The following is a 72,089-nucleotide window of genomic DNA, read 5'->3' as shown; positions in this document are numbered from 1 at the left end:
ACTCTGTCACTCTCTCTCACACTCTCTCTCACACTCTCACTCTGTCACTCTCTCTCACACTCACTCTCACACTCACTCTCTCTCAGTCTCTCTCACTCTCACTCTCTCTCAGTCTCTCTCACTCTCTCTCTCACTCTCTCTCTCACTCTCTCTCACACTCTCTCTCTCTCACTCTCACTCTCTCTCACTCTCTCTCACTCTCTCTCACTCTCTCTCACTCTCTCTCACTCTCTCTCACTCTCTCTCACTCTCTCTCACTCTCACTCACTCTCTCTCACTCTCTCTGTCACTCTCACTCTCTCTCTCACTCACACTCACTCTCTCACTCACACTCACTCTCTCACTCACTCTCACTCTCTCACTCACTCTCTCACTCACTCTCACTCACTCTCACTCACTCTCACTCTCATTCGCTCTCATTCGCTCTCACTCTCACTCTCACTCTCACTCACACTCTCACTCTCATTCTCACTCACTCACTCTCACTCACTCTCACTCACTCACACTCACTCACTCTCACTCACTCACTCTCACTCTCACTCACTCTCACTCACTCTCACTCCCTTTCTCACTCACTCTCACTCCCTTTCTCACTCACTCTCACACTCGCTCTCACTCGCTCTCACTCGCTCCCACTCGCACTCACGCGCACTCACTCGCACTCCCTCTCACTCTCACTCTCTCACACTCACTCTCATTCTCACTCACTCTTCCAGCCTCCCAATGTCTACTTTGGATTCCAGCAGCTGTCTCTAACTGAGCTTGTGCAGTGGCATGAGGTGGCCAGCAGAGGGTGGCACTGGATCATTTTAAACACAAGGGGGACAGACACAGAGAGGGGCAGAGACATTGATTCAGCACCTTTTAATTCATTTATTTATTCAAATTTCCCTCCATGACACACTGTGTCCCATTGCAGGTGGAGGTGGTAGCACACACAAAGATACATATCAACATGATCAACAGCACTGCATCACACTAACTACACGAAGAGTAAACAGAGACAGATAGAGGGGTTTAAACACTATTTCAATGGCCACAGAACAGAGGGTGCATTGCACAGAGACACAGACATGGAGCGATACACAAACATAGATGTACACACTGACACACGTACATATGTACACACACACACACATATATATATATATATATATATACACACACACACATATATATATATATATATATATACACACACACATACACACACACACACGCATATACACACACACACACGCATATACACACACACACGCATATATACACACACACGCATATACACACGCATATACACACACACACATATATATATACACACACATATATACACACACACATATACACACACGCATATACATACATACACATATATACACACACACACATATATACACGCATATACACACACACACGCATATACACACACACATATATACACACGCGCACGCGCGCACACACATATATACACACACATATACACACACACACACATATATACACACACACACGCATATACACACACACAGTCAGATATCAGAACACACAGCTAGAGACACTGAGGCAAAATATACATGAATATGCACATGCGCGCACAGAGACTGAAGCTGTGTGGGATTTTGCCATCTGTAACACAATCTGTGTCAATCAGCTCATTCCCAGCTTTTACAGATGATATATCAATGAGAAAGTGGAACATTCGCATGAAATCCCTCAGCCCATTGTCAGGAAAGAAGTGGATCTGTTTAAAATCTCATGGTCATTTGTACAATTAACAGACTCGTCCAACAGATCCATGTAATCACTGGATGTGCATCTGTGAAACTGATTGATGTTCAACCTAAAAAAACCCATGAACAAAGTAAACTTGCTGACTTTTCGAGTTCATTTCAATCCCACTCTCACGCTGTGCTGTTCAGTGTGACAATCCGATATTCCTTAATGAGATAAATGTAGGTTCCTTGGCTGCAGAAGGCTGGGGTCCCTTGGTTAAAAAGTGTGTGTTATAGACGTTTGAAACTGCAGCTTTGTGTCTGAATGGATTTCAACAGCTGTGTGCATCTGTCTGAGCGTGTGTGTGTGTGTGCATCTGTCTGAGTGTGTGTGTGTGTGTGCATCTGTCTGAGCGTGTGTGTGTGTGTGCATCTGTCTGAGCGTGTGTGTGTGTGTGTGACTACTGACCTGCTGCTTTCCTCACACTTCTTCCTGCCCTCCCTTTGTAATCTCACAAATAAGCCTCCTGGCCTGCTCCATACATGCGGGAAGTGTGCTCCAGGTCTACAGAGTTGGAAACTGACTGGAGGAGCTCAGATTTGGGAGATTAGAGGGGGTTTGAATTACACGCCTAGAACATTCCAGCGCAGTGCAGGCCCTTCAGCCCTCAATGCTGTGCTGACCTGTGGAACCAATCTGAAGCCCACCTATCCGACACTATTCCATTCTCATAGATATGTCTATCCAATGCCCATTTAAATGCCCTTAAAGTCAACTGCTGTTGCAGGCAGGGTGTTCCACGTCCTTCCTACTCTCTGAGTAAAGAAACTACCTCTGACATCTGTCCTAGATCTATCGCTCCTCAATTTAACGCTTTGTCCCCTTGTGCTAGCCATCACCATCTGAGGAAAAAGGCTCTCACTGTCACAACTAATCCTCTAATCATTTTGTATGTTTTTATTTAGTCACCTCTTATCCCTCTGACAATAATGGCCTCCAGTCCCACAGCCTTTCCTCATAAGACCTTCCCTCCATAACAGGCAATAGCCCGGTAAATCTCGCTGCACTCCTTCCAAAGCTTCCATATTCTTCTCATAATGTGGTGACCAGAGCAGTACGCAACACTCCAAGTGTACTGCACCCCCTGCAGGGTATAGGTGGTGTCCTTCACCCCCTGACTGAGTCAGTGTCGAGCTGACACAAACCCCAGGAACATGCTCTGTCCCTTGTGAGAGAGAGGGAGTGTGAGAAACCACTGAGAGAGGGAGAATGGAACCAACAACAATAGTGATAATCACCTCTTCATTTAACTGTGCCTTTCCTGAACGCCTGTTTGTCTCTGACTGACTTCTCCCCCAGTTCTCTCTGTCTCTTTGCCTCCTGCTCTATTTGCTTTCTCTCTTTATCTCTGTGTCTGTTTCTGACATAGTCCCTCCTCTTGTCACTCTCCTGTTCTCTCACTGGCAGCCTCTCTTTTTCTTTCTTTCTTTCTCTCTCTCTCTCTCTCTCTCTCTCTCTCTCTCCCTCTCGCCCTTTCTTCCACTCTCTCGCTATCAAAACATATTGAATAAGCTGTCTTGTTCCATGTACTGATGTGAGTCCAGTGAACAGTTTGTACAGCACTATCTTAGGTACAGAGTACCTTGGTACGATCCTTATTTACAGAATAGGGAAATGAGGAAAAAGAAGTTACATCATGGCTCTACACAGTATAGGAGAAAGTGAGGTCTGCAGATGCTGGAGATCAGAGCTGAAAATGTGTTGCTGGAAAAGCGCAGCAAGTCAGGCAGCATCCAGGGAACAGGAGAATCGACGTTTTGGGCATAAGCCCTTCAGGAATGAGGAAAGTGTGTCCAGCAGGCTAAGATAAAAGGTAGGGAGGAGGGACTTGGGGGAGGGGCTTTGGAAATGCGATAGGTGGAGGGAGGTCAAGGTGAGGGTGATAGGCCCGAGTGGGGTGGGGGCGGAGAGGTCAGGAAGAAGATTGCAGGTTAGGAAGGCGGTGCTGAGTTCGAGGGATTTGACTGAGACAAGGTGGGGAGAGGGGAAATGAGGAAACTGGAGATATCTGAGTTCATCCCTTGTGGTTCATCCCTTGTACCCTGCTCCCCCTTTGGTACTGGGCCCCTACCCTGCTCCCCCTTTGGCACTGGGTCCTTACCTGCTCCCCTTTGGCACTGGGCCCCTACCCTGCTCCCCCTTTGGCACTGGGCCCCTAACCTGCTCCCCCTTTGGCACTGAGCCCCTACCCTGCTCCTGTTCCTTGGATGCTGCCTGACCTGCTGCACTTTTCCGGCAACACATTTTCAGCTCTACACAGTATAGCCATAAGTCAGAAAAGCAAAAAGCCAAGTTACAAATACAAACATCACAGACTCTCTCTGCAGCAGAACAATGCAAGGGGCCTACACCTGGGTCCCTACCCTGCTCCCCCATTGGCACTGGGCCCCTACCCTGCTCCCCCATTGGCACTGGGCCCCTACCCTGCTCCCCCATTGGCACTGGGCCCCTACCCTGCTCCCCCTTTGGTACTGGGCCCCTACCCTGCTCCCCCTTTGGTACTGGATCCCTACCCTGCTCCCCTTTGGCACTGGGCCCCTACTCTGCTCCCCCTTTGGCACTGGGCCCCTACCCTGCTCCCCCTTTGGCACTGGGCCCCTAACCTGCTCCCCCTTTGGCACTGGGTCCCTACCCTGCCCTCCCCTTGGTTCTGAGTCCCTCCCCTGCTCCCCCTTTGGCATTGGGCACCTAACCTGCTCCCCCTTTGGCACTGGGCCCCTACCCTGCTCCCCCTTTATCACTGGGCCCTAACCTGCTCCCCCTTTGGTACTGGGCCCCTACCCTGCTCCCCCTTTTGGCACTGGGCCCCTACCCTGCTCCCCCTTTGGCACTGGGTATCAGGCTCATTCCTGAAGAAGGGCCTGTGCCCGAAACATCGAATCTCCTGTTCCCTGGATGCTGCCTGACCTGCTGTGCTGTTCCAGCAATAAAGTTTCAGCACTGGGTATCTACCCTGCTCCCCCATTGGTACTGGGCTGACTGCCCCTGCTCCCCCTTTTGGCACTGGGCCCCTACCCTGCCCCACCCTTTGGCACTGGGCCCCTACCCTACTCCCCCTTTTGGTACTGGGCCCCTACCCTGCTCCCCCTTTGGTACTGGGCCCCTACCCTGCTCCCCCTTTGGTACTGGGCCCCTACCCTGCTCCCCCTTTGGTACTGGGCCCCTACCCTGCTCCCCCTTTGGTACTGGGCCCCTACCCTGCTCCCCCTTTGGTACTGGGCCCCTACCCTGCTCCCCCTTTGGTACTGGGCCCCTACCCTGCTCCCCCTTTGGCACTGGGCCACTACACTCCTGCTTAATTTAAAACTAGCAACACTGAAATGATTTATCCCAGGCAGCGATCTGTAAAAGTTCGAATGGCCATGACTTATTTAAAGTAAATATTAACAACTGTATTTCATAAAGAATAAGGGATAAAATGACTAACAACTATTTACAATACCTTCCTCTAGCCGATCTTTCACCTTCACTTCTATAATACTAATATGATAATCCTCAATTAAGATTTACAGAAAAATTGAAATGTTAAAACCAGCGAGCGGTCGAATCTTCTCATTATCTTTGTCGGAAGATTGGCTTTCCAGGTCATTGTTGAGGTTTTTCTCTGTGCAAACCCCTTCTCCAGACAGATACCTCTCAGAGAGGTCTGACTAGCAGTGTATAGCTGTTGGTCTTGAGGCAGTTCTCCTCCCAAATGTTCAATTTTCTGCTGGCCTTATATCCCAAAGCATCGGATTGTGTCATTGGCTTTTAAGATTGTCAATACACTCAATTCAACCTTGATTGGAGTTTAGTATTTTGTGGGGTATAATTTTAAACTGATTGGCCGAACTCGAATCTGTTTTGTCATTTCCAGGCAACCAACTCCCCCCGTAGCAAGACCACATGTTACATTGTGTCTTATTGAGATCACACAGTGCTGTCACTGCCAGCTTTCACTCTATTAAAGATACAGTATACCCACATCTTCGTAACAGATTGAACTGTTAGTTGGTTACTTTTCAAAGAAGCTCAACATTCACCAGAGAGAAATACTTCATGATCCAAAAAGTACTATTGAGTTTGATACTCACCTTACAACGTTTTAACGTGCATGTCACGAACAATGTCTCACAGATCACTATCCTCTTACATTCTTAGAATGCTTTAAAGACAAGAATATGAGACTGTCTCATTGGAGTCTTATGTTGCAGACATTTAATTTACGTAGCACGCACATTGCACGTCGTAAGAATGTAATCGCAGATGCATTATTGTGGATGTAACTGATAACATACAGAGTAGATACATCTATTCAATGTTACATAGGGGTGGAACTTATGAGCTTAGATTAAAGACATATGTATGTCATGATATTGTAGTTAAGGATGAGAGGGAAAAAAAGAAGCCATCATTTCATTATGATAGTTCATTTTTTTCTTAAAGAGAGAGAGGTGTTATCAAGGTGTAGGGATACTAGACCTTTAAGAGAGTTGAAAAGCTAGCAAGGACTTTGAGAAGCACAGAGTCCAGAACAAGGTAACAATGTAACGTTTGGTCTGAATAGCTAGAGTAGTTGGGTTGCCATGAAACAAAAACAAATTCAAATTCATCCAATTTAAATTATGCCCCAAGATTCCAAACTCCAATCAAGTTTGAATTTAGAATTTTGACAATATTAAAATGATCTGATGTTTTGGGGTATAAATATCAGCCAGTTTGAACAGTTACTCAGAGTGACAAAGGGAATTGCCAAAAGACCAACAGGTGTAGGCTGCTTGTAAGAGCTCTCTGAGAGGTACCTGTCTGGAGAAGGCGTTTGCATAGAGAAAAAAACATCAAAACTGACCTGGGGAGAGAAACTGCAGAGGAACATATACTGAGGAAACTCAGCAAAGCTGACTGGTTTTCAAATGTGATTATTTTTCAGTAAATCGTAATCGGGATTTTTTGTAAAACTCAGATTAGTTTAGTAGGGGAGGTGAATGATATGTTTAAGAGAAAGGAGTTATAAATACTTGTTAGTTAATTTTCTGTTAGATTTAAAACATACAGTTGTTAATTTTTACTTTAAATAGTGACTTTTGGGATAGTTCTTTGCCTCTCGAATTTTAACAGAGTACAGCACGGGGTGTTGCTAGTTAATTAGCAGAGGGGTTTACCCCGTGTCATTACACCTCCGACTGGGGCTTGGATTCCTCCACCAATACAGCAGCTGATTCATAGAAAGAAACAATTCAAGAAAGGGAATGATATCAGCATCAGGCCAGCGTGCATGGATGCAGACAAACAGATTTTGCTGAAAGGACAATTATAATAAAAACACAGTTTTTAATAGGTATATTACTAAATCTGTGTGATGGATTTTTTTCAACTTTTGTCCAGATGTGTGGATCAGTGAATTCAGTAAGGATGAGGTGGTCGAGGGCCTGTCATTGCTGTTCCACTCCAGCCTGCAGTGAACAATGATACTTTCCTCCAGTTTATTTTATAACCGGTTCACTCGCTGTGAAGTGATTGCTCGGGATATTTTTCTGGGCATGTCTCATACCTCCTTCGGTTATGCTTTTGTTGTTTAGCTTTCTACTAGCTGTTACTCATTGCTAACAGCACGTTACGTTGGCCTTGCTCCTGCAATGGGAGACAGTGAGGATTGCAGATGCTGGAGATCAGAGCTGAAAATGTGTTGCTGGAAAAGCGCAGCAGGTCAGGCAGCATCCAAGGAACAGGAGAATCGACGTTTCAGGCATGAGCCCTTCTTCAGGAATGCTGCCTGACCTGCTGCACTTTTCTTTGCTCCTACAGTCTCTTTCTCAGATGGAGTCATTCCTTGCCCGTTAGGAAAGGAGTGTTATCTTGCTGCTCCCCCTTCTCCGTTCTGTCCATCCTCACGTGGACTGCTCCTGCTGCAGATAATGTTGGCTCTTAGTTTCTTGGATTTATTCATCAACTGAATTATTTTTATAACGGGATATGTCACTCCATACTTTAACTGGTCTCTGAAGATTTTCTGCGTCACCACATAAATAAATGCATTTGAGCAGCAGCTCAGGTCCCGCAGCATAAATGCGACTCGTTTAAAGACATGATAAGTAGCGGAATCCAAGGAATAACCAACATTAAAGAAATGTAAAATATATACCAACCAGAGAAGAATGAAGCTGACAGATATAGCAAAGAGTAAAATCACAGATTTCTTTCTCCTCTTTATTTCGATGTCGCTCTCTATTTTTGTCTGACCCCTCAGTCCCTCACGCAACTTATTAGCCTCGAAGATATACCTGACAGTCAGAACGTTGATAAATAGAATAAAAATGAATGGGAGAAATGGTGTTAAAAAATGTTCAAAATGTCTAAAACCTGACCATCGATGGTTTTTAGAATAACTGTGACTGATATAACAGTACCATGGAACATTGTTGATGATCTGTCTTGGTTTAAGTGGAAAGTAGTTGGGAATGTTCTTCAAAGAAAAGAAAATACAGATCACCGCTAGAGTCTTAGTCACAGTTTTCTCTGTGCAATATTTAACTTTCGTTCGATGAAAACAAATGGCAACAAATCGATCAAAAGAAAAAGCAACCGTGAACCAGACAGAACAATCAATGGTCAAACAACTCAGTGCATGGATAATACGACAAACAGGAACGATATCTAGGAAACACGGTGGGTAATAATAATTTCGAAATTGGTGAAGGACAACATATAAAACAATGAACAGTAGATCCGATGTTGCCATGGCCAACAGATAGCGAGTGCTGCATGTAGAAAGACCGCTCTTCCTCCGAGCCAAGAATACAATCACCACGAGACTAACTGTAAGAGAGAGAAAGGACAAATGAGACTTGAAGTTCCTCATCAAACTTTCTCTGTGTCTAAGCCCAGAATGCAAGGTAAATGTTGTTCCACATCCTATGAACTTTAAAGAATTTGCACCTCATCAGCAACTTCTCTCTAAATGAATTATTTACACTTCTAAAACACATAGGGAAGAGTATGAGCAGCAGCTTGCTCACAGAAACACAGTCATGTCCTGACGGGGATTTTTGGGGATGATCTGTGTTTGATTTCAGTGTCTTTATAGGTTAGTCAGACTGGCTGCAGTTTCCCATAAGCCAACGCCATCGACACAAAGACACCCAGGATCAGTAAAATAAAGAATTGGAGACAACTAACATGGACATTGATTGCGAAATTTTCTTTGATCGGTTTTGGAACCTCCACAGCTCAGATTGCCTCCAGAATTGTATATCCACACGACATGAACAACAGTACAGGGCACTGAATCACTTCACAGCATCCGGGAATGAATGTCCCCCACAATGTGGATGAACAAATGATCAGGCATTTAATCCCTCCCTCTTGCACAGGACTGAACATTTTGACAATCTGAACTATGAAAATATTGTGCAGTAAATCTCACAGCAATATCCCAAGTTGGATACCCACTGTAATTAAAAGAACACCAACATTTGGTACAGATTCCCTCACTTGTCCAAGACAGTACACCACAGCCCCCATCCAAATAAATCTGCATCTTGCAGCATTGATTATTGCAACTTTCCAGTTTATAAATTGGACGCTTTTTCTGAAGTTAAGCAAAACTTCCTGCCTGATATCCCAGGATCAGGATCCCAAGCCCTTCTCCTGGGCCCTATCCTTGTGAATAGAGATCCCCCTCACAGAACTGGTGCACACCCTGGGGCTAGAAATCCCCAGAGTTTAACCAGCACTCGCCATGGCAATCACCAGAAAATTGTACCACAGCCTGGCATCAGAGACGGCTCCTATGGTAAAATCATAGGAACAGCAAAACGTTCACTTGACCAATCATTACTCCTCTGCATTACTGTTAGTCTTACTTCAGTGGTAGGCAAAGTAATGGAAAGAGTACTGAGGGATAGGATGTATGAGTATCTGGAAAGACACTGCTTGATTAGGGACAGCCAGCACGGATTTGTGAAGGGTAGGTCTTGCCTTACAAGTCTTATTGAATTCTTTGAGGAGGTGACCAAGCATGTGGATGAGGGTAGAGCAGTGGATGTAGTGTACATGGATTTTAGTAAGGCATTTGATAAGGTTCCCCATGGTAGGCTTATGCGGAAAGTCAGGAGGCATGGGATAGAGGGAAATTTGGCCAGTTGGATAGAAAACTGGCTAACCGGTCGAAGTCAGAGAGTGGTGGTAGATGGTAAATATTCAGCCTGGAGCCCAGTTACAAGTGGAGTTCCGCAGGGATCAGTTCTGGGTCCTCTGCTGTTTGTAATTTTTATTAATGACTTGGAAGAGGGAATCGAAGGGTGGGTGTAAATTTGCAGATGATACGAAGATTGGTGGAGTTGTGGATAGTGAGGAGGGCTGTTTGTCAGCTGCAAAGGGACTTAGATATTATGCAGAGCTGGGCTGAGGAGTGGCAGATGGAGTTCAACCCTATCAAGTGTGAGGTTGTCCATTTTGGAAGGACAAATAAGAATGCGGAATACAGGGTTAATGGTAGGGTTCTTAATAAGGATGAGGAGCAGAGGGATCTTGGGGTCTATGTTCATAGATCTTTGAAAGTTGCCACTCAGGTGGATAGAGCTTGTAAGAAGGCCTATGGTGTATTAGCGTTCATTAGCAAAGGGATTGAATTCAAGAGTCGTGAAGTGATGTTGCAGCTGTACAGGACCTTGGTTAGGCCACATTTGGAGTACTGTGTGCAGTTCTGGTCACCTCACTTTAGGAAAGATGTGGAAGCTTTGGAGAGGGTGCAGAGAAGATTTACCAGGATGTTGCCTGGAATGGAGAATAGGTCGTACGAGGATAGGTTGAGAGTGCTAGGCCTTTTCTCGTTGGAACGGCGAAGGATGAGGGGTGACTTGATAGAGGTTTATAAGATGATCAGAGGAATAGATAGAGTAGTCAGTCAGAAACTTTTTCCACGGGTACAATGGAGTGTTACAAGGGGCATAAATTTAAGGTGAAGGGTGGAAGGTATGGGGGGATGTCAGGGGTAGGTTCTTTACCCAGAGAGTGGTGGGGGCATAGAATGCGCTGCCTGTGGGAGTGGCAGTGTCAGAATCATTGCGACCTTTAAGCGGCAATTGGATAGGTACATGGATAGGTGCTTAAGCTGGGACAAATGTTCGGCACAACATCGTGGGCTGAAGGGCCTGTTCTGTGCTGTATTGTTCTATGTTCTATGTTCTATATTACTCCTCTGAAGAGCATTCCACCCAGACACTACACCCCAAACCCCCATCCTGATGCTTTTTATTATGGCTACTCAACTGACCAGCACATCCCTGGACATTATGGGACAACTTAGCATGGACAATTTACCCAACCTGCACTGTTGGAGGAAACTGAAGCAGCTGGAGTAAACTGAAGACACAGGGAGAATGTGCAAACTCCACACAGACAGTGATCTGAGGCTGTGAGACCCTGTGAGACCCTGCGGGTCCCTGTGCTGTGAGACAGCAATGCTAACCACTTTGTCACGGTGCTGCCCTGATTTCCCTGTGGATCCAGACCAATACTAACAATTTGGGGAGACGATAACCTTATGGTCTTATCACGAGACTGTTAATTCAAAGACTTGGGCATTGTTTCTGGAAGTTGGATGCGACATTCTGCATACCAAATGGTGGAATTTCATTTCAAATAAATTAAGGATTATGGGTCTATCGATAACAGTGAAACAGTTGTCAACTAAGTGGAAGAAAAGCCAATCTCAATCACTTCGGAAAGGCAAGCTGACATCCTTACTTGGTCTGTCTTACATGTGACTCCAGACCCGCGATAACCTGGTTAACTCTTACCTGTTCTCTGAACAACTAGAGAAAGATGGTAAGTATTGGCCTAGACAGCGACACCCACATCACTTCAATAAAGACAAGAAAATGGAGCACCATGCACAGCCAACTCATCGCTACAGAGGACTGTGCCCTTTTCAGATTATTCTCTGCGTTTCGCAATCCCCACACTGAGTCCATTGTCACAAATAGGAAATGATCCATTCCAGATATGATCACTTGTTTAGTTTACTGGCGGCAGGAATACCAATGCATGGACCAGTTTCCTGCATTGATAACTGAGGCAAAGGGATCTGTAACCTGGCTTTGGGACCACAAAGAGTTGGGAAACTCAGTGGACTCAGCAACATCGGCCATGTCATGTGCTATCCATTGGGACAGTAGATAAACCTGAATTCAGCAAGACATCAGTACCAAGTATTCAGTCTTTCATCTTGGACATTTATCCTGCTGTCCGCTGTACATAATACACCATTGGAAGCTAATCACGCCTCGGGTTCAGAGATTTCCTTCTGCAGATTTGGGAATTGTGATTATTGTTAAATGTACTCATGGATTATGAGCTTTATTGGCCAGGCCAGTAGTCGTTATCCAGCTATAATCACCTTTTGATGATGTTGGAGATCTGCCTTTGTGAATAATTTTATTCCCCAGGGTGCAGGAAACCCACACTGCTTTAGAGGGAGAGTTGCAGAAGTTTGACCCAGCAACAGTGACAGAACAGCAATACATTTCCAGGTCACCATGAAATCTGGATTGGAAGCAACTTGGATGTGATAAGGTTTATATGTATCTGCTGCCTTTTTGCTTCCAGGTGCTAGAGGTCATGGGTTTTTTGAGGTACTGCTGAAAGAGACTTGGCATGTTATGTGTTTGTACCTGGCCATCAATCAGCAATTTGTACGACACATTGTCAGTGTTGCACTGTTACAATTGAGCTGCACTCAGACAGATACATGGAGAGGATTCAATTCTCACCCTGAGCTGTGCTTTCTGGATGATGGACATGGATTGGACATACAGGCAGGGAGTTTATTGTCAATGTAATCAGAGTGTCTGACATATTCCTGGGGGCACAGCACTTGGATGGCTGGACCTGGTCATATTCTGGTCAATGGTTGTACCAGGTTGATGGGAGAGGTTTCCATGGTATATTAAAACATCACATGAAATGTTCTATATTCTGTCCCGTTACTTCCGTGTAATGCTCCCCAATTCGATTATTAGCCATTCTCATAATATTAGAGGTTTAGAAGTTAGTTATTGGTTGAAACTAGGTTTTTTCTTACTCCTGTTACTTTTTTAAAAAATCTATACATTGCCTTAAAACCGATGGATGCAAAGGAAGGTACATATCAAAAAGTGAAGGGTAGCGATCTCTAGAAACTTGACTGTGGAAGGATTGATGAATTACAGACGTTAAAATTGTTGATCCAAATCTAATTAGGTACAGATGTGAAATAATTTGAACATTTCCAGTGCTGTATCCATCCTTATCAACGTCGAGATAACAAATTAGTGTATCAATGTCCAACATTTATCCTTACCTTACTACACAGTTAATCAGTCCCAATTATTTGAACAAACATAAAAAGTCTGTAGGGAATTTAATTGAATTAACATTATCACTCTGCCATTATCCCTTCATGGACATGATGATGTGGACATGCCGGTGTGGGACTGGAGTGAACAAGGTCAGACGTCACACAAAACCAGGTTATAGTCCAACAGGTTTATTTGAAATCCCAAGCTTTCAGAGCGTTGCTCCTTCATCAGGTGAAACCTTCATCTGTAACAGTTAAATTCTATAGTCAGAGATACTCCTACTTACGCAAGACCACTGCTATAAGATGTTCCCCTCCAGTAAGTAACTACACTGAGTGTAATTTTACTTCGAGAGATGCTCCTAATAACACTGGGGTGTGTTGTTCCCCTTTACCTAGGAAACCACAGTCGGGAAAAATCTCATTGAAAGAATCTTCCTGAGTCACATTGTCACTGGAGTAGGGTGCTCCCTTCAGTTTATTGACCCACGTGCAATCCAGTTTTACAGTGAAAGATATTTCCAGTAAAACTCGCAAATGAGATCAGGTGCATTCTTTTGTTAGTCATGATTTGGAGATGCCGGTGTTGGACTGGGGTGTAAAAAGTTAAAAATCACACAACACCAGGTTATCGTCCAACAGGTTTAATTGGAAGCACACTAGCTTTCGGAGCGATGCTCCTATCACCTGACGAAGGACCGTCGCTCCGAAAACTAGTGTGCTTCCAATTAAATCTTTTGTTAATGCTCTTCAATGCTGCATTTACAGAAACCCACAGAAAAGCAAGAAGACTGGCTCAGAAGTTCCTATTTGAGCAGTTCCCCACACTTTGTAGAATTCTACAATATCACATCCTCCCAGCAACATGAAGTCACAGCAATCAGAGGGTCCAGCCTGAGATTCATGATCCCATTCAATACAATTCCACAATGAGTGATACTTTCACTCAGAATAATTCCTGATATCTGAATCAACAGTACACAACACCCCGGTCAACCATCGGATAATACAGAGTGTCCGTGAGCTACAGACAAAAAAGATTTTCTTTTGTCATTTGAGGAATTATACCACAGAGTTTGTTTGGAAATGTGTTCTTTGATATCACACATTAGGAACTCATCAGGCCCTCGTCCAGTGCTGAGTAAGTCAAGGGTAAAACCTAATTGTCACGTACGACAATGGATCATCATTCAGGCAGCTCCCTGCATTCGTGAGAAGAATCCTCTGAGGAAGTAAAGACTAAACTTCAAGAGAAGAATTTAAAAAAAAACTCCAAGAGACCCCATCAAAGAATGTTAGTTTTACAGAATACTCGGTCTTCTGTATTGTACGAACCTCTGGTGTTAAAGCACTTATCCATACCCTGTGTATCATGCAGAGTCGTATCAGATACAGAATGAAATTTGTTTGATGTATTTCCATGCACCATTGAGACTTTCCTTCAAGTGCGCTATCGTGGAAGTAAAGGAAGAGGTTATTATTGCATCAAAGAGTTTGATCCACTAACTTACTCTCTGCTATTGTATCCAGGAGTTATTCCCCGATGTAAAACACACTGTACTCGACATTTCCCAGCCAGCAGTATTGATGCAGCAGCCCTGACATCTACAATATACTGTGGAAATGTTTCATTTGGCGCTATCCTTACTGCAAGCATTTATAAGCTTGTAACAGCAAGTCACACTCATCCCCAACATATATTTCATCAGTCAATGGCCACAGAACAGTCTGGGGATACTTAGCACATAAATGTGAGCTCCAATAAACCACCTAACCCTTAAACTACAATCTCTGTTTGGACAGATATCCGGTGTGACAATCAATGCAATAATGTCCCATTCTATGATGCAAAGAACATCATGCTCTGTCAGATTCGGCAGATGATCCATCTCCTTTTGGCAATACACTGCTCATGGACTATGAATCAACTGGTGACCCTGGTATACTATTCAACTTACTGAGCTCCTTAATGATAAACATCAGGTCAACGGCGGGCACAACAGCAGGGTTGACTTCCACTCCGTACGACTGATTTCTTGATCCTGATTGGAGCAGCACAACAATACCATATATCCGAAATCGCGCATCAGTAACCCCACACTAACTGGTCTTTCATCAGTGACAAATCTGGTTGTGCCAAAAGATTTCCAACATTATGAACCCTCTGGTCCAGTACAATAACAGAGACTTCACAGAGTTGACACAGTACTGCAGTCCATAGTATAACACGATGAATTGGTCTAAAATATATCCAGGGTTTTCATCTCCAAAGTATCAGTGCCAACAAAATAACAAAAACCACAACGATAGTGATAATCAGTATTTATCCAAATTGATAGCCAAAGACTAAATAATAAACTCAAGCGACTGTACATTGGAGCAACTTCACATAGACCATTATCGTTGGTGGAGCATAAAACGATACCAGCAACAAAGAGCAAGGTGAGAAACAACCTGTTGGACAAAGTTGTTTGATCCCCTGTGAGAGAGCTGTTGCTACAACACTACAGATCTCAGTGTTTATCCTATTAGAATCTGTACCACAGTACTGTGTATCTTTTTACAAATGGCACAACTCACACGTCTTTTTGACAATCAAATTATTCAATAATGCACAACAAAATTGGAACCTGTGCTCAACACTCCCCCCAGTGATCTGTCCTCGCAAATATTATGCACCCACACATACACTGATTGATGAAAACAGGCCGGGATAGTTGAAGCCATCCATGCTGACCCTTACTTACCACTCAATAACGACCTGCTGAACCCACCCATTGCCTACATTGTATCTGCACTCCCATTTCGAGCAAGCTGCTTGAACAAGATCAACCAATAAAATACCTTTAAATGAAGGAATGTAAAATTCCAGATGTCATTAACAGGTGGTAAGCCATGGTCGCTGCTCAGCCAAACACTATCAATGTGCCCTCAATGCCAACCCATTCTGCACAGTATAGAAAAACAGACAATGCTGTACATTACTGAGGGGTCTCCTACTTGAACATCTGTTTGTTTTAAACTCAGTAAGGAACACGATCGTCGAGCATTGGGATTTCCCTTGCTAAATGGAAATAAAATAATAAGTCATATGTAGAGATAAGTATGATTTAATGCAGAGGTTTATACAAGTTGCCACGAGACTTACCAGGAATCCCAACAACGGCAAGGATAGTGTAGTACACTTTTTTGATCCTTTCTGTGACAGAAGGCATTTTGTTGTTCATGAAACAACATGCTGCTGGCAATCTGTCGGAATCGGAGATGTCTCTTGGAATTGGACCTGTGTCAGTTCCAGAGTCCTTATTTTATATTGTGTGGCATCTCCACTGCAAAATCATGTATACACTTTCACCGTTTTTATACTATTTTGTACAAAACAAATTAAGGCAACAGGCTTATTTTAATGGTGTGAAATCATTGAAATTTAAGGCTTCGTTTGAATACCCCAAAGACTGGATTAATCTGATCCAATTAGATCGCAAATGTCAACTGCATGTTGTCCTCAAACAGCTCGACTTGCATCATTTCACAAACTATCGATCCCATCAATACCTTTTGATATTCGTTTCAGTGATGCAAAGGCTACTCAGTCATTCAATGCCTGATGTTGTCAAGCTCCTTGGGAACTGTTCTACTGCACACAGTTATACCACTGCTTTCTTGTTAATTCAGTTACACAATTCACTTGGGAATTTCCAGCTGTGAATTAGCACTGTAACACAGAACCTGGAGTCAACAGGAACGAGCACAACAGCTAGGGCTTACACTTGGCAATATTTTATCAAAATGAATGCAAAATAAAATCAAGTTCAGAACTTTAACTTCAATTTCACAGAATGAGAGCATCATACAGGACAAAAGAAGCCCTTCGTCCCATCGGGTTTGCCCCTCCAAAATTATGAAAAGCTGCACTAGTCACACTTTCCAGCACTTAGTCAATAGTTTTAAATGTTACGACATTTCAAGTGCTCATCCATGTAAATTTTTAAGGTTTTGAGGATTTCTAGGTGCCACGAAGTTGGTGTGAAAAAATGGTAAAATTGTGAAAAGGCATTGTGGAGTTCCCTTTCAAAAGGTGTTTTTTTTTTCAGTTTTAAAAAAAAGTTGATGTCGAAACAGAGTTTCAAGTCCAGGTGCACAGAGAATACGTGAATTAAATTGACATTTTTGCATCAAGCAGCCAAGCAGAATAGTTAGCCAGACAGCAATTTAAATTTAACCAATTAATTTATAAGACACATGGAGATTAAAGACCAACTGAATTTAAATCGGATTGTATTGACACCTGGAAGCCAATTAAAGTACAAAAATTTCATATGTAATTATGAATACAAAAGATGCAGGTATTTGAAAATTAAGAGTAGAGCCAGCTGTCAGCTAAAAACAGAACAACGCGTCATTTAAGAAATATTAGGCTCTGACAAGAACTCTCCACCTCTCAGAGAAAAGGCACCAACATATATAGGAACAAAACACGTTCAAATAATATGTCAGACACCAGAATTCGGCAGATGGAGAATGCGTTTCAGGTGGACGAAGACAGCAGGATCAACTGACAGAACGGGTACCATTTTGAAAGATTATTTTCACAGCAGTTTTGAGAGATTAAGTTTCAGTTTGCTGTTCTTTTTAATTGGATTTATCTAAGTGGGGTCTGTATTATTCAAACAGCATTGAAAACAGCATGGAATTTAATTCAGTTAGAGAATAGATAATAGTTAGGAAGCAACTGTTTGGTTTGTTAGTGGTTCTGTTAACTTATTAATTAGAACATGGAACATTCCAGCTAGTACAGGCCCTTCGGCCCTCGATGTTGCACCGACCTTTGGAGCCAACCTGAAGCCTAATTACCCAACACTATTCCATTTTCATTCATATTTTATCCAATGACCATTTGAATGCCCTTAAAGTTGGCGAGTCTACAACTGTTGCAGGCAGTGTGTTCCACACCCCTACTACTGTCTGAGGAAAGAAACTAACTCTGATATCTATCCTGCATCTATCACCCCTCAACTGAACTAAGGCTCACTGATGTATAATTATCAGGGTTGTCTCTACTCCCCTTCATGAACAAGAAAACAACATTTGCTATCCTCCAGTCTTCTGGCATTATTCCTGTAGACAATGACAACATAAAGATCAAAGCCAAAGGCTCAGCAATCTCCTCCCTGGCTTCCAAGAGAATCTGAGGATAAATCCCATCCAGTCCAGGAGACTAATTTATTTTCACACTTTCCAGAATTGCTAATACCTCCTCCTGGTGAACTTCAATCCCGTCTAGTCCAGTCACCTGTATCTCAGTATTCTGCTCAAAAACATTGTCTTTTTCCAGTGTGAATACTGACAAAAAAATATTCATTTAGCACTTCTCCTATTTCATCGGATTCCAGATACAACTTCTGACAACTATCCTTGGTTGGTCCTAATCTTTTTCTTGTCATTTTTAAAATTCCTGATGTACCTATCGAAAGCTGTAGGGTTTTCTTTGATCCTATTCACCAATAACGTCTCATGTCCTCTCCTGGCTCTTCTTAGCTTCACCTTAGGTCCTTCCTGGCTAACTTGTAAATCACGTCTCATCCTAACATAAGGCTCCTTCTTCCTCTTGACAAGAGATTCAACTTCTTTAGTAAACCACGGCTCCCTTGCTCGACCACTTCCTCCCTGCCTGACAGGTATATACTTAACAATGACACAAAGTAGCTGTTCCTTGAATAAGCTCCATATTTCAATTATGTCCATCCTCTGCAGTCTCCTTCCCCATCCTATGCATCCTAAATCCTGCCTAATTTCATCATAATTGCCTTTCCCCCAGCAATTACTCTTGCCCTGCAGTATATGCCTATCCCTTTCCATTGCTAAAGTAATCATAACCGAATTGTGGTCACTCTCACCAAAGTGCTCTCCTACCTCCAAATCTAACACCTGGCCAGGTTCATTACCCAGAACCAAACCCAATGTGGCCTCGGCCCTTGTTGGCCTGTCTGCAGAAGGCATCAGGAAACCTTCCTGCGCACATTGAACAAAAACTGACCCATCTAGTACTCAAACTATAATATTTCCACTTAATATTTGGAAAGTTAAAGACCCCATAAGAACCACCCTGTTACTCTTACTCCTGTCCAGAATTATCTTTGCTATCCTTTCCTCTACACTCTGGAATTATTTGGAGGCTTGCAGAAAACCCCAACAGGGTGACCTCTCCTTTCCTGTTTCTAACCTCAGCACATACTTCCTCAGTCGATGAGTCCTGCAACCTTCAAATCTTATTTATGACCTCACTACTCTCAACCTCTTGGACAGTGGACCTACAATTTAGGCTCCCATCCCCCTGCTGAATTAGTTTAAACCCTCCTGAGAGCATTAGCAAAGGCCCCAAACCCCGAGAGTATTGGTACCCCTCTGGTTCAGGTGTAGACCATCCTGTTTGTAGTGGTCCCACTCACATTAGAATGAACCCCAATTATCCAGATACCCAAAACTCTACCTCCTGCACCATCCCTGTAGCCACTTGTTCAACTCCTTTCTCTCCCTATTCCTTGCGTCGCTAGCACTTGGCATGGGCAACAAACCAAAGAAAACAACTCTGTCTGTTCTAGCACTAAACTTCTGTCCTAGCTCCCTGAATTTCTGCCTTAAATCCTCATCCATTTTCCTACCTATGTTGTTAGTACCTATGTGGACCACGACTTGGGGCTGCTCACCATCCCCCTCATGAATCCCAAAAACACAATCCGAGACATCATGAACCCTGGCATCTGGGAGGCACCACACCATCCGTGAGTGTCTCTTGTTCAATTTGGAGTTAGATCAATAAATAGTTACCTGTTACTTATAAAATGAGCTTCAGGAATTCCATTTCAGTTAACCACTTCTTCATAACAGTTTGGGCGTAAAAGGTAAGTTATACTTTCATTCCTGAAGAAGGGCTTATGCCCGAAAAATCAATTCTCCTGCTCCCTGGATGCTGCCTGACCTGCTGCGCTTTTCCAGCAACACATTTTTCAGCTCTGACCTCCAGCATCTGCAGTCCTCACTTTCTCCAAGTGATACCATTTGCCAGGCTGCTTTTATCAGATTACGTGGTGAGGATATCTTCATCTGGAGTTTCGGATTTTAATTATCGAAGGGGTGTGAACCTTCTCATCATAAGATACCCTCCCGGACAGTGCAGTGCAGCCCCCTACAATCATCTGGGTGGAATGTTTCCCCGAAACCTTCCGCCTTGCAGCTTAAATTTAAGCCTCTTTGTCATTGACCCTTCAGATAAGGGGAATAACTGCTTCCTATCTGTCCTGTCCATGCCCCTCATAATCTGAAATACTCCAATCCTTAGAAAAAGCAGCCTGAGTTTATCCAGCCTTTCATTTCACAGCTGCACCCCGAGTAACATTTAATGAATTTCCTTTGCAGTCTTTCAAATGCAATCACATCCTTCCTACAGTGCAGTGACCAGAACTGTACACAGTAATGTCACTGTGGCCTAACTGAAGTCCTGTACAGTTCCAGCAGGACCTCCATACCATTACAATTTATGTCTTCACTGGTAAAGGCACATGTCCCACAGACCTTATGAACCACCCTCTTAACATGTTCTGCCGCTTTCAGGGATGTATGGACAAATTCCTCAATTTCCTCAGTGCCATTTCATTCTGTGCATTTGGTCAATCACGGGATTGTGTGACTGGTTGCTCCGAGTGCACTTAAACATCAACTACATTGCTGTGGGTTTGGAGTCACTGTAGACCAGACTAGATGAGGACGGGCATCAGTGAACGACACAGATTTCCTCCAACAATTGATAATGCTTTCATGGTCAACATTAAACTCCTGGTTCCAGATATTTCCTAAATTCAAATTTGACCATGTATCAGAGCAGAATTCGAACCAGGGCTGCTAAATATTACCAGGGCCTCAGGATTAATCGATAACACCACCAAGTCATCAATTTCCAATTTTCCTCACTGTGAATTATCTAATCAGTTTATACGTCATCAGCAAGCATATCTTCCTCTAACATGCCCTTCTTCATCATCCATCTATTCCCCCATTACCCTACCCCCACACACATTCACTCTTATCTATATCGTTTACGAATATCACAAACAATATGGTCACCAGCACTGAACCCTGTGGTATGCTACTGGATATCGATCTCTAATTACACAAACAGCCTTTTGTTAACATTGTTATAGACCAGGCCAGACTACCTCAAAATAATTTAAGAAGGTAGCCTCGACCATAAATATTCCCTTTCTGAAGGCAGATGTGAAGTGGATAATCCAGGTGGGATGCAGCCAGGCAAACCACTCGGTTTTAAGCAAAACAGAAATGATTGAAATGCTACAGTCGAAATACGAACAAAAACAAAAGGAATTTGGATTAATTAACTTTTGGAAAACTTAATCTAACTGATACTGCAACTTACATAAGGAACTGTTCCAATCCAGTAACATCCCATAGACACACCCCTTGGCAAAAAGGAAAAAGGTGTTTTACATGTAGGAATGAACAACCTACAAAGATATTTCAGAGAGAAAATCAGTCAGGAACGATCTGCTGAAGATTTCAACCTTTTCCGGACTCCAGCATCTTGTGACTGCCACAGCCTAACCAAACGAGAGAACAATCTGAACTGCGAGAGCTGGCCACTCCCCCATCATGGTTAAACTGGGTTGTTGTAGACCCCTCGGCAACTCTGCCTTTAAAGCCTCTTAAAAAAACCTACCAAGGACAAACTAACCGTGTTAAAGTGACAGCATCGCCACAACACATTCTGCCTCCTATGACTAAGCCAATTTGCCAAGGTACCCAGGATACCATAAGCTTTTATCGTCATACACAATCTCTCATGTGTGAACGTTACAAAGGCATCACTGAAATCTGTATCAACTTCATCAATTGCCCTACCCATATCTGCAGAATTGGTCACCATCTCAAATAATAGAGGGAAATTTACAATGACATGATAAATAAATTAACACCTTTATTTTGTAATTGGAACAGAATTAAAAAGCTGGTTTCTAAATCAGCCAGGAAGCCATCAAATTGGCTCATATTCAAATATTTGCAAAATATTATCAAATCCAATCACAGCGGACGCCAGAACTTCACTTTAGTAAATATGTGGAATTCTCGCTTCAATGTAGACTATGAAATAATTGTCTACTATAGTAACAATCCATCTGGTTCACTAATGCCCTTTAAGAATAGAAAACAGCTGTCCCTAACCTTGTCTGGAGTACAAAGAGTTCCAGACCCACAGGAACTCGTGTGGCTGTTGGAGGTTAGCCATGTAAGCTCCAAGACCTCACTCTAGGAGTTCCTCAGGATTGTGACAACAGTCTTTATCTTACTATTTATCTTTGGTGACATACAAATTGACCTCCGTCAATCGTTACGTGACGCATCAGAATTAGCAACATTTTCCTTAGATATTGAAGCACTCCACGCCACAATGCAGCAAGATCCTGGCAACCTCCAGGCCTGGGCTGAAAAGTGGTAATTGAGATTCGTGCCACACAAATGCCGAAAAGGGACCATCTCCAATAAAAGATAATTTAAATAATGCCTCTTGACATTCATTGCCTTTACTGATGGTGAATCACTTCCGATCAATGACCTGAGAGTTATGATTGAAATGACAGTGAACTGGACTCATGGTATAAATACTGTGGCTGCAAGAACAGGCCAGACGGCAAGATTACTGCCAAAGGTAATGCATCCCCTGAGTTGGAAAGACTCTTCACCATCTACAAGGCAGATGTCAGGAGTGTAATGCAATAATCCCCACTTGCCAAAAAGAATGTATCTCCAACAACCCTCAAGAAATGCGATATCACCCTAACTAAGCAGCCACATAAAACCACAATTCCGTGGACACTTGATATCCAAAATGAAAGCAGAAGGTGCTGGAGAAATTCAGCAAAGCTGGAAGCTTCCGCCCAATAGAACGTATTTTCAGAACAGGAGTTGTGTGGGACACGAGAGGAGTCCTGAAGAGGAGTCGTGTGGGACTAGAAACATTAATTCTCTTTCTTTTTTTCACAGTTGCTACCAGGCCTGCTGAGTTTCTCCAGTATGTCCTCTTTTACAACAATGTAGCCAGTTTGATTGGCCAAGGTCAAAAATCACATGACACCAGTTTATAGTCGAACAGTTTAGTTAAAAACACAAGCTGGAAACATGCAGTCCATCCACTAGCAGTGTTCAGTAGCAGCATTGTGCATCATTGATAATACACACTGCAAAAATTATCCAATGGTGTTGAGAGAGAATCTTCCAAATCCACAACCACTGCCAACCCAAACCCCAGGGCAGTAGATGTGTTAGAACACCACTATCTGCATGGTCCCTTCGAAGCCACACACCATCCTGACTTGGGTATATAGTCCTTCAGTAAATTTGCTACAGTCCCAGTGAACCATAGGGCTGCTCTCTCATTAATGAGATGTAACTGATTGGGAGCAAAACCTGAGGGTCACCATGCCTGAGGGGAGGGCAAGGTTGAGAAGGTGGGACGTTCATGGTGATCTCAGACAGTGTGGGAGTCACTCTACACCACAAACCAGCTGTCTAGCCACTGCTGCTGCAGTGGGTCAGTTAGCACAGTTGGCTGGTCAGCTGGTGCGAGATGTAGAAAGGTAAGGTGATGTTTGGTTTCAACTCACCACACGGTATCTCTCTCTCTCTCTCTCTGACAGAAAAAAACCCTCTGGAACGAGGGCAATTCCTCTGGTGCCCCTCTGTCAAAATCCCCACATCACCCCCTCACCTTCACCCCCAACACCTTCACACCACCGACCAATTGTTGCTACACTGGCAGGATTGCAGTGACAAAAGAAAGTATCTGCTTCCAAATGCCCATTGCCAATCAGTTCAGGTCCAGCCATCAACGTCCAAGTCTGCTGAAGTAATTTTTCAAACGTGTCTAAACAAAAAGATTTCGACAGCAAACATTCAGGTAAATGTAAATACGGGTAAATTCAGGTAAATGTACAAATGAAAATGTTGGGTGCACCAACATTTGGGAAATATGGGATGGATAGCGTGTTGTGTGTGTTTGGATGGGACGTGGACTGACCATTCCCACGAGGGAATTCAGAAAATTGCAGAATGCTTAGTTCAATCACATTTTGACCACAATTACATGCCCTGAGCAGACATCAGATCTGGCTGAGTTTTATTTAAATACTTTCTGAACTGTGAAGCATTTTCAGACAGCGCATTCAGAAAGTCGTTCAGTCCATGTAGCAGGTTCTAAAATACCTGCTACTAAAAGGAAAAGTTTCCATTCTATGTTCGAAGAGTAATTGCCTTATATTTGGTCAGTCCTTATGCCTCAGCCAAACATATACCACTTGTGATCCAAGGTTGGTCAGTGTTTGTGTGTCTGAGCAGAATAAAAACATAATGCCCTTGTCAATTGTGCAGCAAATTGTTTCCTGTCATTGCAACGTTGTGCAACCAACATTGAAGATGCAAGTGCATTAGAAGAGTATTATCTCTGGTGTAATTGTTGGGTCACACAAATGTCAGGAGAAATCAGCAACTTCTTGATGTGAGCAGTTTCACTTTCGAACTGACAACGTTTGATTACTATTAGTTTTAAGGTATATATCAAACGTACTAGCCTGAAGGAGACAGGGAGCAAAACCTGGTCAAGAGCATGCTCTGGACGATTTGGCTGAGAAGAATTTCCATCACCTGTCCTTTGGAGCTCGGGTTGCTGCCCGTATTTCAAAACCTCACTTTCCAGTTTGAAATATTGTCTTGTTTAATCCTCTAATGACCACCTATTGCTTTCAATCTGATGTATACAACACAAAACACATCTGAGTGTATTTGGTAAATGACGGTCAATAATATAATTGTTTAGTTAACCTAACTGACTCACTGGAAGCTTGATGCCTGTAAAAGTATAGAGTCACTTCCAATCCCTTAGCCATGCACCAGTCAGAATCTTTCATTTCCTAAAGAAATCATCTCTGGTGGAGAATGGGGAAAACTGCCTGACAGCGAGTGAAAGAGCTTTACTATCTGACTCAGGAAAATGCTGCTCTTCTTGGTAATTCATTATTGAAACCTACTTTATTGGAGCACGGCAGGTGGAAACCCTGCATTAAAAATGGGAGACATAAAGCAGGAAGCATAGGCCAGTTAGCTTAACGTGTCGCTGGGAAACATTCGAAAGGTATTATACAACCAGATATAGCAGGGCACATTGATGAGTTCAAGTTAGTCTGGCAGCATCGAAAATATCTGTGATTTTATTGAATTGCTTTTAGGGTGTTACATGTATCATTGATAAAGGGGACTGTGCTGTGTTTAGCTGTTTTTAAAGTAATGTGACACATCAAAGGTCACGGCAGGAAGTCAATGCTACAGGTGGAGGGAGAAATGATTGGATGGGAGCACTGTAGCTTGCTGAAGTGGAAAGCAACTGAAAGCAACACTTACATTCACGATTCCTCTGAGGCTTTGTAAGTTTCTTTGGCTCTAGCTGCCTCCTCTTCATCATGGATGTGCAATCTCCCCCCACATCCATCGGCCATCTGGAGGGTCTGTACATTGATACTTCTTACTCAAAAAGAGACCTGAACAGTCCCCATTCACCACCAACATTGACAAGATTGAGCTTGCCTCGTATTTTTTCAAAACTTGTCTCATTTTGTCCAAGTCAAAGATGTAGTTCTCGCTACCTGTACAGATTGCAGTTGTTATCTATCTCCGCCTAGGGGTTTCTAAAATATTCCTTAGTCCAGTACCAGTTGGGAATCCACCCAGAACGCTGTCTTCAATATGATGAAATTGATGCTGTTCCTGCTCTTGCTAGAATTAGAGGAAAAAAATCCATTAATCTGCTTCCAATTTCTATCTTTCTCTCATGACTCTCTGAACCTTTTCTAACTTTTCTGTTTCGCGACATCCCTGTTTCCAGTTCTGGGGAAAAGTTGTAACCAATATCCATTACAAACTCACTGACTCCCATAGTTTCATCAAGCACATTGCTCACATCCTGCTTCCTGAAAGGATTCCATTCCATTCTACCTTTACCCGATCTTTATCTGTCCTGACGGTGTCACCTTCCACTCCCGTGTATCCAGCATGAATTCTTTTGTACTTATAGAGTCATAGAGATGTACAGCATGGAAACAGACCCTTCTGTACAACCCGTCCACGCCGACTAGGTATTCCAATCCACTCTCATCCCACCTGCCAGCACCCAGTCTTTAAACCCTTCCTATTCATATACCCATCCAACTGCCTCTTAAATGTTACAATTGTACCAGCCTTCACCACTTCCTCTCGAAGCTAATTCCATACACGTAACACTCTCTGTGTGAAAAAGTCACCCCTTAAGTTTCGTTTGGATCGTTCCCCTCTCTTTGTATCTTTCTCACACTCGCTGTCAGGGTGCCAGTAGTACAGTCCCAACATTTTTATCAAACCCTTCCGATTTCTAAGCTCTGCCCATATTGCCTCACTGCTCAAGTCCTCCTATCTATCTGCGGTTCCACCTTCAAGGAGCTATAAACCTGCACCTGAAGGTCTCTTTGTTCAGCAACACTCCCCAGGACCTTACCATTAAGTGTATAAGTCGTGCTAAGATTTGCTTTCCCAAAATGCAGCACCTCCCATTTATCTGAATTAAACTCCACCTGCCACTTCTCAGCCCATTGGCCCATCTGGTCCAGATCCTGTTGTAATCTGAGGTAACCCTCTTCGTTTTCCACTACACCTCCAATTTTGGTGTCATCTGCTAACTTACTAACCATACCTGTTATGCTCGCTTCCAAATCATTTATTTAAATGACAAAAAGTAGAGGACCCAGCACCGATCCTTGTGGCACTCCACTGGTCACTGGCTTCCAGTCTGAAAAACAACCCTCCACCACCACCCTCTGTCTTCTACCTTTGAGCTAGTTCTGTATCCAAATGGCTTGTTCTCCCTGTATTCTATGAGATCTAACTTTGCTAATCAGTCTCCCATGGGGAAACTTGTCGAACGCCCTACTTACTGAAATCCATATAGATCATATCTACTGCTCTGCCCTCATCAGTCCTCTTTGTTACTTCCTCAAAATCTCAATCAAGTTTGTGAGACATGATTTCCCACGCACAAAGCCAGGTTGACTATCCCTAATCAGTCCTTGCCTTTCCAAATACATGTACATCCTGTCCCTCAGGATTCCCTCCAACAACTTGCCCACCACCGACATCAGGCTCACTGGTCTATAGTTCCCTGGCTTGTCTTTACCGCCCTTCTTAAACAGTGGCACCACGTTTGCCAACCTCCAGTCTTCCGGCATCTCGCCTGTGACTATCAATGATACAAATATCTCAGCAAGAGGCCCAGCAATCACTTCTCTAGCTTCCCACAGAGCTCTCGGGTACACCTGATCAGGTCCTGGGGATTTATCCACCTTTATGCATTTCAATACATCCACCACTTCCTCTTCTGTAATATGGACATTTTGCAAGGTGTCACCATCTATTTCCCTACAGTCTATATCTTCCATATCCTTTTCCACAGTAAATACTGATGCAAAATATTCATTTAATATCTCCTCTATTTTCTGCAGCTCCACTCAAAGGCCGCCTTGCTGATCTTTGAGGGGCTCTATTCTCTCCCTAGTTACTCTTTTGTCCTTCATGTATTTGTAAAAGCCCTTTGGATTCTCCTTAATTCTATTTGCCAAAGCTATCTCATGTCCCCTTTTTTCCCTCCTGATTTCTGTCTTACGTATACTCCTGCTTCTTTTATATTCTTCTAAGGATTCACTTGATCTATCCTGTGCAAACCTTACGTATGCTTCCTTTTTATTCTTAACCAAATCCTCAATTTTTTTAGTCATCCAGCATTCCCTGTACCTACCAGCCTTTCCTTTCACCCTGATAGGAGCATACTTTCTCTGGATTCTTGTTATCTCATTTCTGAAGACTTCCCAGTTTCCAGCCGTCCCTTTACCTGCGAACATCTGCCCCAAATCAGCTTTTGCAAGTCCTTGCCTAATACCATCAAAATTGGCCTTTCTCCAATTTAGAACTTCAACTTTTAGATCTGGTCTATCCTTTTCCATCACTATTTTAAATCTAATATAATTATGGTCGCTGGCCCCAAAGTGTTCCCCCACTGACACCTCAGTCACCTGCCCAGTCTTATCTCCCAAGTGTAGGTCACATTTTGCACCTGCTATAGTAGGTACATCCACATACTGAATCAGAAAATTTTCTTGTACACACTTAACAAATTACTTTCCATATAAAACCTTAACACTATGGCAATCCCAGGATGTTTGGAAAGTTAAAATCCCCTACCATAATCACCCTATTATTCTTATAGATACCTGAGCTCTCCTTACAAATTTATTTCTCAATTTCCCTCTGACTATTACGGGTCTATAATACAATCCCAATAAGGTGATCATCCCTTTCTTATTTCTCAGTTCCATCCAAATAACTTCCCTGGATGTATTTCCAGGAATATCTTCCCTCAGCACAGCTGTAATGCTATCCCTTATCAAAAATGCCATTCCCCCTCCTCTCCTGCCTCCCTTTCTATCCTTCCTGTAGCATTTGTATCCTGGAACATTAAGCTGCCAGTCCTGCCCATCCCTGAGCCATGTTTCTCTAACTGCTATTATATCCCAGTCCCATGTTTCTAACCATGCCCTGAGTTCATTTGCCTTCCCTGTTAGGCCCCTTGCATTGAAATAAATACAGTTTGATCTATCAGTCCTACCTTGTCCCTGCCTGCCCTGACTGTTTGACTTGCTTCTGTTCTCAACTGTACCCGTCTCAGATTGACCTATTTCCTCACTATCTCCCTGTGTCCCACCCCACCTCCCTTACTAGTTTAAATCCTCCCAAGCAGTTCTAGCAAATCTCCCTGCCAGTATATTATTCCCCTTCCAATTTAGGTGCAATCCGTCCTTCTTGAACAGGTCACTTCCAACCCAAAAGAGATTCCAATGATCCAAAAATGTGAATCCTTCTCCCATACACCAGCTCCTCAGCCATGCATTCATCTGCTATATCCTCCTATTCCTGCCCTCTCTAGCTCATAGCACTGGGAGTAATCCAGATATTACTACTCTCGAGGACCTCCTTTTTAAATTCCTGCCTAACTCTCTGTAATCTCCCTTCAGAATCTCAACCTTTTCCCTTCCTATATCGTTGGTTCCAATGTGGACAATTACTTCTTGCTGGCCCCTCTCCCCTGTGAGAACAGTCTGCACCCTCTCTGAGACATCCTTGATCCTGGCAACAGGGAAGCGACACACCATTCTGCTTTTTCTCTGCTGGCCACAGAACTGTCTGTCTGTATCTCGGACTAGTGAATTCCCTAATACAATTGATCTCTTGGAACCTGACGTACTCCTCGTTACATTGTAGCCAGTCTCAATACCAGAAACTTGTCTGTTTGGGCCAAGTTCCCCTGAAAATCCAACACCTGCCTACATTTTCCAAAACAGCATACTTGTTTGAAATGGGTATATCCACAAAAGCCTCCTGCACTACCTGCCTACCTCTCTTACCTTTCCTGGAGTTAATCCATCTATGTGGCTGTATCTGCGACTTTCCCTCTTCCTATAACTGCCATCCATCACATACTGTTGTTGTTGCAAATTCCTCATTGCTTCTAACTGTCTCTCCAACTGATCCATTCAATCTGATAAGATTCGCAACTAACAGCATTTAAGGCAGATATAATCCGCTGTAATCCTTAACCTCCCTTTAAACTACCACATCTGACAAGAAGCACATAGCACTCTACTAAAGGCCATTTTTGCTTCTTTACAATCTACAGACCCAGACAATAACACTGTCTTATTCCTCTACAAACACTGCCCCAGGTTAAATTAATACTTATGGCTTATATTTTAAGTTTAATCAAGAGACATATCTCCAAAAATATGTGTTGGGTCAGATATGAGGATGACACCTTTGTAATCATTAAAAGCACAGAAATAGAGAACACACACTGGATCATCAACGCCACACTCACAGGAATCAGATTCACTAGAGAGGAAGAAAAGGACAACCAACTGCCATTCCAAGACATGATGGTGCAGAGAACACCGAACGGAGAATTCACCACAAAGGTACACAGGAAAGCCACACACACAGACCAAGTCCTGAACTACAAAAGCAATCAACCCAACACACACAAAAGAAGTTGCATCAAGACACTGTTCAAAAGGGCCACAACACACTGCAGCACACCAGAACTGCAAAAAGAGGAAGAAGAACACCTCTACAATGTATTCGCCAAAAACGGATACCCCCGCAATTTCATCAACAGATGCCTAAGGGAAAGACAACAGAATGAAGACATGCCGCAACCTAAAGGACTAGCCACACTACCATACATCAGGAACATTTCTGAACTGACAGCCAGACTACTGCGACCATTAGGACTCATAACAGCACACAAACCAACAGCCACTCTCAGACAACAACTCACCAGAACGAAGGACCCGATACCCAGCATTAGCAAAACCAATGTAGTGTACAAAATCCCATGCAAGGACTGCACAAAACACTACATAGGACAAACAGGAAGACAGCTCACGACCTGCATCCATGAAACGACACGACCAGCTATCCTTAGTAGCCACACACTCAGATGACAAGCAACATGAGTTCGACTGGGACAACACTACTATTATAGGACAGGCCAAACAGAGAACAGCCAGGGAATTCCTAGAGGCATGGCACTCATCCACAGATTCAATCAATAAGCACATCGACCTGGACCCAATATACCGACCACTGCAGCGGACAGCTGGAACTGACAACCGGAAGCGGCAGAGACAAACCACTACAAATGGTGGAGGAAACATCACAGAAGTGCTTCACAGGAGGCTCCCAAGCACTGAGGATGTCACCTAGACAGGGGACGAAACGTCTGCAACACAAATTCCCAGCTCAGCGAACAGAACCACAACATCTTAGCTATGTCAGTTATTAGTCCCACAACAAAAGTGGGTTTGAACGGTTCGTAATTGTTAATATCAATTTCGTTCAAGTCCTTGTCTATTACAATATCTGAATGCTCCATCTAAGAAGAGAAATATTGTTATTGTTGGCGATCGTATATTTAGAAGCACAGAAACTTTGACCAGGACTGAGAATCCTGGAGATTATGTTGCCTACCTGGTTCTCGGGTTGGAATATCTCATCTGGGCTGCTAAAGGACTTGGAGTGGAAGGATAAAGATCTGGTGGTCGTGGCCCACGTAGGCACAAAACAACGTAGATAAAACTAAGGAGAATGAACATCTAGAATCTAAATTAAAAAGAAGAATCAAAAAGGTAAAAACCCCTGACTTACTATCTGAGCCCTGAACTTTTTGGCAGAGGGTCAATAAGATAACATGTTTTGCACAAAGATTGGTGGGGAGAAATGGGTTTGAATTCATGTGATGTCAGCACCAATACTGAGGAATAAAGGACCTGTTCTGATCGAATGGTCTTAATCTGAACCATGCCAGGACTAACGTACGAGCAAATCGCATAACTACGTCTGCAGACAGGGCTTTCAACTAAATGAGGGGGTGAGGATGGGGGTGGGGTTTGGGGAGGATCAGTTGTAGGGGAAATTAGAGTGAACCAATAAAGGGGGAGATAGAAGTGCATAACTCAGAAAAGGTTATTAAAATCTCCAGCACAGACACAAACAGAGCAGAGTGGAAAGTGTTAGCAATCAAACTTCAAGCACACTGAACAAACGAATGACAATGTGAAGAGGCACAGTTAATACAGGACTGAAATTGTTATATTTGCACACACGCAGTAGGAGGAATAATTCAATGTGTTTGTGACTGACTCAGATCAAAATTAGCAGGTATGACGTGGTGAGCATCACGGGGAATCGTCTGCAAGGGGATCAGGATTCGGATCTGAATATTCAAGGATATACGTCCTATCGAAGAGAAAGAAATTTGGGCAGAGGGGGTGAGGTTGCCTTATTTGTAACAAATGAAATTAAATCAAAGGTATGAAATTAAACACGGGCAGATGGTGTAGAGTCTGGGTGAGTAGAATTGATGCAGCACAAAGGGAAAAGAAAAAATACAGTGTTGAAATTATGTACAGGTCTCCAAACAGTAGACAGCAGTGGGGGCGCTAGGTACACCAGGATTTCAATATGCAGGTGGACTGGGAATATCAGTTTGGTAGTGGATTGCAGGAAAAGCAATTTATGGAATGTCTATGAGATGGATGTTTGGAACACCTTGTGGTGGAGCCCATTAGGTAACAGACAATACTGCAGTGAGTGCTGTGCAATGAGGCTGATTTGATAAGGTAGCTTAAGGTGAAGGAATGCCAAGGAGGCAGTGATCATAATATGATTGAATTTACTCTGCAGTTTGAGAGGGAGAAGATAGACTCGGTGGCAACGGCATTACAGCTGAACAAAGGCAATTACAGAGGCATGAGCGAGGAGCTGGGTAGAACTGACGGGGAAAGAGACTAGCTGGGAAAAATACAAACAAACAGCGTAACAGCAATGGCAGGAGTTTCTGGGATTAATTCAGGAGATAGAGCAGGGAGTCATCCGAAGGAAAAAGGCACATGGTACAAAGAGGACGAGGCAACCATGGCTGACTGGGAAAGTCATAGGTAGCATTAAATCAATAGCGAAAGAATATATTGTAGCAGAGGGCATTGGGAAACCAAAGGATTGAGAAACTTATAAAGGCCAAGAGAGGGCAACAAAAAAGAAATAGGGAGGTAGAAAATGGAATATGAAGGTAGTCTAGCCGGTAATATTAAAGAAGCATGTAAGAGTTTCTTTTGATATTTAATGGGGAATGGAAAGGCAACAGTACCTATTGGGCCACTGAAAAATGATGCTGGCGAGTTAGTAGTGGGGGACAAGGAAACGGTTGAAGAGCTCAATAATTACTTTGCGTCAGTCTTCACTGTGGAAGACACCAGTAACAGGTGTCAAAGCTGAGTATATTGACCATCACCAAGGTAAAGGTGTGAGAAAAATGAAATGATCTAAAAGTGGATAAGCCAGCTGGACCAGATGGAGTACACACCCCAGAGTTCACGGAAGATAGGTGAAGAGAAAATGGAGGCATTTGTGGTGATCTTTCAGGAATTGCTAAAGTTCGGGAGGGTCCCAGAGGACTGGAAAATTGCTAACATGATACTCCTGTTTAAAATGGGAGCAAGGACAAATACGCAAAATTGCAGGATATTAGCCTAACCTCAGCCATTGGTAACATCCTGGAATCTATTGTGAGGAACCAGCTTTCTCAGTACTTGAAAGTGCATGGTAAAAGTCAGCATAATTTCCTCATATCTGATGAAAGGCCTATGCCCAAAACGTCGATTCTCCTGCTCCTCGGATGCAGTATGACCTGCTGTGCTTTTCCAGCTCCACACTTTCGACATATGTTCATCAAGGGAAGGTCATGCCTGACAAATCTGTTTGAACTCTCTGGGGAGGTAGTGAGCAGGGTTAGACCAAAGAGAACCAACAGATGTTATCTGCCTGAACTTCAAGAAGGCTTTTGACAAGATGCTGCACAGGATACTGCAAAGTAAGGTATAGGCCCATAGTATTAGAGGCAAGATGCTAGCATGGATAGACGCCTGGCTGACTGGAAAAAAAGCTGAAAATGTGTTGCTGAAAAAGCGCAGCAGGTCAGGCAGCATCCAAGGAGCAGGAGAATCGACGTTTCTGGCATAAGCCCTTCTTCAGGAAGGTATTCTCCCTAGTTACCCTCTTGTCCTTAATGTATTTGTAAAAGCCCTTTGGATTCTACTTAATTCTATTTGCGAAAGCTATCTCATGTCCCCTTTATACCCTCCTGATTTCCCTCTTAAGTATACTCCTACTTCCTTTATATTATTCTAAGGATTTACTCGATCTATCCTGTCTATGCTTCCTTCTTTTTCTTAACAAAACCCTCAATTTCTTTCGTCATCCAGCATTCCCTACACCTACCAGCCTTTCCTTTAACCCTGACAGGAATATACGTTTTCTGGATTCTTGTTATCTCATTTCTGAAGGCTTCCCATTTTCCAGCTCTCCCTGTACCTGCGAACATCTGTCCCCATTCAGCTTTCGAAAGTTCTTCCATTCTGCTGACATGACGCAGTCTTAGTCCAGTCTGTTTCAGCAGGGCCATAGGCAGCCCAACCTTCATTAATGTGCTGGCCATGATTGACTAATTCTTCCTCAACATTCCTGGTCAGTTTCTTTCCTGAATTGTCTCCAAATATATTAGACAATACCTGTACTCCATCCAAAGGATGCAAACCATATGTATCTTTAAGCTGTTCCACTTCATCACATCTTTTCATACCTGCCTTTATGGGTGAGATAGTTCTTTGGACAATCTTTCCACAAGTTTGAGATTTGCCGACATACCATTGTAAATACTTATAGTTTGTATCAGGATGATCACTTTGATTTTTTTTTTCCATGTTGTTTCATCCCTATCCCTCGAAATCTTATCCTTAGAGTTCATTCCCGTCCTCAGACTTACGAGAGTCAGAGCTGCAATTGAACAGTTCAGCCCCTTCTCTCTAGAATTTGTACTTTATCATTGAAGGACATCAAGGATGAGAAAAGTGATTTAAATCGGTCTGCTCATGCCAGGAAAGTGTGAATTGTCTTCCAGCAATTGGCTCTTCTCTCTCTCTCTCTCCTAATTTTTGTTTTGCAATTTTAAATTCTTAACAGTCAGCTTTTAATTAATATTTTAAATGCTAAACTTTCCGGTAATGGTTAGTTTTCTTCATTGTTTCTTGTGGCTGTCTAATTGTTGCCTTACCCAATAGAGATCAGTGAATGCTTTCTTTACCTTTATTATGGGTGGTTTTGCCAGAAACACATTTCTTATCACGCAAGTACTCTTGTTCTAATGGAGTTTACGGGTTTCTGTCAAAGTTTTTGAGAGCTCAAATTGTTGCTCACTGTGTTCCATTGATTTTTGGAGAATTCCATCGACGTAACTATCAGGCGGAGCCCACCCTCCTTTTACTGTTGTAGGAAGGTCTTGTTTCTTTACTCCTGCCATTATTTGTAATGCGTTTCTGTTACAATTGATCTCAAGTCTAAGGTTAGGTAGACAACCGCGGTTTGGCGAGGGCAGGGTGTATAGGGGCAGAATTGCACGTCTGTTCGGGGACTCGAGTTGTATACCACTCTCAGAATTTCAAAATTGCTTGAAAGATTGTTTATGGATTATTAGTTGGACTGAGGGCTGATGAGACTCAATGAGCCGTAGGCCAGAGATTGCACTCTCTTTCTGCCAAGTGCAGACTTCCAAATGACATGGGCTCAAGTAGGAGACCACGGGCATGGTCTGGATCGCGTTGGTTGAAGTGGGTCTAAACTTTGACTATCATCCAAGCACCTTTAAAATCAAGATGTGCCCTTACCTCTGTGCGCCGATCAGATGTAGGGAGCCTTTTGTGTTCCAGCATTCATCTTTTTGATCCTATTGACGACGCCAGGATTTAGCATTCCGAAGAAATAATGAATAAGTCCGTGATCTTTTCAAATATCTTGCTTTATTTGTTCTTGCGTGGACACTACATGGCTGCCTGATGAGAACTCTGCCGCTGTAGCTTTTCTCATGCACTATATTGATATGTTTTCACTTGATCCTCCAGATGCTGCAGATAATGGTGAGTACCTTCTGTTAGTCTATTCCACGATATCTTTCCCCGACATACAACACTATTTTTTTCAAACACTTTCCCACACCTGAACCACAAGACACAGGCAACAGTCGCTTTCTCTCATACTTCTTATCTGCTTCAAACCGATTCTCTTCATGTCAAGAGCATTCACACGTGAGCGTATTGTAATAGGACCTTGAAGTCTAAACTTTGGGTTTGCAGTAGTTTAACACACGATTTTCCATATGCTCCACACCATGCCCAATGTCTTCCCCTTTCAACGACCTGTGATTCCGCCCGCACTCTGTTGCCTGAGCAATGGAATTTTATGATGAATGTGAAGGGAAGTGTGTGACAGGGCCACATGGAGGGAGAGAGAAAAGGAGAATGATGCAGAGGGGGGCTGCAAAAAGAGTGTGAGACAAAAGGAGGAGGAGAAACGACAGGGGATATTGTGAGAGTCGGAGGGAGGTACGGAGGGAGTGGGAGCAAGGGAGAGAGTTGAATTCTGCTGAGGCCAGACTGGAGTTAATGACTGAGCGTTGAAAACAAGGACCAGGCGAACTAAAACCAGCAGGAGAACCAAGGTGCCAAGCAGCAAAGATAAATATATACTTTTTGTGTATTTGTGAAGAAGCTGGGTTGGAGCGAGGCGGATTCAGCCCCAAATCCTGGTCCTCAGTGATGGGGAGGGGAATGTGGCCAAGTCTCTTGCCAAGTTTGCCTTTGTTCACACCAAGACAAATAAAATATAGTTAAACTCTGCTGCGTGGCACATCTTATTGCTGAAACCTTGAACTGAAATGAGAAAATTCTGGACGGATTGATTAATGGGTGAAATTGATTGATTGATAAATTTGGGTGAAGGGATATTTCAGCACATTCTTCAGCTGCTGCCTGAACTTAGTCTGGGTCACGGCATAAATCGCGGTGTTTGTGCAGCAACCCAGGAGCTGCAGCATGAAGCCCAATTCCCGCACAAACGGATCTATATACACAGACTCATACCCAATCCACCACATCCGGTACGATATAGAATAAAGCATTATCGTTGACCATAACAGGATGAAATTGGCTGAGATCACAAACAGTAAAATTATGGATTTTTTTCGATTTTGCATTTCTGTGTCACACTGAACATCCGCATTGGTTTGAGCCCATAATCTCCTGCGGGCTTTGCTGGTCACTAAAATGTGTCTGACGGTGAAAACATTGAACAGCAGAATCAGGAGAAATGGGAGAGCTGGAGTTAAAATGTGGTGGAGGAACTCGATTGATGTCCAGACAACAGAGTAACGAACAACAATTGTTACATCACAAAACCAGGGAGCATTGGAAAAGCCATACACGCAGCTGAGCATAAAATACCAGAAAATGTTCTTTAAACAGCTAAGCACAGTCACTGTTCCCAGAACCACAGCCACCGTTTTCTCACTGCAATATGTACTTTTCAGGTTTTGGCAACAAATGGCCACAAATCGATCAAAGGTGAAAGTGACGGTGAACCAGACAGAACAGTCAGTGGCTGCATAAAGCAGGACAGCGTGGACATTACACACACAGATGTGTCTCAGGAAATAGAACTGTTCCTCATAAACGATGGGAATGTGTCTCAATATCAGGTCGAGGATGACGACCAGTAGATCCGCAACTGCCATGGACACCAGGTAGCGGCTGACACATGGAGACAATCCACAATCTTTGTAAAGAAGGACGTAGACCGTCACTACGTTAACTGTGAGGAAGGAAGAGAAACAAATTATTCATCAGCCTGGAGACAAAGTTACCAGTTTGATTGGGGACATTGTGAGATTTTCAAACTAGTTGTAGTATTCAGAGATTTGTTGAAATATTGAGAGCTGAAGTAACAAATTAGGATGTTTGAATTACTTACAAAAATGTGATCTAAAACACCAGAAACCCTCCCTTCCCAAATACAGAGAGGCATATCCATACGAACAGATAATTTCTAGAAAGATCTCGCACACCCGATGACTCGAAAGCAGAAACAGGTCACTCTTTAATGTTCCTAATATGCAGATTGAAAACATTACCCCCCTGAAGAATTTTCACCCAGTACGTTGAGGACAACTGGCGGTTGCCAATTTCTGTCTTTTAGTCCAAATTGTTGTTGATCCTCTACCATGAATAAATGTAAATGGAGGGAAAACGTATTCACCTCCTTAACTACCTGAGGAGACTTCTAAACAGTCTCTCCTTCTGCCTGGAATGTGCTCTCTTCCCTCGGGATCTTATCTTTTATGCAATTAACGGATGCCCGACTGTTCAGAAGTAATGTCAGTTATAGAATGTTGTATAGAATGTCGGACACAGAATGTTAAAGAGAATGTCGATTATAGAATGTTATGGGCAGTCTCGGTTACAAAATGTTCTGGATAATGTCGCTGTTCGGATGTGATAGAGACACAAATGTCTACAGACAAACGATCTTCCATCCATCATACCTTCCCCAGTCAAAAGCACTTACACAACCCTGTCTAATCATCACCCAGGATCAGGAAAATGCCACATGAAGAACAAAGAGGCAAAACGTGAAAATTGCAGATATAGGAGATCAGTGTCCAGAGTGTGGTCCTGGCAAAGCCCAGCCGGGCAGACAGCATTCAAGAAGTTGCAGAATCGATGTTTCAGCATAAGCTAGTCATCCTGATAGACAGTTTATGCTCGAAACGTCGATTCTCCTGCTCCTCGGATGTTGGCTAACTGGCTGTGCTTTTCTGGCACCACACTTTCGACTCAAGAAGCCTGAGGGACAGAATGTACATGTATTTGTAAAGGCAAGGATTGATTCGGGATAGTCAACATGGCTTTGTGCGTGGGAAATCATGTCTCACAAACTTGATTGAGTTTTTTGAAGAAATAACAAATCAGATTGATGAGGGCAGAGCAGTAGATGTGATCTCTATGGACTTCGGTAAGGCGTTCGACCAGGTTCCCCATGGGAGACTGATTAGCAAGGTTAGATCTCATGGAATACAGGGAGAACTAGCCATTTGGATACAGAACTGGCTCAAAGGTAGAAGACAGAGGGTGGTGGTGGATGATTGTTTTTCAGACTGGAGGCCTGTGACCAGTGGAGTGCCACAAGGTTCAGTGCTGGGCCCTCTACTTTTTGTCATTTACATAAATGATTTGGATGCGAGCATAAGAGGTACTGTTAGTAAGTTTGCAGATGACAACAAAATTGAAGGTGTAATGGACATCGAAGAGGGTTACCGCAGATTACAACAGGATCTGGACCAGATGGGCCAATGGGCTGAGAATGGCAGATGGAGTTTAATTCAGATAAATGCGAGGTGCTGCATTTTGGGAAAGCAAATCTTAGCAGGACTTATACACTCAATGGTAAGATCCTCGGGAGTGTTGCTGAACAAAGAGACCTTGGAGTGCAGGTTCATAGCTCCTTGAAAGTGGAATCGCAGGTAGATAGGATAGTGAAGAAGGCGTTTGGTATGCTTTCCTTTATTGGTCACAATATTGAGTACAGAGTACAGGGGTTGGGAGGTCATGTTGCGGCTGTACAGGACATTGGTTAGGCCACTGTTGGAATATTGTGTGCAATTCTGGTCTCCTTCCTATCAGAAAGATGTTGTGAAACTTGAAAAGGTTTAGAAAAGATTTACAAGGATGTTGCCAGGATTGGAGGATCTGAGCTACAGGGAGAGGCTGAACAGGCTATAGCTGTTTTCCCTGGAGCGTCGGAGGCTGAGGGGTGACCTTATAGAGGTTTACAAAATTATGAGGGGCATGGATAGGATAAATAGGCAAAGTCTTTTCCCTGGGGTCAGTGAGTCCAGAACTAGAGGGCATAGGCTTAAGGTTAGAGGGGAAAGATATAAAATGGACCTAAGGGGCAACTTTTTCATGCAGAGGGTGGTACGTGTATGGAATGAGCTGCCAGAGGAAGTGGTGGAGGCTGGTACAATTGCAACATTTAAGAGGCATTTGGATGGGTATATGAATAGGAAGGGTTTGGAGGGATGTGGGCTGGTTTCTGGCAGGTTGTACTAGATTGGGCTGGGATGTCTGGTCGGCATGGACGGGTTGGACCGAAGGGTCTGTTTCCGTGCTGTACATCTCTATGACTCTGTGACTCTAAGCGGAGACTTTTTGTTGCAATCACAGGAACATAACGATTGAGTTGTATCAATTGACCATTCGGCCCTTCAATCCTCCTCAACTGTAAAGTCTGATTATGGTTAATCTGATTGCGTCCTGTGCTGCGCATTCCCACTGACTCCTGGATAAACATTGACTTCACTGTTATTCATGAATTTATTTTTCTGTCCCTCAAAGGTATCTAAATATTTCTGCTTCCATCATCGTCTGGCAAGTGAGATCGAAATGCACATAACACTCTTTAAATTAGATTGTCTCTTTAAAATATTGAAGATGCCTCCTGCAAAACACGTATGCATTCCCTCGTTGTCTCATCACTTTGTTAGCTTCAGTTTGTGATTGGAAGTTTTCCTTGATCACCTTTGTGAACCACAAGAGGTTAATCTTCTCAGTAAGGTCTTCCTCTCAAATGAGAATAAAGTTTGGCTCAGCTTAGTGAACGATTTGCATAAATATCTGTCATCAGAACTGCATCAGACCATTATTTCAACGAGCCAACACACACTGCTGCACAAAGAACGATGCAGAGCAGAGAAAAATCACCTATACCATGTATTCAAAAAGAATGGGTACCCAATGAAGACAGTCCACCCCGATTTCTCAGCAACAAAACCAAACTAGCAGACAAAACACATCCAAAAACCCTAGCCACTCTCCCCTACATCAAAGACATCTCGGAGATGACTGCCAGATTACTCAGATCCCTGGGCATCATGGTTGTCCACAAACCCACCAATACACTAAAACAGCAGCTGATGAGCTTGAAAGATCCTGTACAGACAACGAGCAAAACTACTGCCATCCAAAAAATACAGTGCGAGGATTGTAGCAGACACTACGTTTGGCAAACAGGCCGAAAAATAGCTACCAGGATACATGAACCCCAATTAGCCACAAAAAGACATGACCCTCTCTCACTGGTATCCTCACATACAGATGATGAAGGACACCACTTCAACTGGGACAACACATGCATCCTAGGACAAGCCAAACAAAGACACACACGAGAATTCCTAGAAGCATGGCATTCAAACCGGAACTCTATCAACAAACACATCGAGTTAGACCCCATCTATCACCCCTGAGAGAAGGAACAGGAAGTGACTTCACTGCAGGAAATAACATTACCACAGGAAATGACATCACCAATCCAAAAGAAACCTAAACATATAAATAGAAAGCAGGAATTTGCAGCCTTGCTTCGCTTAAGGCCCACTGAAGATGTTACCTAGTCGGGTAACGAAACGTCTGGAAAAGAACCTTGCAGCTCAGTGAGAAAACCTACATCCAAAATCTCAACCTGAGCTACAAATCTTGTCAAAACTCACTAATATTGTCACTTTAAATGACTTAAGATGCTAGAGATGAATTCAGCAAGGTTATTTCGCCATTCGATCATGGCTGAGATGTTTTTTAAGCATCATTCTCCTGCCTTCTTCCTGTACCTCCATTGATCTTCTCCTGAGTATATCTTCAAAACCAGCTTTAAACGAGACGACAGTCTATAGCTGCAATTTTATTTTGGTTCTTTTCAAGCCTTCAGTTTGGACTTCCCTGTGTGGCTGAACACACGAACTGTTGAGAGTGACTGCATTCTTCCAGTTTCTCTATTTCCATCACATATATTCAGATGATCGCGAATTCCAGTGGGTAACTCCGACATGATCTCCTTTTCCCTCACCCAAGATTTCTACAGTCTCCCGCACCCACCCGCAAACTGTATCAAACAGGTCTTTAAGCTGTGACTGACCCATCGCCTGCAGTTCTGCCCTCATCCCTTTCCCTCCTGTACAAATCACTCAACTAATATTGCAGTACGCAAATACTTGCCTGTCTAATGTAAAACAATGGGTTGGAGATACTGCAGATCTGAAACAAAAGATCTTCTTCTGAATAAGTATCAGATTTGAAGTGTTCCTGTGTTTTCTTGTTGAAGATGCCGCCAGACCCGCTGAATTTCACTGGCAAAATCTGCACTCCCTCACCTAATTTCTTGTTTTTACAGGCAAAAAAATTGTCCTGTAGTTCTGACTTCGCTATACCACTCCCGCTAACATTGACTTTTCCTTGCTGTTTCGAAGCTCCAGTCAAACTTTTTTTTGTGTGTAATCTGATCGATGTTGGCTATGGTGAGATTAATAACAGATTTGTCAAGCTCTATCATTAGGTCCATCCCCACACCGAGGATATCTCGCTGCCACTTTTTTTGTTCTTCTCAGCAGGAATAGTGAGAATCTCACTGGGTCTCCCCGGTGCGGTAACTGAGTGGAGAAGGGCAATGGTCTCCTCTGAGCATTCCTCCTGATGGGTGACAAAGCTCTAACCTGGGTGGCAACTTCAGAGCTGGCTGGCATTGTCTGGTGACACAACCTCAACTACTGTTCCTGGGCAAGAGGATGTTCTGCTTGTGCACCTCGCCACCTAGGAGGAATTCCATCCATACCTGCAAACCGGTAGGACAGCAATTTCCCCAAAATGCCACGTGCGTGCTCAATATTTGGAATTGTACAGGGAAGCTGTGCATGGACTGGCCTTGTTGAGGTGCACTACGGCCTTTTAAAGTTGACCTCATGCCATTCCTGAAGAAGGGCTTATGCCCGAAACGTCGATTCTCCTGCTCCTTGGATGCTGCCTGACCTGCTGCGCTTTTCCAGCAACACATTTTCAGCTCATGCCAGTCTACTTTGGATTCCAGCATGTACAGTTTTGTTTTGTCTGTAACGTAAGGGGAATGAGCCAAGTTGTATTTTGTCATAAATAAAATACGAATAAACTTCGTCACGAGGCCAGTGAATCTGTCAAACCTTCTCCAACTTTCAATAAAGTCGGTGCAGATTTGCTTATGTCCTGAGCTCCACGTTACAGGAACTTTCAGTCATTAAATCACTTGTGTACCTGTCACTGACCAGACAATCCTCAGATACTTTTGAGATTGGTTTTCCTCAAGTATGTGATCAGGAGACATTTCCCATGAGGACAGAGTCTGCAAACAATATGTTACATCAAATTTATGCTCTTGCGTAATTGTATGGGCATTTTATATAGGTGATTCAAAAATATAAAACTAATGGTTATCAACATCCGATCACAATTAGTTATTTTGAATATTTCACTTGCCTTGCGTTACTACATTCGGTGAAATTCAGCATCTTGAAACTTATCTCATCCTCAGCCATTATCTTGAAAGTTATCTGACTTGCACCTTCTTCATTGTTATCAAAGATTTTACTCTATTTTGTCTTTGACTATTTCTGTCGATTGCAGTTTCATAGTTTCCCACTTAGTTGGCTGGCTGGCTCGTTTTGGTGCAGAGGGAAGCCAATCGCTCAACTGACAGAAGTTACCACTAAGGTCTCCCTTTCTCAACCGCATCCCTCTTCCGAGATGTGGTGACCCTTAGGTTTAAGTAGCAAAAGTGGTCTCTTCCTCGTGGTCCTCTGAGATGGTAGTGACTTTTTTTCTACCACCGTTAGTATTGTTCTACATTATCATTTCGTTTTCCATTGTATTTCTGGGTATTCAAAGATGTTTTCCCCACACTGCACACACCTTCCCTCTGCCCAATAATCCTTGACTTCCTTATTTTTCATGCATCTGTGCCTCAAACGTATTCAATGTTTCAGTCTCCATGGTCTCGGGGGACGAGAGTTCCAAACACTCACAACACCCTCAGAAAAGAAAATAAACCTCATGTTTACAATAAATAGGAAATGATTTTATGTGAAAACAAAAGACATGAAATGTGCCCGCTTTCTGTACTTTCAATCAACTTCGTAGGATGGATGGGATGTTACAGCTGTACTCAGTCTGACTGAGAACACCCCCAGAGGACTGTTTTGAAGATGTATTCATCTGCTTACCTGAGAAAGAATGTAACTGCATTGGACGCCCTTCAGAGATGTTCCACTTATTCATGGGACGAAGGACTCATATTACGTAGTTTTAATAGGTGACACCTGGATTAATAAGCGATCGTATTGCATAATACAAGATCGTGAGAAAAGTGGATCAGATAGATAGTCGATGTGTGTCTGTCTAGTCCAAAGTTGTTGTTATTAGGCTTTACCCCTTTGAATTGGGACATTAATTCAGGAATAAACCAGTTACTCCGGACTCCGAAAGAAATTTGCCTGACTTGTTCCTATCACTGAACCTGACCCAGTCTGAGACCAAACACATTGGCCATATTAACGACCTGGTTGCATTTAAAGCACGTTGTGACCAGTGGAGGAGTGGGGCAAAAAAAAAAAATTAAACCGTGAACCATCCAATCTCGGTCAGAATAAGGATGAGGAGAAATTCACAAAGTGTGAAATTCCTTTCCCAGAAGTTTGTGATTCCTGGATCTTTAAATTATATTTTGTGTCCTTTATTCATTCACTGAATAAGAGAATCGCTATACATGCAGCACATATTGCCCATCTCTAATTGCCCATAATGCAGTTAAGAGTCAACCACATTGTTGTGGGTCGGGGTCAAATAGAGGCCAGATCGTATAAGGAGGGAAGTTTTCTCCCTGAAAGAGCATTAATGAACCAGATGAGTTTTACTTGACAATCAACAATGGATTCACAGTCATCGTGAAGCTCTTTAATTTAAGATATTTGTTGGCTTCAAATTCCACCATCTGCCACGGCGAGATTCACACCCGAGTTTTCAGAACATTATCTGGATTTCTGGGTTAACCGTCCAGTGATAATTCCACTTAGCCATCATCTCCCCTTTCGGCAAGGCGGACTTTGTTTGATGTTTGATACGTAAGTGTATCAGGCATAATGGGTTATTGACGGAAATGTGCTGCTGGGACCAGAATGAGAGGAGCCATGATCTTATTTACTCTTAGGTAGTGTCAAAGGTTTGAATGGACCATTCGTGCCCCTCAATCCTCTGCTCTGATGTCCCATTCAGCCCTTTGAGATCGACAGCACTTCAATGGTTAGGTATAGTTTAGGAAAATATACTTGCAAAATCCAGGCTGGGTTGGGAAGTAACACTCTCCCCACCCCAATCCCTGTTTCCAGACTTCCCCTCTCTGCAACTTCTGCTCCAGATGTGGGTCATGTTCCAGACCCAGATTCACTGTGACTACACCCCTCATACCTCTCCGAAGGGTGGCTCATCCAAATCTTCTGCTCTCCCTGAATGCCACTTTGCACAACACAACATCCAGGAAAATAACCAGTTACTTTCCAATAACAGAACTTTAAAACATAATAAATTGGAACAGAATTAAGCTGCTCCATCCTTCAATCCTGCCCCGTCTGACTTTTCTGCTCAAACAATCCTGACGACGAACATAAAATAGCTGTTTAATTTGCCTGACATTTCTCTGGTCTCAACAATAAATTACCCTGTCCCCACATTCACTGTTGGATATTTGACTTTTCTATTATTTTCCTTTCAAATATCGATTAAATTTGTTCAGCAGTCTTGATTTGTCTTATCAGTTTGCTTTCAAGTTCTCGTTTCGATTTCCTTATCATTTTCTTCGTTTCCCTTAGCTGGGTCTAAGTATCCATCGCTTACCACAATATCTGGCATTTTTCTAAGGCACTTGTTTTGATCGAGCACAATCTTTAACTTGTTTTGTGAATCATCACCGAGTCACTTTTCCCTTTTCATGTTTGAACCTTGGAGGGGTATATCTGTATTAATACCTTACAGTGTTACTATAAATACAAGGCATTGCCTGTTTTCCATCAAAACTATTTCATGTAGGTTTCCAACGCACTCAATCCAACTTGCCCCTCATAATTTCAAGGCTTGCATAACCGAGATTTATAACCGTAATTTTTTTAAAAATTACAAAAAACCGTATTGCATTCAAATCCGATATATTATGATCACTGTTCTCAAAAACTCCTTTTTAGCGAGGTTTTAAATTATGTATTCTGATCACACAACAGCAATTCCAAAATAGCCTGATTTCCATATCAGTGCTGAACATATTGTTGAAGCAAACCATCTCATATACGCTCATGAAATCTAATTTTCCCAGCATTAGCCTTCACATCCGGGGTAGTGTGTACAAATTTAGTCTCTTCGCTGAAGAAAGCATATGGTTAAATTGGATGCAGCTCAGTTCACTCAACTGATTCCTGCAATGGATCAGTTAACTTCCAGGAAGGGATGATCATTTTGATTGAATACTCATTGGAGTTTATAATAATGAAAGATGATCTTATTTTTACGGTGAAAACCGACAGGTGCCAACAACAGAAGCCAAATACAATGAAAGTGGAGGAGTCTGATCCACTTCTCGAGCCTGTATATTCAGGCTTTAAATCCTGTCACACCAGACAGGGCGATGTGACTTAGCTCCTGGAGCCTGATATATAGTTATAGGAAGTCAAATAGCCTTTCGAGCCTATATCACTGCACCCCGAGTAAGCCATGCCGCAACTGTATCCTGTTACACAACAGCAGGATGGGCCGATTCAGCCTCCAAAACTCTGTAACACCCAAACTGGAAAAGCGATAGAGATCGCTACACTGGAATAAGAGGAGACCATTCATGCCTGATGTACGGGAACTAGAATCGGAGAAGAATCAATTTGACACTTTTACGGTGAAGCAGCAGGTAATTCAGCAACGTGTCTCTTGCATGCAAATTGAAGAGGACTAATCTCTCCCTCAATCCCATTTCAGGGACGCAGGAGGATACGGTTCACCATTTGAAAGTTATTTTCGAGGAATTATAAAGAGGCCGTTCAGCCACTCAAACTGTTCAACAACAAAAGAAGGAGGACAAGCAGATCTTGACCTTCTTATTCAAGAACACGAGCAATAAATTCAGCCCATCGAGATCCCATTGTGGCATCATCAGGATGACATTCAGCCCATCGAGATCCCATTGTGGCATCATCAGGACGACATTCAGCCCATCGAGATCCCATTGTGGCATCATCAGGACGACATTCAGCCCATCGAGATCCCATTGTGGCATCATCAGGACGACATTCAGCCCATCGAGATCCCATTGTGGCATAATCAGAACGACATTCAGCCCATCGAGATCCCATTGTGGCATCATCAGGATGACATTCAGCCCATCGAGATCCCATTGTGGCATCATCAGGACGACGTTCAGCCCATCAAGTTTGTCAACCACGAACAGAATGAGTTTACTTAGTCACTAATGCGATTTACACAGCAATTGGAGCAGGTCTTTTTAATGTTTTATGTGCACTATACAGGAATTGAAAGGAGACGTAGATGTCATAGAAAGGGGAGAACTTAGATTAACCCTGTTCATGAGGGAATAAATCTTTCTGAGCAAACTATTGTGATGAAAGCAAATTGTTAGAATCTGTTGTCAATGAATTAATAGCAGGACATTTGCAAAGTTAAACCACAATCCAACAGTGTTGAGCAAGGTTTTATGAAGGATAAATCGTGTTTGAATTATTTACCAAAGTTATTTAACTTGACAAACAAGGTGAATCAAGTTGTCCATGAAAATTTGGAGCTTGGGTGCCAATTGTCATAGTTGTGGGTATTATTATAAAGGTGTACCTTTAAGAAAGTTGAATGACTTCGCAAGCACACAGAGTGCTGGAGAATTTACAATGTAGCATTTCATCCAGCAGCTAGCGGTACCTGGGTTGCTATGAGATAAAAAAAAATCAAATTTGGCCAATCAGTTTAAATCATGCCCCAAGATACAGAACTCCAATTAATATTGAATTTGCTTTTTGACAATATTAAGACTAATGAAACGATCCGGTTCTTTGGGTATAAACATTAAAAAAAAGTACAGTTGGGGAAGATCTGCCAAGCCACCAACATATGCAGACTGCCCCGAGAATAGCTCTCTTCAAGATGCCTTTACCTGCCAATGACCTGTGAAACAGAAATCTCTAAGAAGAAGAAAAGAAGACAGAGGAAAATACAAAGAGAAGATTCGACAGTGGTTGGTTTTGAAATTTGAATTTTTTGGTAAATCTAAATCAGGGGATTTATTGGACCAGTGTTCTTTATTTTATCTTAGACTTAAAGAATAAAGTTCTTTGAACTTTTGGACTTTAAATAGCGAATTTTGGGAACAGCTCTTTGCCTCTCGAATTTTAACAGATTACAGCGTGGGTTAAGTCATTATCGTGTTGGAGGTTTAACTTAGCGGGCTGGGATGGCGGGGGAGGGGGAGGGGGAGGGGGGTTTGGGTTTACCCGGTGCAGTAGCAGTATGTTCTCCGAGCTGGGAAGTTAATTTGTAGACGTTGTGTCCCCTGTATAACAGACATCTTCAGTGCTTTGGCGCCTCCCTTGAGGCGCTGCTGTACGGTGTCTTTTGCAATAGACTTGTTACCGTTCCTGCTGCTGCCGGGTGCTGGTTGTAGGGGCTGGTACATTGGGTGTCAGTCTATGTGTTTGTTGATGGAGTCCGAGGATGATTGCCATGCTTCTATAAATTCTCTGGTTGTCATTTTCTTAGCTTGTCCGATGATCATCGTGTTATCCCAGACGACTTTGTGGTGCTTGCCATCTCGGAACTGACAGCCGAACTTTTCCAACCACTCAGATTCATGACAGCAACGCTTAGTCAATAACTCACCAGAACAAAGTACCCATCATGTGCAACACTAACATAATTTACATGATTCTCTGCAAGGACTGTGCCAACCATTATATAGGACAAAGAGGCAGACAATTGGCAGACAACGTGCATTCATGAACACCAATCAGCCACTAAATTCCACGACCAGCTGTCCCGAGTGACCATGCACACAAATTCGACTGGGACCACATAACGGTCAAAGGACAAGCTAAACAGAGGACAGCCAGAGAATTTCTAGAAACATGGCATCATCTACGGACTCCATCAACAAACACATCGACCTATACCCAATATATTTTTCATTACAATGGACAACTAAAACTGGCAAATGGAAGCAGCAGGAACAGAGCCAAATAAATTCCAGAAGACACAGTCGAGCAGCGCTTCACATGAAGCTTCAAAGCATTGACGAGGTCACCCAGAAAGTGGACGTCTGCGAATCAACTTCCCAACTGGGCCAAATTACCCAAAAGTACGAAAAGTATGGTGGATAATGGGGATCCTGCTGATGTAATATTACTGGCCTTCCAGAAGGCATAGAATAAAGGGCTTACAAATGTTTAATCCGTAAAATAAGAGCGCAAGAGGCTCGGAGTAAATTATAAGCTTCGGATGGGGGTTTGACAAAACTATAAAATGCAGCGACAGAGAGTGGATAGTACGTTTTCTGAATGGCAACTATTGAAGTACCATTAGTACAATCCTTAAGCCCCATCCATTTTAATCTGCATTATTACCTGAATGAAGGGACAGAAGATACCATACCAAATTTTCACATGGCACGAAAATTGGTGACAAAGTAGATTGCAATGAAGATGTAAGAGACTTACAAATGGATATGGATAGGTTTGGTGAATGGACCAACTTTTGAATGATGGTATTTAGTGTGGATAAGTGTGAGGTTATCCATTCTGATCAGAGGAAAAGACATACTATATCTTACCTAAATGGAGAGAAACTTCAGAGCACTTCGACACAGAAGAATCTGGGCGTTGCTGTACATGTTGCAGAAAATCTGCATGCAGATTCCAGGTAATAAGTTTTGCAAGTGCAATTTCGGCATTTAGTTTTAAAAGAAGAGAGTACAAAAGTAAAGATGTATTGCTTGTCATAAAGCTCGTCCCTTTTCCTTTCTAAAAGCTGCTCCTTGGCTCAAAATATTCTGTCCTTGATTTAGTTTTACTGGAGGGTAATCAACCAGGCTGGGATCAGTCTGGTTTGATAAAGAGATGAAAAGAATTTTGAGAGGCCTCTCTTTCTGCTCTTCAACTTCCACCTACAAGCACGAGTTCCAATTATACTGGTTTTTAAAGGGAATTTGCTTAATGGGACTTTTGTGTATATTCAGAACAGCATAATTAAGTCTAGTTTGGATAGACTGAGGACTTCTTGAATCTGTTCTTTGTGTTTCATTGTGCAATTTTGTGAATACATTTCTGACTGTTTTTATATCTAGTAGTCAAATTAGCTAACTTACTGTGGGTAATTTTCACTGTACACTTATCGCAACAAATTGCAAAGTTATTGTCTGAGTTGCCTGTTTAAGAGTGTTTTTAACTGGTCTGCCTTAGTCAATAACATGCTGTAGCTATGAGAGGCAGAAGTGAGGTTGCAACTGGACTAATGTGTACTGTATTGGTACCCTAGCTATAAGACGGATGTAGTTGCATTGCAGACAGTCGGAAATCATTCATTTGATTCCAACGATAAGGAGTTTGTCTTATGAAGGGAGATTAAGCAGTTCAATCTATGGATTTAAGAAGAATGAGAGGTTATTTCATTGAAGTTTGTCAGGTGCTAAAGCTGACTGACAGTGTAGATGTGGGGTGGATATTTCCTCATGTGGGGTAAGAGGTCATACTTTTAGGATGAGGCAGAGCAGACTTAAAACAGGAGTGACAAAACGTACTTCACTCAAAGAGTACTAATTTCTAAAATTTACTACCCGTGTGCGCAGTCGATACTTGGAAATTGAGTAAACGATGGGCTATGGAGAACGGGGAAGGAAAGTGGACTGAGGCCGAGATGTCATCGGCGATCAAGATGAGAAATGGAAGAGCAGGTTTGAAGAGCTGATTTGTCACTCCTCCTCGACTGATGCTTCTCACTCTTATTCAGCGCTTCAAATGTGCTACACAGGGATGGTGGAGGATTGGTTATTAAACAGGAAGCAGGCTCTCGGGAGAAGTCAGTCTTGATCAGATTGATAGCGGAGTAACGTGGTGTGCTGTACTGGGTCCTCACTATTTGTAATATATATCATTGATTTGGAGGAGTGGATTGGCATTGTGACTGAGTTTGATTATGACACGAAGATAACCAGAAACTGAAATTATCAAGAGAATGCAGAGAGTCTGCAAATGGATATAGTCAGGTAAAATCAATGGATAATAGTTTGAGGGGTGGGAAGTAATGTGATATATAACCTTTTTTTACCGGCAGAATAAAAGGCAGTAATATACTAAAATGGAGAGTTATTACAGGGTTTAATGTCCCGGAGGATTCACTCTTACTCATTTAGGCGTCAGATGTGTTGCTCCCTGATGGTCCCAGTGGCCTCATTGCTCTCAGTACACACGGGACATTTTGATCCGGTTGGTTGGCGGTGGGGAGTGGTGACGGGGAGGGTAATTTGACTTGTGTATCAATCCGAGAAGCCACGCTTTCTTTCTGCATGAGGACCAGAAGATAATGGGAATGGCTGGCTGCTTCTGTATGAAGAGGCTGTGGCTGCTGCTAGGATTGTGGGTATTCACCAATACAACAAAATTGTTTGATCTTTTTTCCCTTTTGTCACAAGTTATTTCAGGTTTCATCAGTTATGTTTAGCTCCAAACAAACATTAGTAAAATAAAACATAATCTCCTTCAATTCTTCCTTCGACTTACACTTGCTGTCTTCGTATGTCGGGGAAATTATCTGTGTCTTCTTTTGCGAAGGCAGAACTAATATATTCGATGAAGAGCTCTGATACTTCCTTGTTTTGTATTATCAATTTGCGCCAATTCTTCTGGAAGCATTAAGAATCTTGGAGAGTTTGTTTTAACTAATTCTATTAGATTTAAAATAGTGATGGAAAAGGATAGCCCAGATCTAAGAGTTGAAGTTCTAAATGAGAGAAAGGCCAATTTTGACAGGATTAGGCAAGAACTTTCAAAAGCTGATTGGGGGCAGATGTTCTTAGCTAAAGGGACAGCTGGAAAATGGGAAGCCTTCGGAAATGAGATAACGAGAATCTAGATAAAATATATTCCTATTAGGGTGAAAGGAAAGGCTTGTAGGTATAGGGTTTAGTGAGGAAAAAGAAGGAAGCATATGTCAGGTATAAACAGGATAGATCGAGTGAATCATTAGAAGAGTATAAAGGCAGTAGGAGTATACTCAAGAGGGAAATCAGGAGGGCAAAAAGGCGACATGAGTTAGCTTTTCCAAATAGAATTAGGGAGAATCCAAAGGGTTTTTACAAATTATATTAAGGACAAAGGGTAACTAGGGAGAGAATAAGGCCACTCAAAGATCAGCAAGGCAGCTTTTGTGTGGAGATGCAGAAAATGGGGGAGACACTAAACGTGTATTTTTCATCAGTTTTACTGTGGAAAAGGATATGAAAGATATAGAATGTAGGGAAATAGATGGTGACACCTTGAAAAATGTCCATATTACAGAGGTGGAAGTGCTGGATGTCTTGACATGCATAAAGGTGGATAAATCCCCAGGACCTGATCAGGTGTACCCTAGAGCTCTGTGGGAAGCTAGAGAAGTGATTGCTGGGCCTCTTGCTGAGATATTTGTACCATCAATAGTCACAGGTGAGGCGCCAGAAGACTGGAGGTTGGATACCGTGGTGCCACTGTTTAAGAAGGGTGGTAAGGACAAGCCAGGGAACTATAGACCGGTGAGCGTGACGTCGGTGGTGGACAAGTTGTTGGAGGGAATCCTGAGGGACAGGATGTACATTTATTTAGAAAGGCAAGGACTGATTAGGGGTAGTCAACATGATTTGTGTGTGGGAAACCATGTCTCACAGACTTGATTGAGTTTTTTTTAAGAAGTAACGAAGAGGATTGAGGAGGGCAGAGCGGTAGATATGATCTATATGGACTTCAGTAAGGCGTTGGACAAGGTTCCCCATGGGAGACTGATTAGCAAGGTTAGATCTCACGGAATGCAGGGAGAACTAGCCATTTGGATACAGAAGTGGCTCAAAGGTAGAAGACAGATGATGGTAGTGGAGGATTGGTTTTCAGAATGGAGGCCTGTGACCCGTGGAGTGCCACAAGAATCGGTGCTGGGTTCTCCACTTTTTGTCATTTATATAAATGATTTGGATGCGAGCATAAGAGGTACGGTTTAGTAAGTTTGCAGGTGACACCAAAATTGGAGGTGTGGTGGACAGCGAAGAAAGTTACCTCAGATTACCTCAGACCTCAGATAGGTCAGGTGAATTGGCCATGCTAAATAGTGTTAGGTATAGGGGTAAATGTAGGGGTATGGGTGGGTTGCGCTTCGGCGGGTCAGTGTGGACTTGTTGGGCCGAAGGGCCTGTTTCCACACTGTAATGTAATCTAATCTAATGTAATCTAATCAAATTACAACGGGATCTGGACCAGATGGGCCAATGGGCTAAGAAGTGGCAGGTGGAGTTTAATTCAGATAAATGCGAGGTGCTGCATTTTGGGAAAGCAAATCTTAGCAGGACGTATACTTAATGGTAAGGTCCTCGGGAGTGTTGCTGAACAAAGAGACCTTGGAGTTCAGGTTCATAGCTCCTTGAAAGTGGAGTCGCAGGTAGCTCAGATAGTAAAGACGTCGTTTGGTATGCTTTCCTTTATTGGTCAGAGTATTGAGTACAGGAGTTGGGAGGTCTTGTTGCGGCTGTACAGGACATTGGTTATGCCATTGTTGGAATATAGCGTGCAATTCTGGTCTCCTTCCTATCGGAAAGATGTTGTGAAACTTGAAAGGGTTCAGAAAAGATTTACAAGGATGTTGCCAGGATTGGAGGATTTGAGCTATAAGGAGAGGCTGTACCGGCTGGGGCTTATTTCCCTATAGTGTGGGAGGCTAAGGGATGACCTTATAGAGGTTTACATAATTATGAAGGCCATGGATAAGGTAAATAGACAATGTCTTTTCCCTGTTGTCGGGGAGTCCAGAACTAGAGGGCATAGGTTTAGGGTGAGAAGGGAAAGATATAAAAGAAACCTAAGGGGCAACTTTTTTACACGCAGAGGGTGGTACATATATGGAATGAGCTGCCAGAGAAAGTGGTGGAGGCTGGTACATTTGCAACATTTAAGAGGCATTTGGATGGATATATGAATAGGAAGGGTTTGGAGGGATATGGGCCGGGTACTGGCAGTTGGGACTAGATTAGGTTGGGATATCTGGTCTGCATGGACGGGTTGGACCAAAGGGTGTGTATCAGTGCTGTACATCTCTATGAATCTATGTTCATATATTTTTCACATATGTTACGACACGGAGTAACCACACCCTTCCAACCCCTGCTAATTTATTTCAGCAACACGGAAAAGATATATCCCTTGCGGAAATCTGTGAAAATTAGGGAGACCAAGAACTAGTTAAAGAAAAAATTAGCAATTTTGTTTCTTAAATTATAACAGAGAGTAATTAAGTAACGACAACTTACAATTCGTTCCTGTAACTTGCCGTTTATTTTACCTTCGATAATATTAGTCCAATCAAACCCCCAATTAGGATTTGCTAAAATTTATTTTTGAAAATTAGCGAGCTATCGAACCTTCTTTTGGTATCTTCCTCTGTAGATTTTATTCTTCTGAGAGACTTCAGTTTCACAGGTCCGTGATCAATAAAGGGACCTTTATCAGAGCTATTTTTAGGGCTGTTTTTACATGCTGGTGAGTTGGCAGTTGTCCCCCAAATGTTCCATTTTTCAAGGTCTTATACCCTCAAAGCATTTGATTGTGACATTGGCATTTAACATTGTCAATATACTCAGTTGGAGTTTGGTATTTTTGGGTGGTATAATTTAAACTGATTGAACTAACTCGATTTTTCTTTTGTCTCCAGGCAACTGGCTACACCAGCTGCTGGATCAAGGTCACATTTTATCATGTTCAGGACTCTTGGTACTATCATGTAGTTCTGCTAACTTTTAACTTTCTTAAAGGTACAGTACACTGACTTCTTCATAGCACCTCTCAAATTAAGAAAAAATGAACCATCATAATGAAAAAATGGCCTCAAATCCTCTATTCTTTAAACACATTACCCTAACATACCAATAATTTTAATCTATGTTCACCTTAACGTCATCCCATATATCTGTGCAAATATATATATAAACATTAAATAAATACAAATCTTATCTTCTATCAGTTAAATGGTATCAGTTAAATCCACAATAACACATCAGCGATTGCATTCTTATGACCCGCAACATGTACAATTTTTAAAGTAAAAGCCTGTAACGTAAGACACCAACGAAATAGTTGCATATTCCTGGCTTCAAAGCATTATAAAAATGTAAGCAAATTGTGATCCGTGCACACAACCGTCTCCAACACATTGCTCATGACATACACATTAAAGTGTTGTCTGGCCAGTACCAAACTCGATAGTTCATTTTGATCATGGAGGATTTCATCTGGTGGATGTTGATCTTCTTCGAAAAGTAACCAACTGGCAGCTCAATCCCATCTTCATCTTCCTGTAGGAGTACGGCTCCAACTCATTTGTCACTAGCATCGTTGGCAACGTTAAAAAGTTTTGAAGAATTTGTTGTAGCTAGTACTGGTGTGGTGGATAATATGAATTTCAAATGTCTGAATGCACCCTGGCATTGTTCTGTCCACTGAAACTTGGTGTTTTTCTTTAGCAAAGTGTTTAAAGTGAACTGTCCACTGAAACTTGGTGTTTTTCTTTAGCAAAGTGTTTAAACTGCTGAAATTTGGAACAAACCTCTGATAGAATCCACAGGGTCCTAAGAATAGAAGCAACTCTTTCTTCAAGGTTGGTCGTGAAAGTTCCTCAAAGACCTTCGTCTTTACATTTTTTTTAGATTACTGACCGTGTGGAAACAGACCCTTCAGCCCAACAAGTCCACACCGACCCACCGAAGCCCACCCACACAGACCCATTCCCCAACACTTACCCCTGAATCTAACACTACGAGCAATTTATCATGGCCAATTCACCTGACCTGCAGATTTTTGGACTGTGGGAGGAAACCAGAGCACCCGGAGGAGACCTACACAGATACGGGGAGAATGTGCAAACTCCACACAGTCACTCGCCTGAGTCGGGAATTGAACCCGGGTCTCTAGCGCTGTGAGACAGCAGTGCTAACTGCCATGCCACCGTGCCGCCCACTAACCCATTCTGTGGCTTCAATCTCCTATGACCGAGTTAGGTCGCAAGGACATCACCACTGTTTTTGCGATTTTGATTTTATTTAAGTTTATCACTAGTTTTGCTTCTCATAGTAATTTAAAGAGGTCTGCCAACTGTACCATGTGATCTTTCCAGGACATACGAAAGATCACTACAATCGTCTAAATAGACTGCACAGTGTGTTAACCCAACCACAACTCTGTGAGTCGTTGGAATGTGCCAGGTCAATTTTTCATGCCAAACTGATATATGCCATTGGTGGTTACAAACACAAAACTTCTGTTGCCAACTCCGATACAGATACCTGCCAGTAAACACGCATTAAGTCCAACTTGGATCTTTAACTGGCTTCTGCGATTTTCTCGATACAGTCCTCCAATCTCGGAATTGGATATGAGTCCAATTTTGTAAAGGCGTTGACCTTCCGATACTCCACACAAAATCGTTGAGTCCCATCGTGTTTGGGAACTGAGACAATCGATGAACTCTACTCACTCTTGCTTGGTTCATTGGTGCCCTCGTCAAGCATGGCCTCTACCTCCTTTTGTATCTGTCTGGTTTTGAAAGGATTAAGCCGATGGAGTTTTTCTTTATCAGAACAGTTTTCACTTAGTCTGCTTCATGTACAATAGCATTAGTCCTCTCCATATGTGCTCATACTGCAGTAACAAATCTTCCAACTGTGTTCTCTGCTCCTAAGACAGATGGCTTACTAACCTATCCCACTCCTCAAGGACGTCTTCCTTTTAAAATCTATTTTGAGGCATATCAAAATCCACATCATCTGGGTTTGATTTCTCACTCTGCGGAGCAGTAGCTAATGCTTGTTTCTCTAGCTCTTTCTTTCTAGTGTAATGTGGTTTCAACATGTTTACATGACATACCGGATACCTTTGTTTTCTATCTGGCATTTTTACTAGTTAGTTCACCTGACTCAACTTTTTCTCAGTTTAATAGGGACCGCTAAACATGGCTTTGAAGGGATCTCTTATCACTGGTAACAGTACTAACACGACGTCCCTTCTGGAAAACGTCCGAGTCTCACAGCTTTTATCTGCCACCAGCTTCATTCTGCACTGTGCCCTGTTTAGGTGCTGTTTAGATAAATCACCTACTCTGTTTAATCTCTCCCTTACCTCCAATATATAATCTAAAATTAGAGATCTCCGACTTTGGTGTTGTCAACTTTTCTTCAATTAATTTCAAAGGACCTCTTTCTTCATGCCCGAATATTACCTCAAATGGTATGAACTGAGTAGATTAGTTTGGGGTATCTCTAATGGCAAACAATACGAATGAGATACCTTTATCCCAATAATTTGGGTAATCCTAACAATATGCTCTCTTCTACAAATCTTCTCACAAACTTTGAATATGCTCTCAAATTGGACTTCAAGGTCTGATGTCAACTTTCTAAAGCATCCTGGGATTCAGGATAACATGCAATGCATTTAAAGTGCTGTTTACCTAAACTATCTCTTCTGTTTAACAGCCTTGCAGTAAAATGTGAACCTTGGACCGACTGAATGTCTCTGGGTCGCCCCAAAAGGTGACATTGTATCTTGTTCAGAATACGTGGTGCTGTCAGGTAGTTCCGCGAGCTTTTAAGTTTCTTCAAGATACTGTGCACGCACATCTTCATAACACTCACTACTCGAAGACCCTGCAGTCAAGCTTTTTAATATCCTTGCAAATTTTCTTCTCACGCTTTATTTCCACCAGATTAATCAACTACTCGAAACTCCTTTGCGAATTCTACGCTGCTTCTAAGCTTCAGGATTGCTGTTGTTATGAAGACAAAAACGTGTATGGTCCCTTTATGCTCTTCGGAACTGAGAGATTTTTGAAAACACACGTGTCTGTGAGGAGCTAACAGAGTCACATATAACACTGTGAATTGAAAGTATGTAACATTTGTCAATAGAGTTATTAACATAAAGTCGGTTGTTTTTAAAGTTAAGGTAACCGAATTTGAATTGAATCGATTAATTTAAAATATGCCCCAGATACCAAATTGAATTTAATTGCGATTTTATGGACAACGTTGAACTGAAGAGATGGCCAGGGATAACTGAGTTTATGAATTCGGGTATTTTGATAATTGCTCAGAGCTAATTAAGGCAGCTAATAACTGCTGCCTTAAATAAAACTAACATGAAAAGTTATTGAAGAAACATCTAATCAGCACCATCTACTTAAAAGGGACCAACGAATTTGATGGCTAGAAATACTTGCAGTACAAGTTAAGAAGGAGACCCATATGCAGGGAATAATTATCAGGAAGAAGAGGAACGAACACTGCAGGAAGAAGAGAAGACCATCTGTGTGGACTTTATGAGATTAAGTGCTAATTTACTTTTATTGTTAATTGTGTTATTGGGACAGCATCTTAACTGAACTGTAGTCACCTAAGGGATAATGGTTAAGTAGGAGAAGGAGTGTTCATTTTGTTAATAGTTTTCTTAGTGTTCACTGTTTGGGTTAAACAAGTAAATGTTTACTTTTTATTTATACATTGGAAATCAGGGATTTTCTTTCATTTCACAGATGATAAGGTGAGGCAATCTTCTCTGGGTGTGTTCGATTAATTAGAGTTGTGGAAGAATCAGTCAATGTTCGATAAAGAATTACGAGGAGATGCAAAAATTCCTTCACAAACTTAAACTTTAATCTTGCAAAATCAAAACTGAGAGAACCAGCATAATATCTTCCCTGATTTCCCACAGTCTCTTTGTTCATCTGCAGTTTATACGATTCGTTGGTCCCACACTTGTCGGATAACATTAGCATAGCCAATCATGCTGGCTTGCTTTATCTTTCTAAACTAATCTAGTTGTCTGTCACACCGGTTCCCTCCTTCACACTTAACCTCTTACGTTACAACACCGTCATCTCCAGCATTAGCTCATCTCCCAGTGATTTAACTAACCTATCAGAATGCATGACCATTATCTGTTACTGGAGCACTGTAACATGATCCCGGACATACATTGTAAAACTAAGTTAACTACAACTGCCAGTATAACTTCCATATTATCAGAGTGGTTTGACATCCCCATTATAATACTACTTTCTCGAAACATATTATATATGTCCTGCTTGCAGCTCATCTCATCCTCATTTTTTTGTTGTTGTTGTTAGCCATGGTTGGGTGACGTTTGTGTTAGCGCTCTTTCATCCAAAAGAAATGCAAAGCTGCTGAAATGCATTCACTCATTCGTTAGATACTGTGGTACCTTTTAATTACATTTTCTAGATTATCACAAGCAACTCAAGCCTCATATATTTGCAGTTTCATTTCTTGAGAGTTAGCATTTTTGCTTGGATTGAATCACGATTACAGTGGTAGTGGAAATGCACATTATATATGTCAGTTCAGGCAGCATGCGAGGAGCAGGAAAATCGACGTTTTGGGCCCAAAACGTCGATTTTCCTCGGATGCTTCCTGACATGCTGTGCATTTCTAGCACCACTCTAATGTTGACTCTAATCTCCAGCATCTGCAGTCCTCACTTTCGCCTAGGATTGAAACATGTCAACCTTCTGTCCATATGAACAATTCTGTTATATTACGGTCACTTTACACCCAACCACTTCTCACGACAAGACTATCAATCACCACCCATCATTATACAGAAGGAAATCTAAGGTGGCCTGCTCCCAAGTTGGCCTCTCAGTATCTTGATCGAAACATCCATCTTGTACACAGTCTAGCAATTTATTGTCATGGTGTTATTATGGATGTGGTTTTCCAGTTGACAAATAGATTGAAATGGTGATTACTGCAGTATACTTATTGTATGCATTTCAAATCTCCTGTCATCTTCTAACTTATCATTACTGTTTGGAAACCTATGAAGAACCCTATGAATATTTTCTACCCCTTCTTGCTTCTAAAATGCACCCAGACTGATTCCATATCGAAATCTCCTGTTCTGAAATCTTCACTCACAATTTCATTGATTCCATCTTGTTTCGCTGCCTGTTGCTTTCTAATATCCTATCTTTCATTTCCATCTGTTTTTTTCACCTCACTCCTGACTCCCAGCTCCACATCCCCTCTCTCACCCACGCTGCTTTCAATCCCTACCTAGAAAAAGTCACCTGCAAGGATATCGGTGCTATTGCCGATGTAGTGCAAATTGTCAATCTTGTACAGATCTGATTTTCTGCAGGATCAGTCCCACTACTCAAGAATCTAAATCCCTGCCCCTATTCAATTGAAGCAAGCATTCAGCTGTTTGATTCTCCGATACCTTGTCTCACGAATACGTGGCACTGAGAGAAACCCCAAGATTGCTGTCTTTGAAGTTAAATTTTATAAATTGATTTCCTACGTGCCTACATTATGCTTCCAGAGTCTAGGTCTCCAGCTCATCAACAACTTTGGTCCTAACATGGACCATAACCATTGGATAATTTCCCGCACTGTTTTGGGGAAAGTAAAATTTGCAGACAGCAAGCATTAACCAGTCGGCTGAATGTCCTCTGTCCATGCTATAAATTATGTTACCAGTATTTTTTTTATCTTCCGCACGGACCACTGAGGTTCGTGTGCGATAACAGCTCCAGAAATTGGAAGCTTATGGACTTCAGCAAAGCAAAGGTTCTGCATCCTTGACATGTTAGCAAGATCAGGTTACATAGAACAATTGGACAACCAGCCATGTCGGTGCGAAATTGGCTGGAAGTCAGTGGTTGCTTTTCAAATTAAGGTCTGTAACAAGTGGCGTCTCACAACGACCAGTGCTATGTTCGCTGCTTTTTGTCATGTACACAAAAGATTTGATGTGAATATAGGAAATAAAGCTTATAGGTTTGCAGCTGACACAAAAATTGATGATGTGGTGGACAGTGAAGAATGTTACCTCAGATACATCGGGACCTTGATCAGATGGGCTGATGAACTGAGAAGTGGCAGCTGGAGGTTAATTCAGATAAATATGAGGCGCTGCATTTTGGAAACTCAATTCTGGCAGGATTTATACACTAAGACTCACACTCCGGATACCACGTAAACCAACGTACAAATGGCTAGAGAACTGCAAGGAAGACTGAAACACATTCTCAGTGGATCAGACATTGCCATTCACTCGGGCCAGGAATTCATTGACAGCTTCATGAACACGAAAATTGCCGGGATGAAGTCATGGTTTCATTCTATATCACGGTCTTATTCAACTCCATTGACATATAACTAGCCAAGGAAACGATCAGTAGACTATTAGAGAATTCAGTGACAATGGCTTCTACAACACCATCAGCACAGACAATATGCTCCAGCTACTGGACTTTCTGCCTTACTAGCCACTTTGTCTTGAAAGGCCAGAAATACCAAAAAGCCAATGGCACACTAATGGACTCTCCTATCCCAGGGCCACTGGCACAAGCAGTCACGCAGAGACTTGAAAACACAGCCCATGCTCGATCCAACCAAAACTATGGATGCGTGGATGACACATTTATCATCATCAAACGGATAAGAGTAGAGAAAACACACCACCTCATTAACAGTGCACTCAGATCGACGAGGAAGAAGAGAAAAACATTCCAAGCTGTCATGTTGCAACGGATGACCAACGTGAGATTTGCAACCAAAGTATAGAGGAAACTCACCCACTTGACCCAATTTAAATACAATAGTCCACAAAGGGAGCTGTGCCAGGACATGATTCAAAAGAGCCGTGACACACTGATTGCAAAAAGAGGAACAAAGACTTATACAAACTCTTGCTAACAATGGATACACCATCAGCCTCATTCTCCGGTGCCTGTCTAACAGACAATGCCAAGGAGACACTGTGCTTACAAACACACTGGCCACCTATCTCTATGTGCAGAACATAGCAGAATTAATTCCAATGTTGTTGCGAGCACTGGATATTGTTGCGAGCACTGGTAGGAGCACACCAAACAAAATGCTAACTACTTCACAGGATTAAGGACCCCATAATTACAACATGCAGGATCAACATGGTATACCAAATGGGAAGAAAGTGAGGTCTGCAGATGCTGGAGATCAGAGCTGAAAATGTGTTGCTGGAAAAGCGCAGCAGGTCAGGCAGCATCCAGGGAACATGAGAATCGACGTTTCGGGCATAAGCCCTTCTTCAGGTATACCAAATCCCTGCAGCAAGCATTACATTGCAAAAACCGGAGGAAAACTAGCTATCCGACTTCACAGACACTAACAAGCAACCAAACGACATGGTCCACTCTCCCACGTTTCCATACAGTCAGCCCAAGACCGCCGTCAATTCCACTGTAACAAGTAACCATTCTATGATAGGCCAACGAGAGACACGCAAAAGATTGTTTGTAAGTCTGGCTTTTAATTTAAAAAGTTCATCAGCAAATACGTAGATGTCGAACCAGTCTCCAAATTCTTGCAGAGAAGACCCAGAAGTGACACTCACCCCAACAGGCCGGACCTACATTGAAACCAAACAGATCAGAACCGGGCTGCTTCACAGAAGTGACACTGATGATATTACTCAGCATGCTCACGAACCGTCTGTAGCATAACCCAGAAGCTGGGCATGCTCACCAACTACATTATATACTGAATGGAAAGGTCCTCTGCAGTGTTGCCAAAAACACAGACCTTGGAGTGCTGTCTCATAGTTCCTTCAAAGTGGGGTCACAGGCAGACATGGTTCTGAAGAAGGCGTCTGGTACACTTGCCTTTATTGTTCAAGGCATTCAGTGTAGTAGTTGGGAGGTCATGAATATAACATTGGTTTCACCACTTTTGCAATAATGGATTCCATTCTGGTCTCGCTGCTAATGGAAAGACGTTGTGATACTTGAAAGTTAAAACAAAAGATATGCAAGGGGTTTTCCAGGCTTGCTGCATTAGAGCAAAAATGCGCGTTTGAATAGGCTTGGGCTACGTGCTCTGGACATTTAGAGGCTGAGTCGTGACCTGATATGGGTTTATAAAATTATGAGGGGCATACATATAGTGAATGAATAGCCAAGGTATTTTACTCAGGGTAGGTGAAGCCAGAACTAGAGGGTATAGAGTTAATGTGAAAGGGGAAAGACAGGAAAAGCACCTAAGCGGTGACACTTGTCATGCAGAGGATAGTGCACGTTATCAAGTGAATTACCAGAGGTTGTAGAAGAGTCTGGTACAATAACAACACTCAAAAGGTATCTGTATGGGTACATGAACAGGAAGGTAAAATGCTAGCCAAACGGGCTGGATTAATTTAGCATATCATGCCGGCATTGATGCTTTGGAATGAAGGCTCTGTTTTAGTGTTGTACAACTTTACGACTCTGTGAGAAACGCAATGCAATAACATGTTGCATGGTCTAATGCAATACTAATGGAGTGAGAATTCCTTCACTTCCTCTATCTCTCCATATTGAAATGGGGATCCGGCAGAGCCATGTATGCCATCGGGAATCTCGCTACACTGGAAAAAACCAAGGATACACCTGGCAGCTCCTTGCTGAGGGAGAAAGCATTGTATTCACCGAGTACACCGTATGTACTCCATCACCGAATGGTGACATTGGTGACGACATACTGGGAACTGATGGATATATAATCCACTTCTGCCCGAAAAGTCCTGATCATAAAAGGTGAATGAAACTGTGACACTAACAGCCACTGGCAGCATTGTCTTCCATCTGACGTGAAGCTGCAGGTCGTATTGAAAGAGGTGACATCGTTCTGTGACCATCAGCTTGTTCAATCAAGTTCCCCTCACGCTCTGCTCCTCGGATAAGGTTAATTTGGAAAGCTGTATCTTGGAAAACCCGAGGTTGATACTGCAGATCCCTTTCCCTACATACATTTACTCCGTAGTTTCAGAGCTTCCCAGCTCTGCAGCCACTGGTCCCTTTATTATTCATTTTGCTTTTGTAGATCCTTTAACGAGAGTCCTCAAGCTGCATCCAGACTTGGTTCACTACATCCTCATAGCTCAAAGCCCAACCACCAGCAAACCATCCCTAGCACCTTCATTCGCTTTTCAATAACAGTAGTTAGTCAGAAGCCGCTCAACTCCAAGTTAGATGCCTCGTCCTTTATAATAATATTCGAGGAGCTTCCTCGTGTTATTGACGGGACGAACAGCTGAGAGGGACAAACACAGACAGGCACAGACCAAGTTTCAAAAACGTCAGTCAAAGCTGCTGAAAGCTTATGTGCAACATAAAGCAACACATGGGGGACATAAGTAAGAAACATCCCGACACATCACATTTCATTGTTTCTGAGCTTCACAATGCCATCAAAAGATACACTATGGAGGCAAAATCCAAAGTCTAGGAAATATGCAGGTTGACAGAAAGATTTGCGTTAAAGATTGAAACAGACAGACAATTTCCAGAGAACATGTTGTGGAAAGGCAGAGGTAAAAAGAAATGTGTGGTAATAACTGGAAAAGTGTCACGGTGGAAGGTCCAGATCCCAAGAAATAGAACATTGGTTAAAGGTATTGCCAGATAAGCTGAAATGCTTACCTGCATTAAATTATGAAACTGCCTAACAGACTCAGCATTGCAATCTTCGCCAGTATATTTGCAATATACTTGCACGACATAACTGCTTGGCATTGGGAAATTCACAGCCGGTGTTTTGAGTGATAGTAAATGTGTGTGTGTGTGTGAGACAGAGAGATCGCAAGAGGAATAAAGAGAGAGTCGTCAGGAGGCGTTATGTGGTAAATTCATTGTGTGAGGGAGAACACACTTGGAGGAAATCAGTTTAACTTTGAACAACTGTCAGGCATTCGGGTAATCGACAGAGACAGCCTGAGGGACATGTCATCGACAGATGTGATCATCTTTGAGAAAATAATAAAATGAAGGCATTTCCAGATCCAATAGCTATACAGATCAGTGTGTGCAGGAATGACAAATGGATGGATTTTTTTTTCTGAATTCAGATACGAGTCGTGGCGTTTCAACTCAGATTTGCTTCAGTAGATTTGAAGCTCAGCAGCAGATTTTTGACGTTATTAAAACTGCATTTCTAGTTCAAGATTCAAGCAGCCAGGAAAGGATATTATGGTGGTGTTAGTGGTGAAAATTAGGAATGGTCAGGGTATAGTGTCTGGAATCAGGTCATGGCCAACGGCATCACCCACAGCTGTGACTCGTCTGTTTCAGACTCAGATATTGGCCGGAGATGAGATGGAGCAAGAGGAAGTAAATGCAGTTTGTAAACAGAAGACAGTGACCTCCATGATCGCACTATTTAAATAACACAATGAAGTGTGGTTCGCAGCTGAAACAGAACAAGGTGAACATACAGACCCACAAAGGATGCTGCCGGAGAGTGTATAAAGAATTTCCCTGTTGCCGTTAGTAATGGTTTGAAGAGTGAATATCTGAATTCGGAGTCTCAGCAGGAAACATGATGAAAGCAGCGAGTATAGAGTAAATGAGGAGAACAGTAACACATTTATACATGGTTTATAGAAATAATAAATTGACAGTTAGACTTACCAGGGACACCAACGATAGCCAGGATAGGATAATAAAAATATTGAATAAGGTAAAGTGCATATCGGATCCGCCCTGATATTGGCAACAGATCATAATACGTAGAAATATACCAAACATCCCAGGATAAGCTCCTGTGCATTGTTGGAACATGGCAGTCTAACGTTCTCAGATTTTCTCTCTCCTCCCCCTCTCTCTGGAGCTGCCGATCCCTGTCAGTGCCGTCGGTGATGCCCCTGTTCACACTATAGAATAATACATTGATCGGAGCGCATTTATAATTAAAGGTGGTAACCCTCCACTGGGATACTTAGAATCCATGGAGACTGACATGAATCACAGTCACCAAACACGTTCAGTTAACTCCTTCCTGAAATCACTTTACCGATCACAATAAAAGGGAACATTTACTCAGTCTGGATAGAATGTATAGGGGTTGCTGAAGGATTAACCATAAATCTTCCAATCTTTTTGGTACTTTGTTTCCTTGTTTGTGGGAGTAGTGCCAGAACACTGCAGGGTTCACGCAGTTCAAAAAAGGAGACAGGGATAAAAATAACTGGTCAGTTGCGTAAAATGACTGGGGCTATTTCTAGAAAACATAAGCCAGGTTAACAATGTGTGTTATCCATTGACTTTGACTAATGCTGATCCTAATTGTCAGTGCCTTGTTTATCTTATAAACATAAGCTATTATCCAGAACATTGCGAAAGCTGCTCAGGAACAAATGGAAGAAACTCTGTCCCCATGTGCCTGTTACAGTGGATGTCATTCAGCCCACTTTCGCTTATTAAACCTTGAAGTGGTGGAAAGCTGGAACGCTGGCAAATTTTGCAAAGGGAATTATTTATAACATAGAGAAGTGTCACTGTAGCTGTACGCGGTGTTACTGAGAGGACATCCAGAGTAACTTGTATTGTTTGCATTTCTGTAGTTGAGAAGGGAGGGAGCTCCATCAGATACAGTTTGCCAGCTGCTCATCATCCATGGATTGCTGTAGGATTTAATGCCTCTGGCCGCTTGTGCAGGTACAGGAGGAGGCGACACAACCTCTTTAGTCTGATGAACAGGAACAGCAGGACGGCATTCAGCCTCTTAAGCCTGTCACAGAGGGGTAGGAGGAGGAGTTTCAGATTCGTGAGTCTGATACACAGGAACAGGAAGATATTATCCAATCATTCGAATCTTTTGCACGGGAACATTCAGACTCTCGAGCACGTTACGGGGGAACAGGGGAGGCCATTTCACCTCTCGTAGATGTTGTATTGGAACATGAAGAGACCATTTGGCTTCTCGACCCTGTTACAATGAACAGGAATAAGCCATTCAACTATTGAAATCTGTCATACAAAAGCACAGCTAGTGTTCTTGCTTGCTCAATCACTGAGATAAAACAAACAAATACATCATTCAGATTTTGAGGGAATTTTCCAGGAACAGGAGAAAGGTCTTTAGTCAATACAAGTTGTAAGGAGCATGAAGGAGCCGATTAATCCCTCAATTCCAAACCATCGGTAGGGTTTGTGGCTCGGTGGCTAAGTGATTAGAGGTGCTGCCTCATAGCGCCAGGGATCCAAGTTTGATTCCAGCCTCAGCCAACTGTCTGTGTGGAGTTTGTGCATTCTCGACATGCCTCCGCGAGTTTCCAAAGATGTGCAGGTTCAGTGAATTGGCCTTGCCAAATTGTTCATTGTGTTCAGGGACGTGGAGGTTGGATGCAATAGTCAGGCGTTAAATATAGGGGAACGAGTCTGTGTGCATTACATATAGGAGGGTCAGTGTGGGCTTGTTTGGTGAAGGACCAGTTTCCTCACTGCAGGGGATTCGATAATTCTAGGATTCATATCCAGAATTGTCCAGGGACAGCCTCGTGCCAGCTTTGAGTACAAGTTCCTCTCTCGGAGAGATTGCTTACTTATGCAGCTGCGAAAAGCAGTTCCCCATTTGTTTAAAATTCCCTCAAGGCGAACCCACCATCGACCTTCACAATCAGTACAAGCGATGCTGCCCATTTCACAAACTGGACTGATTCTTTCGTGTTTAGGCAATTCTGCATCTGCTTTCGGCTGTCAGCCAAATGACTTTGGACGGTCCTTGGAGAAAAGTGGAATAGTTCCCTGGACAACATGTAAGTTGACCTTGGCTCCTTTTACAGTCGCTTGGCCTCCCGGAAAATTTCCGAGCGTTTTATTATGACTTCACACAACAGTTAATTTCAAGCAATAAAATGTTGAGCCTATCTAGGTGAATCTTTTTCAATGAATCTCACCCCATTAAAGCTGGGGCCCAAGCCTTTTCTACACTCAGCAGGAACGGAAGCAGCGGCTTCTGGTAATAGACCAGAACTGAAGTTGTTCCCTTCGTTTGCAAAAATTCCTTGGTGTACGTTCTCAGTCTGGAAGAGGTGCTTTTGCTAACTTAAGTGTTGGAGTGCATAGTCAATTTTGTTAATGACTGATTCTTTGGTCCCTAAAACAGCTTTGCTCGTGTCCGCCTCCATTAGAACTGAACGAACATTTAACGAGACGTTTATTTTTCTTGTTTTTGATTTGGATATTGTGAAGGAATTTAAATGTTCCAAAACAGATGCCTGTTTACATTCCATGGTGTGCACTATCCTGGGTGCCAGCCTTTGGGTTTCTATAACCAATGTAAGTACAGTGGGACTCTCTCGCGGTCTTGACTCTGCATAATGGCAGCAACTCAAATGGCTTTCTAGACCAGATCCTGTTGAAAATTCCAACAGTTTAGCCGGAGCTTGGTTCTGTTTTGGGGTTTTCCTGAGGGGTGACCTAAGTTTCCTCATTTCTGAGTGAGGGCTATATACAATTGCCTTCACTCAAGTTGTGTTCCCCAAGCACAGTTAGACTGGTGAGTGTGTCCATCTTCATCAGAATACCCTGAAACTCATATGCTGAACTTGCCACATTTCAATGACAACGACAGTTGTGTTGCCCGTCTGAAGTCCAGTTGGTTTTCAGCGAGTAAGCACATCTGCGTGGTTACACCATGTAACTGACATAACACCAGAGAGGTCAGTATCTGCCAAACGATCGCACTTTACTGACATGTGGAGAGTCAGCGACACTGATCCCACTTTGTCAGAGCCAGTTCTCAGAGTGAACAGAACCTGTGACATTCCTTTTTTATTTTTATTTTTTTTTGTTTTTTTTTAGGAAGAATCCCCTGTTTATTTTTTTTTATTTTTTTTAATTTAACCCCCACACTACCACCTAACTGCGGTAGTGCTTATTTTTTTCCCCAGCACCCATGATGTGTGTGTGCAGGTGTGAGACACAGTGAAAGACACAAAGTGCACTAATCTTTATTCAATTTCCACCACCAGGAAGATAGGAAAACACCCGGGTGGCCAGTGACAAAGACATTCCTTTTTTATGCTTGTCAGGCAGAGCCTCATGATTGGATCTGATCAACACCCCAATCAGAGAACTCAGATTCTATGATGTCGACATGGCCGACCTCATGACCATCGTCACACTGTGAGACAGTTTCAGGAGTCTGAATGACGAACTACTCACACAATAGTTAGCGGGAGAAATAAAAATTGCGCCTTATTCCAGCGCCGATTTCTAGTTAGTGTTCAAAAATAAGAGAACTAGAACAAAAAACAATTAAAGTTTGCCCATGAGAGTCTCCATTAGGTTCGGTTTCTCCTCTGAACAGCACAAGTACGATGATTGCAACTCGATGAATAGTCCCTTCTCTGGGACAACTCACCAGTCCCTTCTATTGGACAAAAAGTAAAGCGCCATGGTTTGAAAAGAAATAGCTTAACTTGAACATGAATGTCAAAATGTATCTGGCTTCATTTTGTCTACGAAGAAAGGGCAAATTTTCAACATATTTCAAAGGATAATCCTATGCTGCTTATTTGTTGTTAATTTTCCTTTTATTGATGTAATTCCATTAAAAGCAATTATAATAAATAGAAGGGAGAGAAATGTTTGGCGATTTTTATGAAATGGAAATGAATCAATTGCCTGACAGATGTTCATGACATGAACGAGTTCATGGTCTTTATATTACCGAAGGAACGCACTCTCCAGGCTCTTTCCTGAGAAATGAGGTCAAGAGTCCGCTCACACCGGAAATGGACAAGTGTACAGGCCTGAGGTTAGCCTTGATAAGGAGACGTCGGGTTAGTGATACTGTCGAAGTACTATCAATTCTGAAACTCGCGTAATGCCCTGCGAGTCTGGGTTCGAATCCCGCCACAGCAAATTTTGCAATTTGAATTTATTCAGCATTAAGCGTGGAATAGTGACCATCTGGCTCAGTTCTGCCCTTTAAGGAAGGAAACTGACATCCTTACCTCGATGCAATTCCAGACGCACAGCAATGTGGTTGACTGTTGAATGCCCCCAGGTAATGAGGCTTGAGTGATAAATGCCGATCTAATCAAAGATGCTCAAATCCCCTGAATGAATAAAAATAAGGATGACGAAAGTAGGTTTTGATCTCAAGTCTGCAAAGCACAATGATTTAATAAAGCTGTCCCTTCGTCACAACGAGAGTCTGTACATGGCAAAACCTCAATTTTGCTGCTCCTCGGATGCTGCCTGACCTGCTGTGCTTTTCCAGCACCACTCTAACCATGAATCTAATCGCCAGAATCTGCAGTACCCACTTTCTACATTAGAGTGATGCTGGAAAAGCACAGCAGGTCAGGCAGCATCCGAGGAGCAGGAAAGTCGAAGTTTCGGACAAAAACCCTTCATCAGGAATGAGGCAGGGAGCCTCCAGGGTGGAGAGATAAATGAGAGGAGGGTAGGGCTGGGGAGAAGGTATCGAAGAGTACAATAGGTTGGTGGAGGTGGGGATGAAAATGATAGGTCGGAGAGGAGGGTGGAACAGATAGGTGGGAAGGAAGATTGGCAGGTAGGACAGGTCATGGGAATGGTGTTGAGTTGGCAGGTTGGAACTGGGATAAGGTTAGAGGAGAGAAAATGTGGAAACTGGTGAAGTCCACATTGATGCCGTGGGGTTGATGTGTTCTGAGGCAGAAGACGAGGCGTTTTCCTCCAGGCGTCGGATGTGAGGGAGTGACGGTGGAGGAGGCCCAGGACCTGCATGTCCTTTACAGAGTGAGATGGGGTGTTGAAATGTTTGGCCACGCAGCGGTGGTTGCTTGGTACGGGTGTCCTAGAGATGTTCCCTAAATTGCGCTGCGAGAAGGCATCCAGTGTGCCCAATGTAAAAGAGACCATATTGGGATCAACGGATAGAATAAATGACATTGGTGGATGTGCAGGTGAAACTTTGATGGATGTGGAAGGCTCCATTGGCCCTTGCATGAGGTGAGGGTGGAGGTGTGGGTGCAGGTTTTGCAATTCCTGCAGTAGCAGAGGAAGGTGCCAGGAGGGATGAGTGGTTGTTGGGGAGCGTGGACCTGACCAGGTAGTCATGGACGCAATGGTCTTGCAGAAAGCAGAAAGAGGTGGGAGGGAAATATATCCCTGGTGGTGGGGTCCGTTTGGACGTGGCGGAAATGTTGGTGGATGATGCGGTTTATGTGGAGGTTGGTAGGGTGGAAGGTGAGGATCGAGGGCTTCTGTCCTTGTTGCAGTTGGAGGGGATTGGGGTTTGAGGGCAGAGGTGTGGAATGTGGATGAGATGCGTTGGAGGGCATCTTCAACCACGTGGGAAGGGAAATTATGGTCTTTAAAGAAAGTGGCCATCTGATGTGTTCTGTGGTGAAACTGGCCCTCCTGGGAGCAGATACGGAGGAGGTGGAGGAATTGGGAATACAGGATAGCATTTTTGCATGAGGTAGGCTGGGAAGAGGTGTAAGCGGAAAATGTGTTGCTGGAAAAGCGCAGCAGATGAGGCAGCATCCAAGGAACAGGAGAATCGACGTTTCGGGCATAAGCCTTCTTCTGGAATGAGGAAAGTGTGTCCAGCAGGTTAAGATAAAAGTTGGTCAAGGAGGTCAAGGTGAGGGTGATAGGCCGGAGTGGGGTGGGGGAGGAGAGGTCAGGAAGAAGATTGCAGGTTAGGAAGGCGGTGTTGAGTTCGAGGGATTTGACTGAGACAAGGTGGGGGGAGGGGAAATGAGGAAACTGGAAAAATCTGAGTTCATCCCTTGTGGTTGGAGGGTTTCTAGGCGGAAGATGAGGCGCTCTTCCTCCAGCCATCGTGTTGCTATGGTCTGGCGATGGAGGAGTCCAAGGACCTGCATGTCCTTGGTGGAGTGGGAGGGGGAGTTGAAGTGTTGAGCCACGGGGTGGTTGGGTTGGTTGATCCGGGTGTCCCAGAGGTGTTCTCTGAAACGTTCCGCAAGTAGGCGGCCTGTCTCCCCAATATAGAGGAGGCCACATCGAGTGCAGCGGATGCAATAAATGATGTGTGTGGAGGTGCAGGTGAATTTGTGGTGGATATGGAAGTATCCCTTGGTGCCTTGGAGGGGAAGTAAGGGGGAAGGTGTGGGCGCAGGTTTTGCATTTCTTGCGGTTGCAGGGGAAGGTGCCGGGAGTGGAGGTTAGGTTGGTGGGGGGTGTGGACCTGACAAGGGAGTCACGGAGGGAGTGGTCTTTTCGGAACGCTGATAGGGGAGGGGAGGGAAATATATCCCTGGTGGTGGAGCCCGTTTGGAGGTGGCGGAAATGACGGCGGATGATGCCGTGTCCATGGAGGTTGGTGGGGAGGTTGGTGAGGACCAGTGGGGTTCTGTCCTGGTGGCGGTTGGAGGGGCGGGGCTCAAGGGCAGAGGAGCGGGAAGTGGTAGAGATGCGTTGGAGGGTATCGTCGACCATGTCGGGGGGGATATTGCGGTCTTTGAAGAAGG

The 72,089-nt window shown here is 43.0% G+C and overlaps 1 protein-coding gene across 1 annotated transcript; it reads right to left on the bottom strand.

Annotated features, from left to right (window-relative positions):
- Positions 1-35,657: 35,657 nt before the first annotated feature.
- Positions 35,658-65,494, bottom strand: LOC148136418 (putative G protein-coupled receptor 139). The gene is made up of 2 exons (XM_087983232.1): positions 65,287-65,494; positions 35,658-37,483 (listed from the first exon to the last, which is right to left on the bottom strand). Exons 1-2 carry the CDS (start codon positions 65,423-65,425, stop codon positions 36,576-36,578), a joined length of 1,047 nt encoding a protein of 348 aa, XP_087839358.1. The 5' UTR covers positions 65,426-65,494; the 3' UTR covers positions 35,658-36,575.
- Between the last annotated feature and the right edge of the window lie 6,595 nt (positions 65,495-72,089).

The sequence above is a fragment of the Chiloscyllium plagiosum genome, unplaced genomic scaffold (assembly GCF_037043375.1).
Source record: "Chiloscyllium plagiosum isolate Xiang-an unplaced genomic scaffold, Cpla_swu_hap1 HiC_scaffold_45, whole genome shotgun sequence".
Classification (NCBI taxonomy): Eukaryota; Metazoa; Chordata; class Chondrichthyes; order Orectolobiformes; family Hemiscylliidae; genus Chiloscyllium; species Chiloscyllium plagiosum.
The sequence above is the reverse complement of the archived record's forward strand: the minus strand, read 5'-3'. Positions and strand labels throughout refer to the sequence as shown.

Bases quoted from the DNA above. Each gene is read 5' to 3' on its own strand.
- LOC148136418 (XM_087983232.1), bottom strand. From the start codon at position 65,425: ATGCACAGGAGCTTATCCTGGGATGTTTGGTATATTTCTACGTATTAT. The intron at 37,484-65,286 runs GTAAGTCTAACT...CCTTCCTCACAG, and splicing joins GGCTATCGTTGGTGTCCCTG to TTAACGTAGTGACGGTCTAC.